We start from the raw sequence: 68,760 nt of genomic DNA on the forward strand, positions 1-68,760 counted from the left end.
GCGGCAACGGCGACAGAAGATCGGCGGTGATGAACAATTGGAGATGGAGATGAATCAGATTATCAGAATAGCTTTCTCCTCGTTTAGTTTAAGTATGTAACAGGGAAGAGATTCAACTCCATGTTTCCTCCGGTAGAAAAAAAAAGGAGCAGTTTGAAAAGTATAGGGAGACCATATAATATTAAACACTGCATAAAAGATTATACAAAAATAAAATAAATAAAAAATAACAAAAAGAAAGGATAAATTACACTTACAAGTTACAACCACTCAAAGTTTATCAAAACTACACACACCACCTCACTATTTGACTAGTATACACTCACCACTCCAGCATTATATCTAATGAGATGTACTGTCTCTATAGGTCCATTAAATTGAAACATTATTAAATTAAAAATACATTGTCAAACGTCATCGTTAACCCATAAGTCCATGCATAGAAACAAAAGGAAAATACAGAGATCTCTGGATTTTAACTTTGTTGTGGGGGATATTTTGTAATTTAATTAAACAAAGCAAAAGTAAATGGAAAAAAGCACTAATCCACATGTATAAGGATTTGTTAGTTACATCAACGCCAAGGGGTCTAAGTGTAAGAAGTTCCATGAGTGCCATGTTGGTTTAGAGCCTCTAGTATAATCCTTTCTTTCTTGGTTCGAAACTTGCAATCAGTGTAATGTTTACAGTACATGTAATAAAGCGGTGGTGAATGTACATGGTCAACTAAAGGGGTGGTGTGTGTAACTTGATAAATCTCAAACAAAAAGGTTCAGAGGTTCACATAATCACATATATGTGTTAAATAAAATTCATCATATGTTATAAACAATAATAAAGCCCAACACAAAGTGAGCAAGGTTCACATTAACAAACCAAAATAAAGCATGAAATAACCAACAAAACAAAAGTTATAGTGATATACCACATCCCTAAACCTCCAATAACCTTTCACTCTAATTAAGAGCAACAAACTAAGATAATATTCTTAGTTCGTCAATAGGACTACTCTATGATTTTCACAAATCATTGTTCTCAAACAAACTATGATTTCATCCTCCAAAACCATGATCCATATAAGGAAACTTCAAACCATTTTGGGGAGTATATCTCAACTCTTCTAGCCCCTTTTATCTTAAAGGATATGTCTCAAATCTGAATCAACGGTCTATAATGCTTTAACTTTTATATATCACTTCCAAATGCAGCACCATAAGTCAATCTCCCTTGCCAGATTCAATTGCAAGGGGTTTGAAGAAAAAAGAGCCTCCATGTAGCACACTAACAACAAAAACAATCAGGAGCAGAAGTATCGTAATCCCAATCTTATTACTTATATTGTAGGCATCAATCAACATAGTTATCACTTACAGCAACAAATTCCAAAAATATTAACAGCATCAGGCCAAACAACATTTAAAATTCTCACTTACAGCAGCAGAAACAACAACACTGGTGGGAAAACAAAGAAGAACGACGACAGATCAGCAGAAATAATGCACCTTCTACACAAATTTACAGAACAGTAGATACAGAAAGGCGGGCGTGGCATGGCGTGAGCGGAATCAGAGCATCAGAGAGTCAATGTGGCAGCAGAATCAAAAGCACAGAGCAACATTTAACGAGAAAGGAGACGGTGGCGGCCAACCGGAAAGGCGTAGGCGGCAACCGCGACGGAAGAGCGGCGGCGATGAGCAATTGGAAATGGAGATGAATCAGATTATCAAAATAGCTTTCTCCTCTTTTAGTTTAAGTATGTAACAGGGAAGAGATTCAACTCAATGTTTCTTCCGGTAGAAAAAAAAAGGAGCAGTTGGAAAAGTATAGGGAGACCACATAATATTAAATACTGCATAAAAGATTATACAAAAATAAAATAAATAAAAAATAATAAAAAGAAAAGGATAAATTACACTTACAAGTTACAACCACTCGGAGTTTATCAAAACTACACACACCCCCTCACTATTTGACTAGGATACACTTACCTCTCCAGCATTATATCTAATGAGATGTACTATCTCTATAGGTCCATTAAATTGAAACGTTATTAAATTAAAAATACGTTGTCAACCGTCATCGTTAACCCATAAGTCCATGCATAGAAACAAAAGGATAATACAGTGATCTCTGGATTTTAACTTTGTTATGGGGAATATTTTGCAATTTAATTGAACAAAGCAAAAGTAAATGGAAAAAAGCACTGGTCCACATGTATAAGGATTTGTTAGTTACATCAACGCTAAGGGGTCTAAGTGTAAGAGGTTCCATGAGTGCCATGTTGGTTTAGAGCGTCTACTATAATTCTTGCTTCCTTGGTTCGAAACTTGCAATCAATGTAATGTTTACAGTGCATGTAATAAAGGGGTGGTGAATGTACACGGTCAACTAAAGGGGTGGTGTGCGTAATTTGATAAATCTCAAACAAAAAGGTTCAGAGGTTCACAAAATCACGTATATGTATTAAACAAAATTCATCATATGTTATATACAATAATAAAGCTCAACACAAAGTGAGCAAGGTTCGCATTAAGAAACCAAAATAAAGCATGAAATAACCAACAAAACACAAGATATAATGATATACCACATCCCTAAACCTCCAATAACCTTTCACTCTAATTAAGAGCAACAAACTAAGATAATATTCTTAGTCCGTCAATAGGTCTACTCTATGATTTTCACAAATCATTGTTCTCAAACAAACATGATTTCATCCTCCAAAACCATGATCCATATAAGGAAACTTCAAACCATTTTTGGGAGTATATCTCAACTCTTCTAGCCCCTTTTATCTTAAAGGATATGTCTCAAATCTGAATCAACATTCTATAATGCTATAGCTTTTATATATCACTTCCAAATACAGCTCCATAATTCAATCTCCCTTGCCATATTCAATTGTAAGGGGTTTGAAGAAAAAAGAGGCTCCATGTAGCACAATAACAACAGAAACAATCAGGAGCAGAAGTATCGTAATCCCAATATTATTACTTATGTTGTAGGCATCAATCAACATAGTTATCACTTACAGCAACAAATTCCAAAAATATTAGCAGCAACAAGCCAAACAACATTTAAAATTTTTACTTATAGTAGCAGAAACAACAACACTTGTAGGAAAATAAAAAAGAACAAAAGATCAGCAGAAGCAACATCGCACCTTCTACACAAATTCACAGAATAGCAGAAGCAGAAAGGCAGGCGTGGCATGGCGTGAGCGAAATCAGTGCATCAGAGAGTCAATGTAGCAGCAGAATCAAAAGCGCAGAGCAACATTTAACGAGAAAGGAGACGATGGCGGTGAACCGGAAATGCGTAGGTGGCAACGGCGACAGAAGAGCGGCGGCGATGAACAATTGGTGTTGGAGATGAATCAGATTATCAGAATAGTTTTCTCCTCTTTTAGTTTAAGTATGTAATAGGGAAGAGATTCAACTACATATTTTTTCCGGTAGAAAAAAATAGAGCAGTTGGAAAAGTATAGGGAGACCATATAATATTAAACAATGTTAATAATGGTACGTTTAACTCAAGAGGTATCCAGATGATTATGTTGATTTTTAGTTGGATGGTGGTTATTTTTTTTATTCGGTTTAGTCAAGCACATTTAACAATAGTTGGATATTCAATTCACACAGATGGTTATTCTAATGTTAGGGTTTATATGGTAATTTGGAGTGGAGTATTTTTTTTATTTTATTGGGTCAATTCTAGAGTTTATTGTTCACAAAAGTAGTTGTTTACCTAACAAAATCGATTCTTTTTTATTCAGTGAGAGAAAAAATAAAAAGTAAGTGTTGTGATAAGAATGAAGGATGTGGATACACATTTCCAAGAGAATCACATTAAATGAAGGTTGAAAAATAAACACTTCATGCATGTATAAATAGGGCATGATCTGAGGCCATATATACACGAACAATCAATAAAATTCTTTCCCTCTCTTGTACTGCTAACACACTTTTCTCTCTCTTTTATATTTCTTTATTTTATATTTGTTATCTCTTCCTTATTTATTTATTTAGTTATTTCACAACACGTTATCAGCACGAGACTCTGATCAAATTTTAGGAAGGCTCCAGGTAACAAATTTTCATTATGTCAAAACTCTCTCATCTTGAATTTAATGCTCTTGATATATCTGGAAACAATTATTTATCATGGATACTAGATGCTAAAATCTATCTTGATTCAATGGATCTTGAAAATACCATTAAGGCTAAAAATAATACATCCCAAAAGGATAAAGCCAAAGCCATGATTTTTCTTCATCGTCATCTTGACGTATGATTGAAAAATGAATCTCACGTTAAAAGATTCTGTAGATCTGTGAAAAGACCTTGAAGAAAGGTATAATCATAAAAAAAACGGTAATACTTCCTCAAACCCGATATGTTAGAGAAAACTTTCTCAACCTTCCATGCCTCGAATGTGCTCCTGCAGCAGCAGTATCGAGAAAAAGGATTTAAAAAAAGTATTCTAAGTTAATTTCTTGTCTTCTTGTTACTGAACGCAACAATAAGTTACTTTTAAGGAATCATGAAGTGCGCCTAGTTAGCGCCGCCCCATTTCCTGAAGCAAATGCGGCAAATCATAACCCCAGAAGAGGTAAATGGCAAGATTTTGGTAACAAGAAAAATTATGGAAGGAAGAAGAATTATGTTCACAAGAAAGGATCTCACCAGAAGTGGAATAAAGAAAGAAACAATGGGCAAAATAAATCAATTGAAGATAAATATTTCTCTTGTGGTGGAACGAGTCATTGGTCACGTACCTGTCGTACCCCAAGGCACCTAGTCGATCTTTATCAAGCATATTTGAAAAAAAGACGACAAAGAAAAAGAAACAAATTTTGTTTTAAATGATATTGAAAATTTCACCACTCATTATGATGTATCTGATTTCTTTGAGGATCTTGAAAGAAATATTGGCCATTTGATCAATGATGGAATAGTTTAATGTGTGTGTTTGTTAAGTATTCATGTGAATAAATAATGTAAGAAACTTCTTGTTAAGTTTTATGCATTTGAATTTCAAGTGTGATATATATGAATAATGTTTGATAAAATATTTATGTTTATGAATTTCAAAATTACTGAATGTGCCAAGATAATAATAACAAAAATTTTTAGTATATGATGCTATGTACAGTACTTCTTAGAAAAACGATTTCAATTAAGAATATAATTTTACTGTGCATATACTTTTACTCATTTTATTATTATTATTTATCTTTGAAGAGAATGGTAAGGACATATAATGAAGATGTATGCTTTGCGGATAGTTGGTGCACGAAGTTGTGATACATATCCATGGCTTCAAAGGCCTGGTGCTCTGATCTAGTTTTATTGTCTGTCACAACTTCGATACAACTAACCAGCAAGTGCACTAGGTCGTCCAAGTAATACCTTACGTGAGTAAGGGTCGAATCCCACGGAGATTGTTGGTATGAAGCAAGCTATGGTCACCTTGCAAATCTCAGTCAGGCGGATTTAAACATGATACTTTATTAGATTTAAAATAAACAATAAAAGGGATAGAGATACTTATGTAGATTCATTGGCAGGAATTTCAGATAAGCGAATGGAGATGCTTTTCGTTCCTCTGAACCTCTGCTTTCCTGCTATCTTCATCCAATCAGTCTTACTCCTTTCCATGGCTGGCTTTATGTGATACATCACCACTGTCAATGGCTACTTTCGGTCATCTCTCGGGAAAATGATCCAATGCCCTGTCACGGCACGGCTAATCGTCTGGAGGCATCACCCTTGTCAATGGCTTCATCTTATCCTCTCAGTGAATAATATGCTCACGCACCCTGTCACGGCACGGCTATTCATCTGTCAGTTCTCGATCATGCCGGAATAGGATTTACTATCCTTTTGCGTCTGTCACTAACGCCCTGCAATCGCGAGTTCGGAGCTCGTCACAGTCATTCAATCATTGAATCCTACTCGGAATACCACAGACAAGGTTTAGACCTTCCGGATTCTCTTGAATGCCGCCATCATTCTAGCTTACGCCACGAAGACTCTGGTTAGGAGATCTAAGAGATACTCATTCTAGCTTAATTCATGTAGAACAGAAGTGTTTGTCAGGCACGCGTTCATAAGGGAGAAGGATGATGAGCGTCACACATAATCATCACCTTCATCACGTTCTTGGGTGCGAATGGATATCTTAGAAGAGAAATAAGAAGAATTGAATAGAAAACAGTAGTACTTGCATTAATCTTTGAGGAACAGCAGAGCTCCACACCTTAATCTATGGAGTGTAGAAACTCTGCCGTTGAAAATACATAAGTGAAGGTCCAGGCATGGCCGAGATGGCCAGCCCCCTAAAACGTGATCAAAGGATCATAAGGTAATCCAAAGATGCCTAATACAATAGTAAAAGGTCCTATTTATAATAAACTAGCTACTAGGGTTTACATGAGTAAGTAATTGATGCATAAATCCACTTCCTGGGCCCACTTGGTGTGTGTTTGGGCTGAGCCAGAGTGTTGCACGTGCAGAGGCCATTTGTGGAGTTGAACGCCAGTTTCTGTGCTAGTTTGGGCGTTCAACTCTGGTTTTGGATCCTTATCTGGCGCTGGACGCCAGATTTGGGCAGAAGGCTGGCGTTGAACGCCAGTTTACGTCATCAATTCTTGGCCAAAGTATGGACTATTATATATTGCTGGAAATCCCTGGATGTCTACTTTCCAACGCAATTGGAAGCGCGCCATTTCGAGTTCTATAGCTCCAGAAAATCCACTTTGAGTGCAGGGAGGTCAGAATCCAACAACATCAGCAGTCCTTTTTCAACCTCTGAATCTGATTTCTGCTCAAGTCCCTCAATTTCAGCCAGAAAATACCTGAAATCACAGAAAAACATACAAACTCATAGTAAAGTCCAGAAATATGAATTTAACATAAAAACTAATGAAAACATCCCTAAAAGTAACTAGATCCTACTAAAAACAATGCCAAAAAGCGTATAAATTATCCGCTCATCAATAGTGCAAGTTCGCACACCATTCTCAAAAGTGATATATATTTTACCCATTTTGTGCCAAAAGAAGAATATGTTAATACTATTATTGGCTCAGGCAATGTGATAGAAGGCTCCGGAAGAGCTATAATTTTGTTTTCCGGAGGAACAAAATTCATAATAAATAATGCACTATTATCTACCAAGTCTTTGAGGAACTTGTTGAGTTTCAAAGATATTCGCCGAAATGGATATCATATTGAAACAATGAATGAGAAAAATCATGAATACTTATATATCGCAACTCATGATTTAAATAAAAATGTTATATTAGAAAAGTTACCCTCACTTTCATCTGGGTTGTATTATACCAAGATTAGTGCAATTGAATCACATGCCATTGTAAACTAGAAGTTTACTAGCCCAAATGAATTCATAACTTGGCACAACCGATTGGGTCATCCGGGAACAATCATGATGCGGAGAATTATTGAAAACTCCCATGGACATTCACTAAAGAACCAGAAGATTCTTAAATCTAGTGAATTTTGTTGTGCTGCATGTTCTCAAGTGAAGTTAATTTTAAGGCCATCACCAGTAAATATTGGGTTTGAGTCCCCTGAATTCCTAGAAAGGATTCAAGGCGATATATATGGACCTATTCATCCACCATTTGGATCTTTTAGATATTTTATGATCCTAATAGACGCATCTTCGATATGGTCACATATGTGCTTATTATCTTCTCGCAACCTGGCGTTTGTGGGATTACTTGCTCAAATTATTCGATTAAAAGCACAATTTCCAGAAAATCCAATCAAAACAATTCGTCTTGATAATGCTAGTGAATTTACTTCCCAAGCTTTTGATGCTTATTGTATGGCTAATGGAATAAGTGTTGAACATCCAGTAACTTATGTTCACACACAAAATGGGTTAGAAGAATCACTTATTAAACGCCTCCAATTAATTACTAGATCCTTACTTATGAGAACAAATCTCCCAACCTCGGTTTGGGGGCATGCTATTTTACATGCCGCAGCACTTATTCGTTTGAGGCCAACAAATTACCATCAGTTCTCTTCTATGCAATTAGCTTTTGGCCAGCAGCTAAATGTTTCCCATTTAAGAATATTTGAGTGTACGATATATGTTCCCATTGTACCACCTTCTTGCACCAAAATGGGACCCCAAAAAAATTAGGGATATATGTTGGATATGATTCTCTCTTTTATGGTGAGGTATCTTGAGATACAAACTGGAGATGTATTTAAAGCCCAGTTTGCGGATTGTCATTTTGATGAATCAAAATTTTTAACATTAGGGGGGAGAGAATAAGCTTCCTGAAAAGGAACTTAATTAGAATGCATCATCCTTGATGCATTTAGATCCTCGATCAGGGTAATGTGAACTAGAAGTTCAAAAGATTATACATTTGCAAAGAATAGCAAATGAATTGCCTGATGCATTTTTCGATACAAAGAGGATAACCAAATCTTATATACCAGCAGAAAATGTCCCAATTCGAATTGATGTCCCAGTCGGACAAATAACCACTGAAGAAAATTCATGCCAGAAGCGTGGCAGGCCTGTCGGTTCCAAAGAAAAAATTCTCGAAAAAGAAAAGAGGTAAATACTATTCCTATTGAAAAAGACATAGTAAAGACACCTGCAATTGTCCAAAATTTTGAAATAGTTTTAATGCCAGAAGACGTTCAGGTACTTGAAAATTGTGAAAATGACGAGATCTCAATAAATTATGTCTTTACAGGAGAGAAATGGGACTGAAATAAGACAATTATCAATTAAATATTTGCATATAATGTGGCATTAAATATCATGCATGATAGTAAGGATCTTGAGCCAAGATTAGTCGAAGAATGTCGACAAAGGAATGATTGGCCAAAATGGGAAGAAGCCATGAAAGTTGAATTAGACTCACTTGCAAAACGTGAAGTCTTTGGACCTGTAGTCCGTACACCAGAAGATGTAAAACCTGTTGGATACAAGTGGATATTTGTGAGAAAACGAAATGAGAAAAATGAAGTTGTGCGCTACAAAGCCCAACTTGTGGCACAGAGTTTTTCACAAAGGCCCGGTATAGATTATGAAGAAACGTATTCCCCTGTAATGGATGCGATAACATTGTGTTATTTGGTCAGTTTATCTGCATATCATAAACTACATATGCATTTAATGGATGTGGTAACAGCCTACTTATACGGCTCATTAGATCGGGATATCTATATGAAAGTCCCTGAAGGACTAAAGGTGTCTAAACCATCTAATGAATATTCGCAGGGGCTATACTCAGTTAAATTGCAAAGATCTTTATATGGTCTAAAGCAATCTGGACGAATATGGTATAATCGTCTTACTGAGCATCTGGCCAAAAACGGATTTCAATGATGATATCTACCCATGTGTTTTCATAAAGAAATCTGCATCTGGATTCATTATAATTGCTGTGTACGTTGATGATTTAAATATCATTGGAACTCCTAAAGAGATTCCAACAATTATAAAAACTCTAAAAGAAGAGTTTGAGATGAAAGATCTTGGAAGGACTAAATTTTGTCTCAGCCTGCAGATCGAGCATATAAAAAATGGGATCTCTATTCATCAAACAACATACACAGAGAAGATCTTGAAGAGATTTTATATGGATAAGTCACATCCATTAAGTACCCCAATGATTGTAAGATCTTTGGATGTAGAAAATGATCAATTCCTTCCTAAGGAAGAAAATGAAGATATCCTTGGTCCTGAAATACCATATCTTAGTACCATTGGAGCGCTAATGTATCTTACTAATAACACACGACCCGATATATCATTTGTTGTGAACTTACTATCAAGGTATAGTTCCTCTTTAACCAGAAGACATTAGAGTGGAATCAAACAAATCTTTCGATATCTTCATGGAATGGTTGATATGAGATTATTTTATCCCTATGGATCCAAGTCACAACTAGTTGGCTATGCAGATGCAGGATACTTGTCTAATCCACACAAAGGGATATCTCAAACAGGATATCTGTTCACATATGGTGGTACAACTATATCATGGAGGTCCACAAAACAGACGATAGCAGCAACCTCCTCTAATCATGCTGAAATACTAGCGATACATGAAGCTAGTCGCGAGTGTTTTTGGCTCAGGAGTCTGATCCAATATATTCTGTCATCATGTGGACTGATTGATCATAAGATAGCTCCAACTGTCCTGTTTGAAGATAATACAGCATGCATTGCTCAACTTAAGGGCGGATATATCAAAGGCGATAGAACAAAGCATATTTCTCCCAAATTCTTCTTCACTCATGATCTTTAAAATCAAAGGACAATTGATGTCCAACAAATCCGCTCAAGTGATAATCTGGCAAATTTATTTACAAAGTCACTCCCAAAATTCTCTTTTGAAAGATTGGTACATCGGATTGGAATACGCCGATTTCGAGACATTAAATGATGTCGACAAGAGGGGGAGACTGTGCTCTTTTTTCCATGATCAAGTTTTTCTTGACAAGGTTTTTAATGAGGCAGTTCCCGTCATAAAGGATATTGTACTCTTTTTCCTTCACTAAAGTTTTTTTTCTATTGGGTTTTTCTTTAATAAGGTTTTAATGAGGTATAATCCTAAATGGTCATCTAAGGGGGAGTGTTGTGATAAAAATAAAGGATGTGGATGTCCATTTCCAAAAAAATCACATTAAATGAAGGTTGAAAAATAAACACTACGTGCATGTATAAATAGGACATGATCTTAGGCCATATAGACACGAACAATCAATAAAATTCTCTTCCTCTGTTATACTACTAACACACTTTTCTCTCTCTTTTATATTTTTTTATTTTATATTTGTTACCTCTTCCTTATTTATTTATTTAGTTATTTCATAACAGTAAATTTTTAAATTTTTTAAAAATTGCTATGGTCAAAGTGGATATAAAAAATTAAAATAATATATTATTAAATTTAAAAACTGACTAACTGAAATTTAAAGAACAGATAATATTTAAAAAAAAGACAAATTAGTCGTATTACTTAGGCCTAAAGTTTAGATAATCTAATCATTTAATTATTTTAAAAAAATTGAGAGGTAACTAACTAACTACTAAATTGGCACTCCAAAATTTAGACGAAAATAACCAACGTTAATTTCTCATGTATTCATTAACTAAACGTCAATTTTTTCATGATTTTTTTTAAATTAAAAATAAGGCTCGAACCATTTTTTAAGTAAGAATTAAAAAATTATGTCAATTGAGCTCTAACGCATTGCCTTTATAAACACTTTTACTTGTAACCTTAATAACTATTTATACTTTTTATCACCTTCATTTATATAAATTTCATAAACCTACCAAGTGAAATCAAAGTAATAAAATCAAATTAACAATTATCTTACGCTGCATTCATTTACATATATATTGTGGGATAAAAATAGAATAGAATACTCAATAAATTTTAGAGACTAATATAACTATATGAGTGACATTTGTAAAATTTGAAAAGTAAATAAAAATTAAAATTTTAAAAACTAAATTAAAATTTATGTACAAATTTAAAGACCAAATTACGTCTCTGTTATTATTGTTTAGTAATTTATAAATATATATATAGAAAACAGAAAATGTTTATCCACTAATGTTAGTATTTAATGCAATGATAACTTTATAAAAAAAATGAATATTATTATTTTTATTTTGATAATATTTTTTTAATAAACTTATGTAAATATACCATAAAAAGAATTATATGTAAAATGACATCATCAAAAATTAAATAATATTATTATTTTCTTTTAAAAATTTACATTAAATTAAACTAAGTTTTTTTGGGGTCATAGTGTCGTACTGTCATACACACTTCCACACTCAGGGAATGGATCCTCTCAATTTTTTTTAACAATTGAGAGAGTAAAGTGTAATCTCTCACCATTAATTTTGTAAGTGGGATCAATAATAAATATAAGAGAGAGAACAATGAAGAATTAGAAATCACACTTTACACCCTCAATTTTTTTTAACAATGGAGAGGATCCATTTCCCCACACTCACACACACTAAAGGCTCTATAAGAATTCAGCTACAGCTGGTATTCCAACCTGGGATGTGGCTATTATGACTTATGAAACTAACATATTGGCCATTTGTACAATGCCCCGCCACATCAAATGAAACTAATTTTGTGCTACTAGATGCCTAGATGGGCTTTCAAAAAGGATATACAAAAGAAAGGCCAATTAAATCCATGTAATTGGACTTCATATGAAATACTAAATTGGGCTGGGCTTTTCTCTGTTTTTTAACTAAACATACATGGGCCAAAGTAAACCGTAGATGTCGTTTTCTCTCTCTCTCTCTCTCTCTCTTCGAATTGCAGATTCTCTCTCATCCACCAATTCATGTATCTGTATTTAACTATTTATTGACTCTATCTATTTCAAATCTAAAATCAGAATATTCGAATTTCACCGCTTCGAAACCCTTCCGTTTATCGCTTTATCCCCAAATTCTGAAATCCAAATAATCTTCGCTGTTCTCAAGTAATCTCTCCTTCATCACAGCACCAAGCAATCTTCGTCGTCTTCATTTCTCTGGTACACTTCAATTCCTTCTTTCTCTCTCGTTTTCTGCATTCCTGCTTCGCTTTCTCTCTTGTTTTCGCTTCAAAAATCTGGTTGTTGAGTTGTTTGTAAGAGATCTTACTGCACTTTTCACGCATTTGTTTTTTTGTCATGAATTGTTTCGAATTTGCTTGACTTATGATTTTGCTTATCTCTGCTTTCAAAGTCACTAGGCAAAGACGAAAACTAGGGTTTGTAGCTGTAGTTCTCATCATTTGAAGATAATTCACTATGAAGTTCCTGGAGTGTCCTTCCTTGGATCGGTATTTGTAGTTTCAAACGAATTTGAGTTAAATTATGGAATTTTATTACATAATTTTGGTATATTGCAAGAGTCTCGTGAAACTTGTCCAGGCTTAACGATTTTTTGGTGATTTGAATTTGGGAGAACGTAATATCAGAGGATGTCTTGAAGCATATACTTGTAAGGACTAATTAGTGACTTTTAAGTTTCAACAGAATTGATTTTGGATTTGGATTTGCTCACTGCGTTTGGGTATGTCTAAAACGAGCACAACTATTATGTGCTTATTGGATAAGCCACATTTATATAGACTATTAGATTTGATTAGATAAAAATTAAAGACTAATATAAAAAAAGAGAATTGATAAATTTTAATAAATACAAAATATCTTAATATATAAATAAATATTTTAAATGACAATATTTTAATACATAATACTTTAAATGGTAATAGAATTTTTTATTCTTAAATAATTAAATATAAAATATATAAATACTAAAATATAAATATTTTTTATTTAATAAAATTAATTATTGTGCAAGAAATTTTTATAATACTAAAAAATCTTATTAAAATAAAATTTTAAACTGTAACATAAAAATATAAAATAATTAAAATTTTATTTTATATTACTTGATAAATAATTAGATTATTATATTCAAAATTTATTAATTAACTAATTTTGTTAAAGATATTATATAAAATAATTTTTCATCAAAATATTTCAAAAATATAATTTATTTAAAATATTATATATAATACATGAAAATATTAATTTTTTTTATTTTTTTCAATTTAAAAAAAAATAATATAGTTCTAAAAACATGCCTATCATATTACATATTTATTTATATTAGTAAGATCTAAACTAATCAAGCTTACGTAATTAAAAATATAAAACATATAAATACAAAAAAAAAAGTATTTTGAAAATATTATCATATTTGTAAGACCTAAACTAAACATATAGGTCTTAGTTATATTAGTATGACCTAAACTAATCAAACTTACGTAATTAAAAATATAAAACATATAAATACAAAAAAAAATAAAATAAAAGTATTTTGGAAATATTATGACATTTGTACACTAGTTTTTCATATATATATATATATGGTAAATTCTATTCTATTTTTTATATTTTAACATGTAAATTACCCTTTATAACAGCCAATGAGTAATAGCTCAAATGGCATAGACTCCCCATATTTACTTAAGAGGTTGCGGGTTCGAGTCTCCTATCTTTGATAAAAAAAAAATGTATAATTTGATAAAATACTAAAAACTGAATATTTAGCCTCTGTAACTTCGTTCTGTGTTGATTTTAATTTATAATGGATCTGCGATTAGTTAAAGAGAGTGTATTTGGTCGTGCTGCTATTTTGTAGTTGTCTTTTGCTCTTTAGTTCACATAATTTCGTGTCACATATAAATTTTTTATTATCAGGATGCATTAGGGTTGTGATAACTATTGCATATATTAAAGTGATGCTTGAATTAGATATGAATTTAATCCATCCGTCTATTAGAATTTAAATTGGACTATATCAATTAGTTCAAAGACGTTCTTTGAAATGGCTATGGATCATTGGATCGTACACAAGATCCGTTGCATTAGATATTCAAAGAATACTTGCATCTTTATTCTCTGTCCTGCTTCGAGTTACAATGTGCTTTCAACGCGCTTTGAGTGATGAAGAAACAGTGGAAGGGAGGAAATATATTTCACTCAACACAGAAGGTGTTTTTCAATGGAAGGGTGGAACGAATTTAAGTAATAATGATTTGGTAAAAGAATATTTATTTATTTTTTAATATTTACAAAAATTATATAATTATCTATCTTAAATAAATATTTAATTATAAGATGGTCCTACTTTAGTTAAGATGTTAATTCTCATTGAGTTAAATTAACTCAAATTAAAATTAAACATCTAATTAAATGTGTCACGTCATAGAGGCTAATTTACATGTTGTTTTAGAAGAGATTTGGTAAAATTCACCTATATATATATAAATTTGGTCGAGTTAAGATTTAACCAAAACAATAAAAAAATACTTGAAAATAATAAAAAAAATGATCTTATTATAAATATATAATTTTAAATATATATATGAAACTTTAAATTTTAATTTTAATAAATAAAAAATATTTATTTTTTATATTTGTTACACTTGCTTCATTGCGTTGTGGTTTTAAATAAGCTTTCTTTTAAAACTTTGGCTCATTAGTAGTTAATATTTTTCGAGAATTCTAATTCATGTATTAGAAAATTCATGGGTAGTTGTAGTCACTTTGATTTTTGGTATTTTGTTAGAACATGGCATGTGATCAAACATTTTTTTTGTGACAACTTTACAAAGGTTAGATTAATTGATTTAAAATTATTGGTCATTGTCTAAATTTTAAAATTATTTATGAATTTTGTAAAGTTTTAATACGAAGATTAAAAAATAATAGATTGGTGAATAAAGTGTAAATATATCTCTCACTAGTCAATATCACCTCAAAAATCTCTACATCTCAATGTCAAAAGCTACGTAAATCTCTACATTTCAATGTCAAGCAACGTCAGCAAAGCCAGGTGGAGCATCCGGTAGATCATCCGCAGGATCATCAGCAGGACCATCAGCAAAGCATGTCAAGCTACGTCAACAAAGTCAGGTGGAGCATCCGGTAGATATCATCAGGGCCATCAGCAAAACCAGGTGGACCATCAGCACCATCAGCAAGACCATCAACAAAGCCATCCGAACCATCAGAGCTGTCATCACTCGCTGGGGGAGGACTGGAAGGGATGACAGCAGCCTCCTCTGGGACTGGGAGAGGGGGCATGAGGCTGATCGAGATACAACTGTAAATCTAAGACCCCCGAAAAAAAGAGCTCATAGTCATCAACTACAAAGTCTCCAAAGTCAAGGTGGCAAAACCTTAGTCGAGCCTGTAAATCCCGTAGGGGAATTCGCCTGAGCAGAGAAATGACCATTCTAGCCTGCTCTACAGTTGTATAGGCGAAAACAACTAAAAAAGCCCGATACACCCCTCCTTGGTAGCGTAAATCACGAGTCAGAATCTCCAAATGTGTTCAATCAGCCATAATGTCTAAGTCTAACCAATCAGCCATAATGTCTAACAAAAGATAGATAAATACTAGTGCAGAAGAATTAATGCATAATACTATTTGTTGATCTATGAAAAACTAATATTAGTAGATTTTAACACTAATATCAAAACAAATAACTTTAATCACAATACTAGCGTTGAAATAGATTAAGTAAATTAATAAATTTTTAGTAAAATTTATATTTATATTAATATTAATATTAATAATGGTATATAATTAATATATAATCGATTTGAAAAATAGATATTTATTTATACTATATAATTAATATTTGTCACAAACAATATTAAGAAACACAATAGTTAAGTAGCAAGTATAGATTGTTTTTGCTCCCACTCAGGCATTGTGCTTCTTAATATTCTTTGCGACAAATATTAATTATATAGTATAAATAAATATCTATTTTTTAAAGGTTTAATTACTCTGTTGGTCCCTATAGTTTCGCGAAATTTTTAATTAGGTTCTTATACTTTTTTTCCTTTTAATTGAGTCCTTGCACCAAAATTTTTTTTAATTGGGTCCCTACACTTTTTTTTTCTTTTATTTAGGTCCCTATACCAATTCTTTTTTTTAGTTGGGTTCCTATAAAATTAAGCCAATTACTACTGAGAAGGACTTAATTGAAAAAAAAAAATTAGTGCAAGGACTCAATTAAAAAGAAAAAAAGTATAGGGACCTAATTAAAAATTTCACGAAACTATAAGGACTAATAGAATAATTAAACATTTTTCAAATCAATTATATTTTAATTATATACCATTATTAATATAAATATAAATTTTACTAAAAATTTATTAATTTACTTAATTTATTTCAATGCTAGTATTGTGATTAAGGTTATTTGTTTTGATATTAGTATTAAAATCTACTAATATTAGTTTTTCATAGATCAACAAAGAGTATTGTGCATGAATTCTTTTGCACTAATACTTATCTATCTTTTGTTAGACATTATGGCTGATTGGACACATTTAGAGATTCTGACTCGTGATTTACGCTACGAAGGAGGGGTATATCGAGCTCTTTTCGTTGTTTTCGCCGATACTACTGTAGAGCAGGTTAGAATGATCATTTCTCTGCTCAGGGGAATTTCCTACGGGATTTGCAGGCTCGACTAAGGTTTTGCCACCTTTGACTTTGGGGACTTTGTAGCTGATGACTATGAACTCTTTCTTGCGGGGTCTTAGATTTACAGTTGTATCTCGATCTGCCTCATGCCTCCTCTCCCAGTCCCAGAGGAGGCTGCTGTCATCATCCCTTCCAGTCCTCCCAGCGAGTGATGACAGCTCTGATGGTTCGGATGGCTTTGTTGATGGTCTTGCTGATGGTGCTGATGGTCCACCTGACTTTGCTGATGGTCCTGATGATGATCTACCGGATGCTCCACCTGACTTTGTTGACGTAGCTTGACATGCTTTGCTGATGGTCCTGCTAATGATCTACGGGATGCTCCACCTGGCTTTGCTGACGTAGCTTGACATTGAGATGTAGAGATTTACGTAGCTTTTGACATTGAAATGTAGAGATTTTTGAGATGATATTGACTAGTGAGAGATATATCTACACTTTGTTCACCAATCTATTATTTTTTTAATCTTCGTATTAAAACTTTACAAAATTCATAAATAATTTTAAAATTTAGGCAATGACCAATAATTTTAAATCAATTAATCTAACCTTTATAAAGTTGTCACAAAAAAAATGTTTGATCACATGCCATGTTCTAACAAAATACCAAAAATTAAAGTGACTACAACTACCCATGAATTTCCTAATACATGAATTAGAATTCCCGAAAAATATTAACTACTAATGAGTCAAAGTTTTAAAAGAAAGCTTATTTAAAACGGCAGCGCAATGAAGCAAGTGTAACAAATATAAAAAATAAATATTTTTTATTTTTTAAAATTATATATTTATAATAAGATCATTTTTTATTTTTATTATTTTTAAGTATTTTTTTATTATTTTAGTTAATTTTTTTATTCTCTAACTCGACCAAATTTATATATATATAGGTGAATTTTACTAAATCTCCTCTAAAACAACATGTAAATTAGCCTTTATGACGTGACACATTTAATTAGATGTTTAATTTTAATTTGAGTTAATTTAACTCAATGAGAATTAACATCTTAACTAAAGTAGGACCATCTTATAATTAAATATTTTTTAAGATAGATAATTATATAATTTTTGAAAATATTAAAAAATAAATATATATTCTTTTACCAAATCATTATTACTTAAATTCGTTCCATCCTTCCATTGAAAAACACCGTCTGTGTTGAGTGAAATATATTTTCTCCCTTCCACTGTTTCTTCATCACTTAAAGTGCGTTGAAAGCACACTGTAACTCGAAGCAGGACGGAGAGTAAAGATGCAAGTATCTTTTGAATATCTAATGCAACGGATCTTGTGTACGATCTAATGATCCATAGCCATTCCAAAGAACGTCTTTGAACTAATTGATATAGTCCAATTTAAATTCTAATAGACGAATGGATTAAATGCATATCTAATTCAAGCATCACTTTAATAAATGCAATAATGATCACAACCCTAAATCATAGATTAATGCATCCTGATAATAAAAAAATTATATGTGAAATGAAATTATGTGAACTAAAGAGTAAAAGACAACTACAAAATAGCAGCACGACCAAATACACTCTCTTTAACTAATCACAGATCCATTACAAATTGAAATCAACACACACAGAAGAGCAATCAAAGAGAGAAAAAACGAAGTTACAGAGAGTAAATATTTAATTTTTAGTATTTTATCAAATTATACATTTATTATTTTAAATAATTTTTTAATTACAAAATAATTTAATCATAGTTAACATAATAACCAATTAAAAAGTGATATGTCATAAAGGGTAATTATATATATATATAACTAGTGTACAAATGTCATAATATTTTAAAAATATTTTTATTTTATTTTTTTTGTATTTATATGTTTTATATTTTTAAATACGTAAGCTTGATTAGTTTAGGTCATACTAATATAAGTAAGACCTATATGTTTAGTTTAGGTCTTACAAATGTCATAATATTTTCAAAATACTTTTATTTTTTTTGTATTTATATGTTTTATATTTTTAATTACGTAAGCTTGATTAGTTTAGATCTTACTAATATAAGTAAATATGTAATATGATAGGCATGTTTTTAGAACTATATTATTTTTTTTAAAAAAATTAAAAAAAATAAAAAGTTAATATTTTCATGTATTATATATATAATATTTTAAATAAATTATATTTTTAAAATATTTTGATGAAAATTTATTTTATATAATAATATCTTTAACAAAATTAGTTAATTAATAAATTTTGAATATAATAATCTAATTATTTGTCAAGTAATATAAAATAAAATTTTAATTATTTTATATTTTTATGTTACAGTTTAAAATTTTATTTTAATAAGATTTTTTAATATTATAAAAATTTCTTGCACAATAATTAATCTTATTGAATAAAGAATTTTCATATTTTTGTATTTATATATTTTATATTTAATTATTTAAGAATAAAAGATTCTGTTACCATTTAAAGTATTGTGTATTAAAGTATTGTCATTTAAAATATTTATTTATGTATTAGGATATTCTGTATTTATTAGAGTTCATCAATGCTCTTCTTTCATATTAACTGTTCATACCTTGGCCCAATAATAAAGGCCCAGGATCCAAGCAAAGAAGCCCAACCCAAAGGGTTGGTCCTCACCAAGTACCAGCCTTCATCCCAAGAAGTCGGTACTGAACACGACCTGCTCCAAAGAAGTCGGATACGAGGGTTAGCTGGCAGATAACACTCATTCGAATGAGTAACTGCCCCTAGAAACTCTCTAACCACTTCATAGAGCCATATCTTAACCTCCCTAAGATATGGGAACGGTTATCCACCTAAAAAGGTGGCACTACTTCAACGGTGGTTATTCGTTCACCACTATAAATACACTGACACCCCTCAAGTATCTCTAAGTTCCAATACTCTCTAACCTGCTCACACTCTTGCTAACTTAGGCATCAGAGTGTCTTTGCAGGTACCACCCCCCATTCTTTCACACGTACAAGTCGGACAGAGGAACACCGAGTAACAGATCCACTCGAAAGTCACCTCCTTCATACGTTTGGGCCAACCAACACCATCCAGCCCATTAATCTCCGGTTACCCACCGTAACATTGGCGCCGTTGCCGGGGACCCGAGAGATCAACCAGTGATGGCGGATAGATCCCCTGAAGAGGGTCATGTGGAGACAGATTCTGAACAAGAGAATCTGAACACTGGAAACAATGAGGCAGACCAGAACCTTCACCAGGAAGCCAATGATCGACACAGGGAAGGCACCTCCGGAATCAAAAACCCGAAGGTAAATTCTTCGGAGGGGCACGAATCAGAGAAAGAAGGACCATCCCATGCAATTGAGCTCATGTGATTAGTCCACAGTCGCCTCGAACAGCTAGAACAGGAATGGGAGCGACAAAAGGAAACCGAAAAGAACCTAAAAGAGGAGATGGAGCGACGAAAAGAGTTAGAAAGAAAACTCTTAAAGTTAGAATCCTCCCTCAAAGGTTAGAACTCCCACGACGGTAGAGAAGATTTGCCCTTAGGGGGGGAAGATCCTTTTAGTGAGGACATAATGAGGGCGAAAGTTCCGGGAAACTTTAGAAGCCCTGATATGGACCTCTACGACGGAACCACTGATCCAAAGAATCATTTGAGCAACTTTAAAAGTCGGATGTATCTGGCTGACGCTTCTGATGCTACGCGATGCAAAGCTTTTCCGACAACCTTGTCAAAAGCAGCGATGAAGTGGTTCGACAGCCTCCCCCCGAGGTCGGTCACCAGTTTTGAAGACCTCTCAAGGAAATTCTTGATGAGGTTCTCTATCCAGAAAGACAAAGTAAAACATGCACCAAGCCTCCTGGGAATAAAATAGGAGGCCGGAGAATCCTTAAGAGCCTATATGGAAAGGTTCAACAAAGCATGTTTGGAGATTCAAGACTTACCCACAGAAGCAGTTATAATGGGGCTAGTCAATGGGCTTAGAGAAGGTCCCTTCTCACAGTCCATATCCAAAAGACACCCCACCTCCTTAAGTGATGTACAACAGAGAGCTGAAAAGTACATCAACATAGAGGAAAATGCTAAGCTGAGAAACCTGAGTTGGCGACCTGGGCACCCTCCCTCAACAAAAGAGAGGGAGAGGGAACCCAAGAAGAAGGAAGAACTCGGTCTCGATAGACCAAGAAAATATCACTCTTATACTCCCCTAAAAGTTTCTATAGTGGATGTATACAGAGAGATTTGCAATACTGAAAGGCTGCCACCTCCCAGACCCATTAAAAATAAAAAAGGGGGGAGTCGCAGCGACTACTGTGAGTACCATAAAATATATGGTCACTCAACAAACGACTGTTACGACCTTAAAAATGTGATAGAAAAGCTGGCCAGAGAAGGTCGGCTTGACAGATTCCTCATAGAAAGGTCGGACAGTCATGGGAAGAGAAAGCGAGATGATATGGATAGAAGAGACTCACCACCACAGACTCTGGAGAGACATATACATATGATCTCAGGGGGGTTCGCGGGAGGGGGACTCACCAAATCCTCTCGCAAAAGACACCTCAAGAGAGTCTACCAGGTCGGAGGAGAGTCATCCGACCTCCCCACCATTTCATTCACAAAGGAAGCTGGGCAAGGAATAATCCCTGGACACGATGATCCAGTGGTAATAACTATGATCCTAGCAAATGCTCATCTCCACAGAACCCTAGTAGACCAGGGAAGCTCAGCGGACATCCTCTTTAAGCCCGCTTTCGACAAACTAGGGTTGGATGAGAAAGAGTTAAGAGCCTACCCCGACACCTTGTACGGATTAGGCGACACGCCAATAAAGCCACTAGGATTTTTGCCCCTCCACACCACCTTTGGAAAGGGGGAAAATCAAAGACTCTGAGTATAGACTTCATAGTCATCGACGTGGGGTCAGCCTATAATGCTTTAATTGGCAGAGCTACCCTTAATCGACTCGGAGCGGTGGTATCGATGCCCCACCTCTGCATGAAATTCCCGACCTCAGCGGGGATAGCAACGGTGAGGGGAGATCAGAAGTTGGCAAGGAATTGCTACAATGAAAGCCTAAACCTGAGAGGAAAGAACAAAGAAATCCACACAATAGAGTTCGGTGGAGCAAGGATTAAAGAAGAGCTGCGACCACATCCCGGGGGAAAAACCGAGGAGATTCAGGTCGGCGAAGAGGAAGGAAAAACCACTCACATAGGAGCCAACCTAGGGGAAACCCTAAGACAAGGGTTGACTAAGCTCCTAAGAGATAATTCCGATCTCTTTGCCTGGAAGGCCTCCGACATGCCTGGGATAGATCCCGAGCTCATGTCCCACAAACTCTCGGTCTACTCGGGATCCCGACCTGTGCAACAAAGAAGACGCAAGCTCGGCCCAGAGCGAGCCCTAGTAGTGGAAGAGCAAGTACAGGCGCTCCTGGAAGCTGGCTTCAAATACCCAACATGGCTAGCCAATGTAGTGCTAGTCAAAAAACAAAATGGCAAATGGAGGATGTGCGTCGACTATACCGACTTAAATAAGGCATGTCCCAAGGACCCTTATCCACTACCAAGCATTGACGCCCTAAGTAGACTCTAGCTCGGGGTATCAACACTTGTCGTTCATGAACGCCTACTCGGGGTATAACCAAATCCCGATGTACGAGCCAGACCAAGAGAAGACATCATTCATCACACCCAGAGCCAACTTTTGCTACGTGGTCATGCCATTCGGATTAAAAAATGCAGGAGCTACCTACCAGAGGTTGATGAATAAGGTGTTTACCTCTCACCTAGGGAGCTTAATGGAAGTATACGTCGACGATATGCTGGTAAAGACCAAGAAAGAAGTCGACCTCTTGCCTGACCTTTCACAAGTCTTTGACACCATAAGGTCGCACGGGATGAGACTAAATCCTGCAAAGTGCGCCTTCGCGGTGGAGGCAGGAAAATTTCTGGATTTATGCTAACGCAAAGAGGGATCGAAGCCAATCCCGATAAGTGTAGAGCTATCCTGGAAATGAGAAGTCCGACTTGTTTAAGAGAAGTCCAACAACTTAACGGCCGACTTGCAGCTCTCTCCAGGTTTTTGGCAGGATCAGCACTAAGATCCCTCCCACTGTTCTCCCTATTGAGAAAGGGACGCCAGTTTGAATGGACTCCCGAATGCGAGGAGACGTTCCAAGAGTTCAAAAAGTTTTTGAGCCAACCTCCTATTTTGACCCGACCTGTAGCCGGTAAGGACCTCGTCCTATACCTATCCGTGGCAGACAAGGCTGTCTCAGCAGCCTTGATAAGAGAAGACGAGGACGGTCAACATCCAATCTATTTCATCAGTAAAGTTCTACAGGGCCCTGAGCTAAGGTACCACAAACTAGAGAAATTTGCCTACTCCTTAGTGGTAGCCTCACGAAGGCTACGGCCTTATTTTCAAGCTCACACAATAAGAGTCCGTACGAACCAGCCTATGAAGCAAATCCTCCAAAAAACGGATATTGCAGGGAGAATGGTTCAATGGGCAATAGAGCTCTCCGAGTTCGACTTGAGATATGAAACTCGGACTGCGATTAAAGCCCAGTGCCTCACCGACTTCATTGCAGAATACGCAGGAGATCAAGAGGAAAAACCAACTACATGGGAACTCTATGTAGATGGATCCTCCAAAAAAACAGGAAGCGGTGCAGGCATAATATTGGTAGATGAAAGGGGAACCCAGATAGAGGTTTCCCTCAAGTTTGAATTCCCAGCTTCAAATAATCAGGCAGAGTATGAAGCCTTGATCGCAGGACTGAAGCTGGCAGAAGAAGTCGGTGCTACAAAGGTGAGGATATACAGCGACTCCCAAGTGGTGACTTCCCAAATAAGTGGAGAATATCAGGCAAAAGACCCAAACATGAAGAGGTACTTGGAAAAAACTTTGGAGCACCTTGGGCGCTTTGCAGAAACCGAGGTGAAACACATAACTCGGGATCTAAACAGCAGAGCAGATGCCCTATCCAAGTTAGCAAGTACCAAGCCAGGAGGAAATAACAGAAGCCTGATTCAAGAGACTCTCCAGGAACCCTCAGTGGTAAAAATAGAAGACAAACAAGAAGTCTTCGAAGTGGTCGGATTAAACCTCGGATGGATGAACCCCTTAGTCGAATACCTGAAATTCGACATCCTCCCCAAGGAGGAAAAGGAGGCCAAGAAAATCCGAAGGGAAGCACAACACTACACCTTGGAAAGAAATATCCTCTACAGAAGAGGGATATCAACGCCATTATTAAAATGTGTACCGACCTCCAGAACCACCGAGGTATTAGAGGAAGTACATAGTGGAATCTGCGGAAACCACCTCGGAGCAAGGTCATTAGCCAGGAAAGTAATCCGAGCTGGATTCTATTGGCCAACCTTGCAGAAAGATGCCACAGAGTTTGTGAAAAAGTGCCAACCATGTCAAATGTACGCAAATTTCCACGTGGCTCCTCCAGAGGAGCTCATTAGCATCACTTCTCCGTGGCCCTTTGCAAAATGGGGAATGGATTTGTTAGGTCATTTTCCTCAGGCGCCAGGACAAGTCAGGTACCTAATAGTGGGAATAGATTATTTCACAAAGTGGATAGAAGCAGAACCACTGGCCACTATCACTGCACAAAGAAGTCGGAGGTTCCTCTACAAAAATATCATCACAAGGTATGGGATACCTTATTCCATTACCACAGACAATGGAACCCAGTTCACCGACTCCACCTTTAGAAGCCTAGTAGCCAGTATGAACATCAAACACCAGTTCACCTCGGTGGAACACCCACAAGCCAATGGGCAAGCCGAAGCAGCCAACAAAGTCATACTGGCAGGGCTGAAGAAAAGATTACAAGATGCGAAAGGAGCTTGGGCTGAAGAGCTCCCACAAGTACTATGGGCTTACAGAACAACCCCCCAATCCGCCACTAGAGAAACACCCTTCCGACTAGTTTATGGCGTAGAAGCCATGATCCCAATAGAGGTCAATGAGCAAAGCCCAAGAGTGATTTTCCACGACGAGATCGGGAATATACAGGGGCACAAAGAGGAGCTCGACTTGCTCCCCGAAGTCCGAGAAGAAGCCCAGATAAGAGAAGCAGCGTTGAAGCAAAGGATGACCGCAAGATACAACAAAAAAGTCATTCGAAGGAGCTTCACCCCAGATGACTTGGTCCTAATCAGAAACGACATTGGAGTCAACAAATCTGGGGAAGGAAAGCTCGCTGCTAATTGGAAAGGACCATACAAGATCAACGAGGTCTTAAGAAAAGGCTATTATAGGGTAACCGACTTCGACGGCAACGAGTTACCAAGATCATGGCATGCTTGTAATATGAAAAGGTACTACAGCTAAAAGCGAACCCTACTCCCTGATGTACTCTTTTCCCAACTTCATGATTTTTCCCAAAATCAAAGGGTTTTTTCTGAGAAGGGTTTTTAACGAGGCATCACAGTAGGGGCTAAGGGAAAATAGATTATCAAAAGCCCTTAGTAGCAATAAGGTACCTCCTCAATTAATAAAGATCTCTTTCATTTTAATATCTCTTTTAAATTCCCTTTTTTATTCTCTTCCTACGAAACGCGCCGATTTAAGCTCGACAAAACGTGAAAATCCCTTGAACCGACCTAGATGGTCATCAGGATAAAACGACGAGGTACAAGTCGGCGTAAAGAGGCTATGGAAGTCGATCATGATAAACTCGGGAGCAGTCCGACTCATAAGTCGAAATGCGAAACCGAGTAAAACTAAAATGAATCGCAAAAGTAGCCTAAGTCACGAAAAGCTCAATGAAACAAAATTGAGTACTAGGAATAACAAAAAGAGATAGGAAAAAACTAAGAAAAGATTATAAGGCTGCCCCGAAGATAAAAAAGATTCAGAAAAGCAGACAAGCCCAAAGAAAAGGTTTTTTCCAGAAAAGATCAAAAATCAAAAGAACTACGAATAGAAAAGCATGCGCGCACAAGGTAACTCAAAACCCTTATCCAAAAAAAGGGTATTTATTTAATCGTTAAAATTAAACCTTATCAAAAAAGAGTATGATAAAACTATTTTGTTTACGGCCTTAAAAGGCCAAAAATTATTCAAACATCAACAAATAAATATAAAGAGTTTAAAAAAAAGGGGGGGGGGGGCCACAGGCCGGACCCCCAATAGCCAACAAATTACTTCTTTTCAAGAGGAGTAGAAGGATCACCACCACCAGGACCAGGAGTTGGAGAGAAAGTCGGAGGAACGGTAGAAGAGCTCGGAGCGTCCTTAGAGCGAGGAGGGGACTCTATGATCCTCTGCCCCCGAGTCTTCAAATCGGACTCGGACTCCACCACGGGGACAGGAGGATCCACGATGGCACCATCAATAATAATCTTATCAGGATCTAAAGGAGAAAGGTCCAAGTCAGGAGCAATGACTCCGACCTGCTCCTTAAAAACCCTCCAAGCCTCATCAGCACCATCCGCAATAGAGTCCTCCAACTCGGTATAGGCCTTCCGGGCATTCAGCAAGTCATTCTTTACAGACACAAGATCATCAAATAAACTGTTGTAGCTGGCTTGCGCTGCCTTCCTCAAATCCACCTCCATGTTGCATTGGGCTTGCAACTTCTTCTCCTTCTCCCGGAGGCTATCCCTCTCCTCCTTCAGCTTGGCGACTTTTCCCTCCAACTCCCTCTCGTGCTCCTGATATACGCGAAGCCTGCCTTCCAGCTCCTCGACCCTCGAGGTCATCCCTAAAGAGCTGAGAGGAGTCTTCTCAAATATATCTAAGAGTTTGCCACAAACTCCCGCCGTCTTGAGACTCTCCTCAACCACAGCAGTGAGGTAGTGCCGAACAGAAACATCATCCATGCTCATACGAGCATGGGGATAAATGTTCTTTCGGACGAACGCAAGAGCGTCCGCCTCACCAGAAGCGCCAGACTCTAAGGTCTTACGCTTCTTCTTCTCTGGTTCAGGAGTAGGTCAGACGGAGGGGGTGGCAGAGAGGAAGCAGAAGAGGAAATCACAATAGGTTGGGAGGGAGTCCCGACGTTCCGAGGAGGAGGAGGAGGAGAGACAACCGCCCTAGCACCACCAGACCTGGCACGAGACCTCGCCTTGGCCTCCTGAACTCTTTGGTAAGACTCCTGGGCATTTGTTTTTGCCATCTCTAAAAAAAGCAACAATTGATAGATTAGACAAGTCGGAAGAATTAATCAGACAAGTCGGAAAACCAAATGAAAGCTACCTAGTTGCGCCTGGATAAAACTCGGAGACCCCTGGAGAAACTTTTTTGTATCCAAGTATGGAGACCTCCCCCAAACTTCTCAGAGGAACCCCACAATGGCTGCCTCCACATCATCCAGGTCGTCAAGACCATATTTTTCACAAGGGGAGGCCTCCAACCAGTATAAAGGAAAGCGGGGGGAAGAATTATCATCCAGGAAAAAGGGGTGGTGACCCTCTACAGCTTGCACTTTGAAAAAATAGTTTTTGAAATCGTGGAAGGATTCGTCAAAAAGGGTGAAAATTCTCCTACCTTGTATGGCTCGAAACAATACCCACTGTTGTTTATTGTTTAGCCCACTAAAGGGTTTTGTCATATGAAAAAGATGGAAAAAAATCTTTTAAGAAGTCGGGAACTCTAAGGCCTGGCTGATGAATTGATAAATTTTCAAAAAACTCCAAGAGTTGGGGTGAAGCTGGGTAGGAGCGACTCGGCAATGACGTAAAACAGACATCTCAAAGTCTGAAAAAGGAAGAAAAACACCCAAACGGGTGATCATACACTCATACATAAAGAAAAAATGGGAGGCCGCCTCATTAGCCCTCCCAAAGCAAACCCGGTCTTCTGGACCCGGGGCCACTAACTCATACTTCGGCTCATCCTCCTCAGAAGAACAAATTCTGTGGCGAGTACGAAGATGGGTGATAAACTCAGAATCGACTAAGGGTTCCTCCCCTAAGACTGTGACATCAACCCAGTGAGAGAGAGCATCTACAGAAGCCATTTCTTTTTCTAAAAAAGGGGTGACAAAACCTACAAGGGGAAAAGAAAAATCACCAACATGGTCTCTAAAGGGAGGGGGATGTGAAACTAAAGTCTGCAAATCAAATTTATCTACAAAAGCATATTAAAGAACTAACCTTTATCTGGAAATGAGGGTTGGAAGCAAAAGCCTTCGAAAGCATAAGAATGCAGTACGAACGAATGCAAGGGAAATTTGAAAGATCGCAGAAACGAAACAATGAAAGAGAGGGAAAGTATTTATAAGAACGTTAGGGGCATAATGGTAAAATAGGGGCAGTCATTAATGAAGATGCACCGTTACCAAGGCTATTGAATCCCTACGCACACCCCTAACGAACACGACGCTTGATTAGACGTAACTGTCAGAACCAAAAGGTCACGTCGGTTTCAAACCATCACGTCAGTCCTCTTACAAATCGGCTACGACCCCGAGTAGAATACTCGAACCCAAATCTTAAAAAGAAATTGGGCTCGAGTAGGGGCACTGTTCATACCCTGGCCCAATAATAAAGGCCCAGGATCCAAGCAAAGAAGCCCAACCCAAAGGGTTGGCCCTCACCCAGTACCAGCCTTCATCCCAAGAAGTCGGTACTGAACACGACCTGCTCCAAAGAAGTCGGATACGAGGGTTAGCTGGCAGATAACACTTATTCGAATGAGTAACTGCCCCTAGAAACTCTCTAACCACTTCATAGAGCCATATCTTAACCTCCCTAAGATATGGGAACGGTTATCCACCTAAAAAGGTGGCACTACTTCAGCGGTGGTTATTGGTTTACCACTATAAATACACTGACACCCCTCAGGTATCTCTAAGTTCCAATACTCTCTAACCTGCTCACACTCTTGCTAACTTAGGCATCGGAGTATTTTTACAGGTACCACCCCCCATTCTTTCACACGTACAAGTCGGACAGAGGAACACCGAGTAACAGATCCACTCGAAAGTCACCTCCTTCATACGTTTGGGCCAACCAACGCCATCCAGCCCATTAATCTCCGGTTACCCACCGTAACATTAACCTTTGATTTTCATCTAATCAAATCGAATGGTCTATATAAATGTGGCGTATCCAATAAGCATATAATGAGTGTACTCGTTTTAGACATACCCTTAAAAATTTATGTCGATTGAGCTCTACCGCATTGCCTTTATGAACACTTTTACTTGTACACCTTAATAACTATTTATACTTTCTATCACCTTCATTTATATAAATTTCATAAACCTACCAAGTGAAATCAAAGTAATAAAATCAAATTAACAATTATCTTACGCTGCATTCATTTGCATATATATTGTGGGATAAAAATAGAATAGAACACTCAATAAATTTTAGGGACTAATATGACTATACGAGTGACGTTTGTAAAATTTGAAAACTAAATAAAAATTAAAATTTTAAAGATTAAATTAAAATTTATGTGCAAATTTAGAGACCAAATTAAGTATTATCTCTGTTATTATTGTTTAGTAATTTATAAATATATATAGAAAACAGAAAATATTTATCCACTAATGTTAGTATTTAATGAAATGATAACTTTATAAAAAAATGAATATTATTATTTTTATTTTGATAATTTTTTTTAATAAATTTATGTAAATATACAATAAAAAGAATTATATGAAAAATGACATCATCAAAAATTAAATAATATTATTATTTTCTTTTAAAAATTTACATTAAATTAAACTAATTTTTTTTGGGGTCATAGTGTCATGCACACTTCCACACTCACACACACTAAAGGCTCTATAACAATTCAGATACAGCTGGTATTCCAACCTGCGACGTGGCTATTATGACTTATGAGGCTAACACATTGGCCATTGGTACAATGCCTCTGCCACATCAAATGAAACTAATTTTGTGCTACTAGATGGGCTTTCAAAAAGGATATACAAAAGAAAGGCCAATTAAATCCATGTAATTGGACTTCATGTGAAATACTAAATTGGGCTGGGCTTTTCTCTGTTTTTTAACTAAACATACATGGGCCAAAGTAAACCGTAGATGTCGTTTTCTCTCTCTCTCTCTCTTCGAATTGCAGATTCTCTCTCATCCACCAATTCATGTATCTGTATTTAACTATTTATTGACTCTATCTATTTCAAATCTAAAATCAGAATATTCGAATTTCACCGCTTCGAAACCCTTCCGTTTATCGCTTTATCCCCAAATTCTGAAATCCAAATAATCTTCGCTGTTCTCAAGTAATCTCTCCTTCATCACAGCACCAAGCAATCTTCGTCGTCTTCATTTCTCTGGTACACTTCAATTCCTTCTTTCTCTCTCGTTTTCTGCATTCCTGCTTCGCTTTCTCTCTTGTTTTCGCTTCAAAAATCTGGTTGTTGAGTTGTTTGTAAGAGATCTTACTGCACTTTTCACGCATTTGTTTTTTTGTCATGAATTGTTTCGAATTTGCTTGTGATTTATGATTTTGCTTATCTCTGCTTTCAAAGTCACTAGGCAAAGACGGAAACTAGGGTTTGTAGCTGTAGTTCTCATCATTTGAAGATAATTCACTATGAAGTTCCTGGAGTGTCCTTCCTTGGATCGGTATTTGTAGTTTCAAACGAATTTGAGTTGAATTATGGGATTTTATTACATAATTTTGGTATATTGTAAGAGTCTCGTGAAACTTGTCCAGGCTTAACGATTTCTTTGGTGATTTGAATTTGGGAGAACGTACTATCAGAGGATGCCTTGAAGCTTATACTTGTAAGGAATAATTAGTGACTTTTAAGTTTCAACAGAATTGATTTTGGATTTGGATTTGCTCACTGGGTTTGGGTTAGTAATAGTAATTAATGACCTATTTTCTTTTAATAATTCTGTAGGCAAACATGCTGGAACAGATAAAAAACTCTCTATCAGTTTGGAGAATGAGGTAAATGACTCTGATAAAGTTGGGTTGTGGTAATAGGATCTTTTTTTACAATTTGTTCATAGAATAGTTTTTTAAAACTGATTCAATTTCAGATGCTTGAACTTATTGAGAAATCATGTAGCCCTGATTCTCCCCCGCCGGATGACATGTTATTAACCAGATCCAGGTGGCCTTTACTGTGTGGAGAGGTTTCATAAATTGTAAATACCAATTAAGTGCTTCCTTTTTACATGTTCTAATTATGTTTTTTTTCCAGTCGAAGGACATTGATTTACCTTATTCTTACCCTGTATCACATGTATCCGGACTATGACTTCAGGTATCTCAGTATCTTGTGACGTATAAAAATATGATAAAGGGGTTATGGGTAATGCTACTGTCAGCTTAGTTGGCGACATGGCAACCCACTATATAATCCTTTTGTCATTTTTTTCTTTTTGGGAGTGTTGTCAAAAGGCTTGACAGACAGTTCATAAAACTGTTGCTCTTGGAGCTGAGAGTTCAAGTCTCTCCATTTCCCAAGTCTTTTTTCCGGTCTTTTCTTTGGTTGTTTTTACCTTGTTAAACTTCTAAACTGAGTGTCTCTGTTGTTGCATTCTTTAATTTTTCTTATAATACCATACACCTGTAATGGTTTTTAGTGCAGTCAAAGCTCACCAGTTTTTCACAGAGGAATCATGGGACAGTTTTAAGCTTATCTTTGACACCTACATGTTTGAAGCCTCAAAGGTACTGTGATTGATACTGTCTATTTCTTGTTTTAAGTGTTACTTTTTACTTTTGTATTACTTGCAGCCTTGGTGTTTCGTGTCCCCACATCTTTAATGTCTGGGATTGTGATGTTTGGGCAGGTTGTAAAATATATGGTATCTACAAATTCAAGATTTCATTTTTTATATGACATTGTAGACCCCAGGGCGTGTTTGATGGTCTTGTCTAGATGCACCTAATGATCTTAATTGTGCAACGTTAAATTTCAAAATATATTCTTTCCTAATTATGTTTATTTATATATCACAATTAACACACTATTAATTCCTAGATTTTAAACATGAACTAATCAACAAAACAGTTTGATCATTAGATAACAACAGTAGTAATCATATCAATAATTTAACACATTGGTATATAGTAATATTTTTTATTGTTCTATATATCATTTCTTCATCGATTTTGAAAATGAAAAAAAACTGAGGTTTAAATTGGAAAGTCATAAATATTGTCAAGTCCCACTGCTTTTGTTTGGCATCTTAGGATCTCAGGGGTTAGAAAAGGCTAAACATATTAATGCACACAATAAACATCTTAGCTGTTGTTGTTGTTGTTAGCAATAGTGATTACTTTTGGTATAGTGGTTTCCTTTCCTTGGTTTTGATTAACTTGTCAAAACTGCAGGAATGGGATGAAACTGTTGGGGATGTTTCTCTACTGGACACCTTGTACATGGCTCTTGATGAGGTGAATTACTCTTGTTTTCGAACGTGAATGTTGGTGATCCCAAAAGGCATTTTTTGATACCTTGTCTTGCAGGTTGTGAAGTTAGGGGATTGTGAAATTTATGGTTATGTTCCTGACTCCGAAGCTGATCCGTTAGTGGAAAAAGGAGCAATGTAAATTATCATCACAAGCGATAAATTAAAACTGTAACCTCATTCATTTTACCTGTTATATATTATTCTGATCATTTTCTTATCTATTTTCTGTAGATGGTCCTTTAATTTCCTCTTTTACAATAGAAAGCTAAAACGGATCGTGACTTTCCGTTTCAGTTGTTTTAGGTGGGATTTCATATTCTCTCTCAATTGTCTGGAACTACTTTTTGCTTTTTGTGTTTGCATCTTATTCAGCCTTACGACAATGCTGTTTCTGGCAGTAACTTGGTTGCTGACGGATTTCTTATGGATGGAGTACTCAACGAGGATGATGATGAAATATTTGCTGACATGGATATATGAGTCAACACTGCATGTGTTATGCTAGTTTATCAAGACCCCCTTGTCGTCCCATGTGTTTATCTGATCAGTTTCCAGTTCTCGTGTTTAGTTCTGTAAAATAAAGCAAATCTATGTGAAGCTTGAGTGGTAGATCTAGCATTTGTATCATCTTATGTGCATATTGTAGAGTTAGTATATATGTGTGTCGTCCTCTTATATGCACATAGATTCCGAATCTGTATCGAGTTGTTTGTAGATAACTAATCGTAGTTAGCACATCTCTGGTGTGTAAATAACAGACACTTCCTTGGTTGGAAGTGGAGCAACGATCGTTCATCGTTGGATATTTGTTTATCTTCTTCTGAAAAGGATGCTTTCTTTGTTCGCCTTGGATATTTGTTTATATTCTGATAACTTGTATCCCATTCAAGCATTTTTCATGCACAAGTAAAAGCAGGACAACATTTAGGCTACGTTTGTTTATGAAAACAGGATAGAACAAGACACTGAGAATATGGCAAGACATTGATGGATAGATATATAAAATTTTGTGTTCTTGTATTCTATTTGGTAATAAACTAGAACAAATTATGAAAATTCAATTTATTTTCATTTAAAATATTTGAAATGAAAAGTATAATAATAAAAAAAATATTATTTTAAAAAATTAACAAAAAAAAAAAAAGTTGTGTTTTTGTTAGTATTTTTGTGTTCTTTTTGTTAGGATGGATATAAAATACACTAATTTAGTGTCTCTGGATATATTGTCTGTTTATGTTTTTTTTGTCAAACATGATTTTGTGTTTCTGTATCTTTATTTTAGTGTCCTGTTTCTATAAACAAGCGCAGTCTTATTGCACATTTTGGCAGTGGTGCAACTGTGTTTTGTTAGGGTGGTGGTGATGTAAAATTATTTTGTTTAATAGAAACCTCTTATATACATTCGGCTTATCGGTTATGTTATTTCGTTGAGAAAAGTATATAGGCGATAGTAAACGTGTCCTTTAATATTTTTTTGGTGTCTTCGTTTCCTTTAACTAAAATTATTTTGTTTCCTTAGACTTTTCCTATGATTTTTTTCATGTTTAGTGCACCTTAGGTGTAGCACGACATTTACGTTGTTTACATCTCCCGATGTCTACTTAGCGGAAAATAACATGCATGCTTTGCTTTATCCCTTTTTCCCTTTTGTCGTCTCTTTTCACTATTTATGTCCTTAGCGTAGCACTACCATTTACGCATTAAATGAAAAAGATACAATTAAAGACCTTCGACAATTAGCATGGTTGATTGTGTCTTGTGTGTATAAGGTGATTTCCAAGGTATTAGTCAGGAGGATGAGATCAGTTATGCCAAGCCTAGTTGGAGAGATGCAGAGTGCATTTGTCAAAGATTGAAAAATACATGATGGGGCTCTTATTGCATGTAAAATCATACATTGGCTAAAAATAAGAAAAAATGAAGCGGCAATAATCAAACGGGACTTTCAAAAGACTTAAGACAGGGTCAAGTGGAGTTAGGGGTGGAAATAGGTTAGGCGGCCTGTCAGGGGCTTGCAGCCTGACCTGTGTTTGACCTGGCTCTTATAAAAGGCTTATTATATTAATAAGTCAGGACCAAACTTACTAATTAGTCTTATTGGCCTGTTAGGCCTGCCTGGACCTGTTAATACATAATTACATATATAAATAATTTTTTTATTATAACTAAATTATGAAATATTTTAAATTTATTATATTTAATTATAAATAGTTTTGTATATTTTAAATACTTTAAAGTTTAAAAATTCTTATAAATATTAAATATGACATATTGCATATAAATATGATTATTAAAAAATAGTTTTTTTTAAATAATATTTTTATTTTTGTGAAAAAAAATTATTAGGCCTTTTAACATGTTTCAGGCTAGGCCAAGCTGAATAACAGGCCAAACTTAGTACTTTAAAAAAAGTTTATAGCAGGCTGCAGGGCAGGCTCATGCCAATTGACCACATGATAGGCCAGGTCTATTAAGAGCAAAGCCTGCCCTGCCTAGTCTTTCCACCCTTAAGTGGAGTTTTGTGGACATTGTCTGCAGAAAATGAGTTTTGGGCGAAGGTGGAGAGAGTGGGTTATGGAGTGCGTAGATACAACTTCTATGTCGGTCTTGATAAATGGTTCACCAACTAAGCCGTTCAAGATGGAAAGAGATCTGAGACAAGGTGATCCCTTATCTCCATTCTTGTTTGTACTTGTTGTTGATGTACTACATAGAATGATTGGGGAGGCAGTTAGAAATGGTCGGATATCCCCTTTATTTGTTGGGAAAGATAACATATAATTGACACACCTCCAGTTTGCCGATGACACTGTCTTGTTCTGTCCGCCAGAGGAAGAGACTATTAAGAACTACAAAAGGCTCCTTCGATGTTTCGAGTTGATGTCGGGGCATAGCATCAACTTTGATAAATCCAGCTTGATTCCAATCAATTGTGAACATCAATGGGTTCGAAGCATGTGCAATTTGTTGGGGGTGCAAGGAAGCTGTTTTGCCGGTCAGATACCTTGAAATTCCTTTAGGATCTAACCCAATGTTGATCAAAACTTGGAAGTCTGTTATTGACAAAGTGGAGGAAAAACTCAGCTTATGAAAATCAAAGGTTCTAAACAAAGCGGGAAAGTTGGTACTCATCAAAGCAGTATTAAATAACTTACCTGTTTATTATTTAAGCTTATACAAGATGCCAAAAGCTGTGGCGAAAAAACTAATTTCGTTACAGAGAAGATTTTTGTGGAGTAAGGAGGATGGAAGGAAGGGTATGGCTCTGGTTAGTTGGGAAGTGGTCCAAGCTCCGAAGAAACTAGGGGGATTAGGAGTCGGAGATGCGATAATTGTAACACCGCGCTCTTGTTTAAGTGGTGGTGGAGGTTCTCTAAGGAGGAGTGTCCACAATGGAAGAAGGTGGTATGCTCTTGTAATAATCTCTCCCCTAATGAGCTGTTGTCCACCCAGGTTTTACCTACTAGGGGGTCTTTGGAATGACATTTGCCAACTACAAATTAAGGAGCAATATATAAAAGAAAAGATCACAACTAGTTTGTCTATGGAAGTTAGTGATGGCAGAAGAACTCATTTTTGGGAAGACGTCTCGCTAAGTTGTTGTCCTCTAAAAGATAGGTTTTCAAGGCTCTTCTCGGTTTCAATTCAGAAAGGCTCTGCCATAGGGACTTGTGAATTTTGGGATGGGTTAGAGTGGATATGGAACTTCCAATGGAGACGTGAGATGTTCCAATGGGAGTTGAAACTTGTGAATCAATTACACAACACTTTGAGACTGGTTAAATTAGCCTCTGATAGAGAGGATAGAGTTGTCTAGAAGTTTGACAGACAAGGTATTTTTTCTACTAACTCTTTTGTACAGGTGTTACAGGCGGAAACGCTTCCGGATGGCGTAACAAGTTATAGCTTTACTAAGACTCTTTGGAAAGGATTAGTCCCTCCAAGAGTAGAGGTGTTTGCTTAGTTTGTATTGATAGGCAGAGTGAATACAAAGGAAAGGTTGTGTCGGCTAGGAATTGTTAATTAGGGAGATAATTTGTGTGTATTATGTAATAAGGATGTTGAATATATTCACCACTTGTTTTTTGGCTGTGAATTTACTTGACAGGTGTAGTGTGCTTGGTTAGCTATTTTTGGCAAACAATGGTCATGTCCAGGTACTTTAAAGGGACATTTTCAAAGCTAGACAGGTATTACAAGTAGGAAAGAGGAGCGTAACGGGTAATTCATAACTTACTTTGCGGTTGTTTGGAACGTCTGATTGAAAAGGAATAGGAGATTGTTTCAGAACATAAAAAAATGTGCTGAAGAAATCTTCAACATGTCTCTAATTCATTACAAGGAGTGGAGGTGCGAAGATCTCTTTTGTTGTTGATGACAATGTCAAAGATGACACTAAAATAATTATTGATGTGAGATCTTACTAAGTGTTTTCAAGGTGTTGTTTTATTTTATTTTATTTTTTTTAGCTTTTTCGCTCTACTTGTGTGTTGAATTTTTTTTGTTTTAAAAAAAAAATTATGTGTCCAATAATCTTGGCTGAGGTTAAGTTTCTTGGATGACATTTGGTATTCTTATGAGTTATGACAACTAATCATATACTTAAACAAAGTCTCATAGGAGGATTGTGCCTACTTGATCTCTATATATATGGCATTTGACATAGGTTAGTGATTTATTTTGCGCCAGTTGTTGCAATTTTCCCAAGTTTAGCTTTGATGTAATTTGGCTCACACCCCAATTGCCTCGAGTGCTGGCTGCGATTATATTACATGTTCAAATGGCATATAGAATATGTGCATTCATTATTTAAAAGTAATTTAGTCAATATTGAAATAATTTTGTTAGCTTTTATATATGTATGTTAGTAACTCTGCATGTGAGTTCTACTAGCTGGCTAGCAAACTTGTTCTTCGTAGCGTGGAGAGTGGAGACTAAGGGTGTGTTTGGATTTGCTTTAGAGAAGAGAGAGGTTCGTTTGAGTTTCTTGAACGCTTCATCTTTATGTTTGGCAACATTTTTATGCTGTAAACGATTTGCGTTCACCTTTTCACGTTGGATTGAACTTTATGTTCTATGTACCAATTATGTCCTTCATTATTCATATGTTTATTGTTTTTTTTATAATACTTTTTTCTAATACTCTCTTATATATATTATTATTTTTTTATAAAATTTCTGTTTTTTTTATATGAGTTCTTTTACTGTTATTGTTATTTCTTTTTTGTATGGAATATTTTTTTACTTTGTATTATGATTTTTTTAATTCTATTAGAGTACTAAAGAATATTGAGAGTACTAAAAAAAATCAAAATTTATTTAAATATTTAAAATAAAATTATAAGATAATATAAAATAATTATTTAAATTCATGTCCTTTTCTATAATTTTTTATCTAAAAGTGATTTTGAATAATGTAATCCAAACACTATTTAGTTTACTATAATACATTTTGAATAAGAATTACCAAACATAAATTCCGTTAATACTAACTCATTATTGATCAAAATCAATTTTACAAAATCAATTTTATAAAACCTCCATTTACAAACCGTAATCTAAACACACACTGAAACTTTCATTAGAAAGTGGAAAAGCCGAATAAATTATATATTACTTGCACATTGTCGTGACAAATAAATGAGATGTAATTACATAAAGCCAACTGCTTCTGAAGAGTTTTTACTTTTAATATTGACGTCATTTTATTCAAGATATAAATATCTAACAGACTTCTTTTTTTAGAGTCTTCTTCGCGTGATGCGATCACTTTTTTAATTTTAATGTGAGGTTAGATTTGGTGTATTTCATGGTTATTGGGGCTTGGCGTGCATTACATGGGTGTGGGAGCTGCGTAGTTAAAATTGGACGGTCCGATTTTGGAGACATGTCCGATTAGTGGCGTGGATGATAAACAAATCGGACCATTCGATTTGCGTACCAATGTCACGCGTCGCACATGCACCTACCTCAGCCAGTGAATCCGTTTTAATTCAATGGAAATACCCCAACCATCCATCCCATCCCCCACTTCATTCATCTCTCACTCTCCACTCTTCCATCTCTTTCAAACCTCATTTCCTTTCTTCCATTGAAGCTCCATCAGAAACAAAAAAATCCAAGGAAGGGAGACCGAATTGAATAATGCTAAGGAGACAAAGAACAAAAGATGCTAATCGTCCAGAATTGTACATTGTTAATTATCTTAATCATTTTAATTATGTAAGTTTATTTTATTAAATTATTTTTTAAATTTAAATAGTAATAATTAGTTTAAGTTAAACATGTTAGTAGAATATTTAGTTAGTTCAAGTGTTAGAGTTGTGTAAGTATAATTAGTGAACTAAGTATAATTAGATTATCTTTGCTGTTAGTTATTATTATTATTATTATTATTATTATTATTATTATTATTATTATTATTATTATTATTATTATTACTAGCGGCTCAACAGGCACTAACGTGCCTGTTCAGCCGCTTTTCTATTGTTTTTAAGAAATTAATTTTATTTTTTTGTTAATATATTATTTACTTTTCAAATTTATTAGATAAGTATTTTTTTATTTTAATATTGACGTGATCTTATTTATATCGTATTTTGTTGAAATTAAAATAACTGTAAAATACTTTAAAATGTTAAATTATAAAACCACACAATAAAGAGGTAATATAAAATGGTCATAGTTTAAAGTTCTAGGTAATATATGAGGTGAAATATTCGATAGAGTAAATTTTTATTCTCAACTATTCTAAAATATACAAAAAGTATTTTCAGAATGATAATGCTTCTATTGTATTTCTTTAAAAGTTTTGAATGTCGACTATTAATTTATAATATTTTTAATTTAATTTTTTAAATTTATTATGACAAAATAACGATATGATGAGGATTTTGTCCGCTAAAATTGTGAAAATATTTTTAAAAATTAGTTTATTCATTGTACTTTATTTTGTTTGTTTTTTTTGGGTGTTTATGTTATATTCCATACATTATTAAATTTTAATTTGATAAATTTTTTTATCATCAAGAGTTTATTATCTAGTTACTGTAATTTAATTAAGATTTATTTTTCATCACTAAATGATATTATGTGTATTACAGTTATTGCTATTAAATAATATTTGTAGTAGCATTTTTTTAGTTTGTACTTAAATTAGTTATTCAATAAAAATTTGTTCGGTAACTCATAAAAATATATACAATGTTATATATGTTTTTAATTTGAGAATTTTTAATTTAGTTACCTATTGACTTGTAATATTTAATATAATATTTTGATATTTTTTAAGAAATTAGAACACATTTTGTCATGACCAAGTTTTATTATCTATTAAATTTTTAATTGGATAAAGATTCTATAATAAAAAGGATTCATATAATTTGTACAATACATTAATAAATACATGAGATAAAATAAGACATATTTTTGTACTATTTTTCAATAGTTGTTGTTTTGTGTTTAAGGTAGATCTTTTCTAATTTTACTATTTAATTTTAAAAGATATATGTTGTTACCAAAATTTTATTACAAAGTTATTGTTATTATTAGTATTTGTTAATTATTTATTTTACTTTTTTTTATTATAGAATTCATAATTTTGTTTGACATTAGGCATTTTATATAGTAGTGTACAATATCAAACCTCTTAATTTATTCAATACAAAAAATATTTTAAATGAATATTATGTGATGAAGATAAAATATTAAAAATATAAATAGAGTAAGTGAGTACTAACTATTCATATTTACATGGCTTTTATGTAATAGATTATGTAAGGATACACGAAGTCTAAAAAAATTGGACACCAAATTCTAGTAACTTTTTGTATTTTTGTTATAGAATACCAACCAATTATGTTACTATGATGTCTGTTATTTGACCAACTCCATTATCATGCGCTTTCAATTCTAGATTTTTCAAAGAGTAGAATATTTCTATTAAGCAAAAATTGAATTTATAGCCCAAAAAAATTAAATTATCATAATACATGTTAAGTTGTATGTTACCTGAAACAAAATGATGACGATGATGATGGGTGGCTCTGACCATTTGTCTAATTGTAGTTAATCCTTTACTTGGCAATGGATTTGGAATAGGAATTATATTAGTTGATATAATGTGATTGCTGATTCGTTGAATTTTTCAATTATATTTGTCAGAACATAAGGTAGCAAGACGCAAAGAAGAAAAACGATTGCAAGAGCACGATTGAAAGCGAAATAGGTATTTAACTCTCTTGGGTAAATTGAAGGCGTAGAAGTTTTTTTTATTGAAAGTGAATTGGTATTTAAATTGAGTACGTATTAATAGTTTTTTTTATTGAAAGTGAATCAGCTTTAAACTCTGTCATGGGTTGAAAGTGAATCAGTTTTAAATCTGTCGTAGGTAAAGCCAATTTTTGAAAAAATAAAATAAAATAAAAAGAATTGAGTACGTAGTAGTAGCAGTTTTTTTTTATTGAAATCAATTTTTAAGTTCTGTCGTGGCATAAAGCCAGTTTTTAATAAAAAGAAAACGGGAGTAAAATAGAAAGAAAGAATTGGATGCCACACTTTCGTATCCCCATTATATATTGGTATAGATAGCTCTTGTAATTTTTTTAACCGTTATATTTGTATGTAAGTAAGATATATCCTAATTTTATTTTTAATTCTTTAGAAATATATATCATTACCAAAGCTCTAAAATATGAGAATATAAAGAATTTAAAAAAATTAAATTAAAGTGTTGTTAAAAAATTTAATATTATATTGATTCATTACTTTAATATATAAATTTTATTTTTTATTATAAAATTATTATCATAAACTTTAATATGAGAGTACTTTTTATTGTTAGTCTTACATGATATTATTTTTTATTTTTTTAATATAAATATAAATATGTAAATATTATATATCACGTTATATATTATATTGTAAGATGAAAATGAAATATATTAAAAAAATATTATTATTATTTTGATCATTAATTTTTTTTAAAATTATTTTTAAGGATGAATGATGTCTGAAAAAATTAAATACCAAATTTTTAATGTTAACTTTATAGCTTCATATATTGTGTTGTTTGATTAAAAAAGACACTGTAATGTATGTATAATTTTGTGATATATATTTTGGATACTAAACTATGTATAGTAATATATATTTTGGATACTAAACTATGTATAATATTAATTTGATTAATTTTGTGTATGTTATTTTGATTTCTGTTACCTGTGGCAGTTCTAGTGTCATGTGCTTCCATTCCTGTATTTTTGAAAGGTAAAATATAATTATTAAGAACTAATTCAATTCATAACAAAAAAATTTAAATTTAGTTATCATGTTAGCTGTAACAAATTGTTGATGTGGCTGTTGATTTCATGAAGTTTCCATCTTTATTTGTGAGAAAGATAACAATACCAGAGAAGAAAAACTTTTGCGTGACCAAGATTGAAAGAGAAAGAGTAATTTAATTCTGAAACAGTGAGTTAGTTTTTAAAGTGAGTACGTAGTAGTAGCAGTTTTTTTTTTTTTTCAAGTTTTAAAATAGGTCGTGGGTTGATGGTGGAGCAGTTTGATATTCTGTCGTGGAGGTAAGTTCTTTCCTTAATACTCATTAATCAAGTTTTTTTTTTAATCCAATGTTTATAAAAAGAAACACGGGTAAAATAGTAAGAAAAAATTGGATACCAAATTTTCTTATTCCAATTATACATTGGTATAGTTCATTATATATTGTATTGGTATAAACTTGATTAATGAGTACACTTTTAGATATAATTTTTTTAAAAAATAAATATTGGACATAAAAAATATATAAACCATATGTTGTAGATTTAATTATTCTAATGACTTTAGTTAATAATTATTTTTTTTTATATTTTAAATACTATTGCCCCATTGAAATAACTATTAATAAAATAAATATATTTTATATACTATCAGTTATTGTACTATAATGATATATTGATCACTTAAAAATAGATCAGTTATTTTATATTCTATTTCTTTATACGTTATTTATATTAATTATTTATATTTTAATAATTTTTAAAAAATATCATGAAAAATTAAAGATAAAAATAAAATTAATAATTATTTATGTATCCTGAGTACGTGGTGTCAGTTTTCTTTATTAGGAGTGGTTCAGTTTTAAAATTCTGTTGTAGATAAACCCATTCTTTAATAAAAAAGAACAAGGACAAAAAAGGAAGAAAGAATTGGATACCAAACCTGTGTATCCCATTATATATTGGTATAGATATATTGATCACTTAAAAAATATATCAGTTATTTTATATTCTATTTCTTTATACGTTATTTATATTAATTATATATATTTTAATAATTTTTAAAAAATATCATGAAAAATTAAAGATAAAAATAAAATTAATAATTATTTATGTATCCAGAGTACGTGGTGTCAGTTTTTTTTATTAGGAGTGGTTCAGTTTTAAAATTCTGTTGTAGGTAAACTCATTTTTTTTAATAAACCAATTTTTTAATAAAAAAGAACAGAGACAAAATAGGAAAAAAGAATTAGATACCAAATCTATGTATCCCCATTATATATTGGTATAGATTAATTTTTTTTTCTAGTGACCGTTAGTTAGTTTAGGTTTAGTTTACTAATTTAACCTAGTTTAGCTAGTTAATTACGTTAGGAACAATGTGGTTAGTTAATAGAATAGATGTATGGTTGTTAATTTTTATATGTGTCCGTACAGTGATAATAAGATAACACAATTGAGGAATCAGTTATATAAATATAATTAGGTATTATTAATAATTATTATTATAAACCAAATAGGATTTAGTTTAGATATTAGAATATATAATTTTATTGCCGTCGACTAAGAATAATAATTAGATTTAATTTTAAATTTATTTGAGTTTAACATTCTATTTATACTAAACGAATAGAAATTGTTAATTGGTGTTTGCTACGATACGATGATAAATTTATACGTACCGATATATTTAAAATATGGACAAGTAATAATAAACTATATGGAATTTATTTTCCACGTCAATATTTAATTTTTTTAAATATATATTATATTACCACTTTTACTAAAATACCCTTTTAATTAAATAAAAATAAAAAATATTTTTTTATTTAATTTTACAAAAAATATTAAACATCCTTTTTTTTATTTGATTAGACAAAAATACCCTTTTAAATTAATCAAATTTTATAATTTAATTAATCCTAATTTTATAATTTTAAATAATTGAAACAACAAAATAATTAAACAAAAACATATTAAAAAAATAAAAAATCAAAATTATTCTTCATCCGTATTAAACATATTAAAAAAGTAAAAAATCAAAATTATTCTTCATCTAGGTTCAGAAACCCTAAATTGTTCTCATCTGGGTTCAGTTCGTTCACGCGAAGTGTAAATGTGAGGGAAATGGTGGTTGTTAGCAAGGACGAAAACGAAAACTTCACCACCATCAACGCAGCCATACCTGCGGCGCCAAATAACACGGCTTCCAATGATGGCTACTTCCTTGTTTTCATCAAGAAAGGTGTGTATGAAGAGTATGTGTCCATTGCGAAAAATAAGAAGCAGTTGATGCTAGTTGGAGATGGAATCAACCAGACAATTATCACAGGCGATCGCAATGTTGTCGATGGCTCTACAATTATCCTCTTCCTTCCTACCCTCTCTCTTTGTCTCTTTCTGCGGAGAGAAAAAGATGAAGAATATTGAAATCTTCAGAGGCATGAACGAGAGGGTTTTTGAACCCCGATGAAGAATAATTTTAATTTTTTATTATTTTAATATGTTTAATACAAATGAAGAATAATTTTGATTTTTTGTTTTTTAATATATTTTTGTTTTGTTGTTTCAATTATTTGAAACTATAAAATTAGGATTAATTGAATTCTAAAATTTGATTAATTTAAAAGAGTATTTTTGTATAATCAAATAAAGAAATGATATTTAAATCTTTTGTAAAATTAAATAAATAAATATTTTTTATTTTATTTAATTAAAGGGATGTTTTAATAAAAGTGGTGATATAATATATATTTAAAAAAAAATTTAAATGCTGACGTGGAAAATAAATTTCATATGTCTTGTTGTTATTTGTCTATATTTTAAATATATTGGTACATATAAATTTATCATTGTACCGTAGCAAACACCTTAAGAAATTAATAGGATTTAGATTTTAGAAAATATAGTTCTGATGGAAATAATAGTAATAAATAGATGGGTATTTTAGATTCATTTAAGGTTTATTAATTATGTTAGGTTGCTTATTTGATAATGAGAATGGTAGAATGTTAAATATTGTATGTTAATTAAGTATGGTTATATTTGGTTAATATGATATATGGCTATATTTTGTAGGGTACACGGATGTTAATATGTGATCATTATTTGCCACCGGATCCATATAATCTAATTGTGGAGGGGCATTTGCCAGAGACTGGATTTTATCACGTTTCTCAGATTGGAGTTGTCCAATGTCAATCGACATTGGTTAATGCTCTGATCGAGAGATGGCAGCCCGAGACTTATACGTTCCATTTTCCAGTTGGTGAGTGTGCCGTGACGTTGGAGGATGTGGCGATAATTTTTGGCCTTCCGACAAATGGTATTCCAGTTACAGGACCGACTCTGAGTAGTTTGAGGCATTAGAGGTCGAATGCCTCCATCATTTTGGTGTTGCACCCAGGAAGACAGATTGCAGAGGAAGTTTCGTAAAGTTGACTTGGTTTCGGAGACCGAAGGATCATTTAGTCTTAGATAATGATATTCAAATTCAGAGGTATGTAAAGTGCCATATAATGTTATTATTTGGGACAATTATGTTTGGGGACAAGTCTGGGACAGGAGTGCACTGAAAATTTCTGCCGTTGCTCCGTAACTTTAGCGGGATCAAAGAATTTAGTTGGGGTTCGGCATGTTTGGCGCACTTGTATAGAGCATTGTGTAGGGCCACTCGTGTCGACTGCAAGGAGATTGATGGACTGCTGACCCTTCTACTTACCTGGGCTTGGCTTCGTTTACCATTTCTCTCCCTGATACCAGCCAATCCTCGAGTCTTTCCGCTTGCAAACAGGTAAGTTCAAGCAACATCTGCTTTGAATAAGTGCATCATGTTTTAGTTGAGAATTTTATCATAAATATTTATATAACGGCTGTTTGATGTCAGCTGGCGTAATTGGGAACGTGATCATCGGCATTACAGATATCATTCTCTTGCTCACTATAGGAGGGTATTGGACGATCTGTAGGAAGGACAAGTATGTGATATTCAGTTATTTTTATATTTCTGATTAGCCGCATTATTATCTGGTGTGTAATACTCTGTTACCTTCAATGTGTTCAGTTTGTTTGGGAGGCTTATGCAGTTGATCGCATTTGAGGCGAGTGTGATTCCGGCTGACATCCGCCACCACTCGGTTATTTGGAGTGCAACCGTGCCACTGATCTCTTTTGAATGCATTGAGTGGCATGCGTCTGATAGGTTGAGGAGATAGTTTGGTTTGACTCAGGGTGTGCCTCATCAAGCGCGGGACCTAGGTGATGCACATGGCGAGGTCTTGACTGGACCTAAGAATGAAGATTGGTCCGATGTGCACTCATTCTGGGTGATGCAATGGACGAATCGGTATAGTCACATTCTTGCTGATCCACTGGTTCCATTACATAATCCTTTGGATATTTACATGCAATGGTATCGGGGGACATATGGTGCCCACTTGCAACTGACCGATCTCGCAATTCAAGAGAATCAAGAGGGTCATCCAGCGGATGATCAGGAAAACCAACAACAGCAACCAGAACCGCCGCCTCCATCACCGTCCCCACCACCACCCCCAGTTTCTCAGCCAGAAACACAAGAGGAGCCTCAGTCATATATTCCTCAGACTCAACCCGCAGATTACTTTACTCCATCAGTTCCATTACATCAACAGTATTGGGGTGTTCCACATTTTGACTCAGGAGAACAAGCCTCATTTAGCCAATTACTTGGATTCATGGCTCCGCAGCATCCGAGTGATATTGCTTCAGGTAGGATGTCTTTAGACTTGAGAGCTCGACACCACACATCCTCATCACATTCTGGCGGTCGACATTCTATTGATTCGAGTAGGAGTGATGCTGCCATCGGAGGTATCATACAGAGCAGGAACCCACGGCGTATTCCGATGAGTCTAATTCAGGAGAGTAATAAGGCAGCTGCTGATGAGGCTGATGACTACCTAGTAGATCATCTAGATGAGGATGAGGATGAGGATGAGGATGGGGATGAAGATGAGAATGCGGATGATGATGATCACGACTCCCATGGCGACGATCCAGCGCCTAGTGTAGGTAAAATAATTTATTCGCGTGAATACAATGTATAAGCTACATTTAATTTAGTTATACATTTTATTAGCATTTGTTGTATTTCGATAGGTACAGCCACAAGCGAAAAGGGAAAAGGCTACGACCTTAGGACTGATCCTCCACGCCGAAGCGCTAATAGATATACTCCGTCTGCTTTTAAAAGGGTTCGATGTAAGACACGGATGTTAGGAACCAAGTCATCACCCTGGTACGCAGGCATTGTTTCAAAGTGAACGACTGCCGATGGCTCTTTGTGACACATGGCCTCAAACCATATTTGCAAAGTTTCGTACGAAGCTTCCCACCCGCCGAAAATTGACTCCACTGCCTTCTACTTTGCTAACCAGGCTTTGCGATAACTTACGGTGTAATTAAACTTCGACTGTACTTCCGCAATGACTGATTTGACCTTTATAGATGTGTCGACTTCTACCAAAGGCTTAATTGCCTCTGCAATTGTGTCGGAACCCAATTTCGAATGATCTTGAGAAATGGTGGCTCGAGTGCACGTGTGACTACCATTGTACCTCCTTATCTCCCAGCAGTATTTTTTGCACATTTTACTCACCCTGATCAGCCCAGTCACAACCAGTACCGTACTGTGTACATTTAGCATAGAATGTTGTTGGCTCCAACTCGTACACCCGATAATCAACGCCTCGACGGATTGTATAATCTTTCATCGCCTTAATCACTGCCTCCCTAGAACTGAATTTCATCCCACAGTGAATTCACCATCCGCTACAACAGGAAGCTCTGCTACATTTACACCACAAATTATGTATTCTGATTAATAATTATAAATTAAACATATAAATATAAATAAGCAATTAAATACAAAAAAAATCAACCAAAAAAGTCAACACTAATTACCATAGTTATCAGAACCGAACCGGTTATCAACCAGGTCATACGACCGGGTAGCTGGTTTAATCGGTTGACTCAGTCATAATTAAATCAAAATATAAAATTATAAAAATAAAATTAAAATGAACAAAAAAAAAGATAACACAATTAATATCAATATATCAACATATTTATATCCTATGGGTTGTTACTTGTTTGGTATTCGTGTCCATGTGCGGTCCAACCAACCAACCGATCCGGTTAGACGACCGGTTCACCTGTTAACATTTGAACTGGTTTAGTCCGGTCAAACCGGTCCGTTCCGGTCGGACCGGTTCGGTCGGGTCGAACAAGCCGATCCGTTCTGATCCGATCTTGACAACTACACTAGTTACTAGGTAAAAAAAACCATGCACAATAAACTACCATTTCTACTGATCACATGTTGGTCATGCTAGCTAATCAATTTGTCATATTAATCTATCATACATTGTATCAAAACTACATACCTGCATTCATATACTCAGGAAATTCCGGTGTATGCATGGCCTCCAAATTCAGCGAGCGCATGAAAGTAGGCTCCACAAACGGATGCTGGTTTACTAGTGCATTTGCCACATCAGCTACATCTGCCTGCATAGTGTCGTCGGCCTGATCTTCATCTCCACCCGGATCAAGGCATTCATAATTACTTTCGAACTCCTCCTTACTATCACTATTATAATTTTCCAGCTCAATATTCCAGTCTGCTTTCGACTGCTCGAACTCAATATACAGCTCGATGAACGATATCCGTAAGCGAGTTTCCATGTACACTGAAAACATATCTTGCATGCTCGCTTCATCGGTTACATATTTGGTTTGAAACTGAACGAACCCACCAAATACAGATACTAGGTTCCTGTACAAAATGCACGATATTCTCCTACATGTTTGAGAATCCATGTTCTCACAAATTACACCTTTTAATCCTTCAAACGACAACGTGAATGGAATAACAATCTCGAATGGATTTTCACACACAAATTTTACACCTTCAGCTGTTTGTAATAAAATCTGCCCATGATAATAAACCTTTAACAATACTCTATCATCCATTATGATATACTCACATGAAACACTCTCAAACTTGGAAAAATAGGATCTTCAAACGATGAACATGAAAGTTGGTGCCGAAACAATGAAGAAGAAGAAGAAAGAATTATAGGGGTTTCAGAAGAGAGATTTCAGAGACTAACAAGAAATGGAGACTTCGGGTAATGTTGAGGTATATATAAAACCATAAATTTGACGGTCCGACCGCATATCAACAGTTTATTTTTATTACGCATTGAAATCGGACCGTCCGATTTTGATCACATTCGAATTCAAAATTTTTAGCATGCAGCAAATCAGACCATCCGATTTTAGTGAACCACTCGTAAATATCTCAGCCTCATGTAATCGGACGGTCCGATTACTATGATCAAATTTTTTCATTATCCACAAATCGGACCGTCCGATTTGTGCACTCCTTTCTCCCACAAAGAAATCGGACGGTCCAATTTCTAGTCCCTATTCAGCTAACTAACGCCGTCACATTACTGTATTAACCCCTCAAACATTCATAACGTTGAGTTACACACATCATATTATCATATTAAAATTAATGAGCCTGATGCGATTGCCCGTTGATAAGTTTCAACGTCAATAATATATATAACTCTTCCACTTTTTTTTCTTCATTTTTTTGCTATTTTTTCTTTTTCTTTTTCATCATTATTGTTAGAGTGTAACTAGAATTTTTTTCATATTTATTTTTTCTTTCTTATTTACCTTCTCAAATTTCTTCTTATTTTACTCTCTTAATAAAAATAAAAAAAATCAAACAAAAAAACGACAAAACACATAATGTTGCAAAATTTTAGAAGAGAATGAACCTACATTCATTTAACTAAAAGAAAGAAAGAAATAAGACAAAAAAAGAAGGAAAAAAATACAGCATTAAAGAAAATATTTTTGTGCATTTGTAGCAAAATTTCGGTGTAAAAACTACAAAATTTATGTGTTATTGTTAAAAAATTTCGGTGTATTTTTATTCTAATTTCAGAGTTAATTGAGGTGCATTCTGAAAACAACTTTAGACCAAAAGTACACCTTATTTAGATCAAGAATGCACCGAAATTAAATCTAGAATGCACAAAAATTACTTAATGATAACCATCAATGCACCGAAATTACTTAATGATAACCCTCTTAAATTTCGGTGTAAAAATTGAGAAGTTTCTATGTATCGGTTAAAAAATTTCGATATTATTTCCTGATAAACTCAAAACTCCTCCTCTTCCTTCTTCATCATTATCATCTTCTTCTTATTTTACTCTCTTAATAAAAAAAAAAGAAAAAATCAAACAAAGAAAAAGAAGAAACACATAATGTTACAAAATTACTAGGAAGAGGATGAACTTACGTTCATTCAACTAAAAGAAAAAAAGAAAAAAAAAATACAGCATTAAAAAACTATTTTTGTGTATTTGTAGCAAAATTAAAATTAAAAAATTTATGTGTTATTGTTAAGAATTTTCAGTTTATTTTTATTCTGATAAGTTATGTTTAATTCAAAACTCTTCCTATTCTTCCTCATTTTTTGCTGCTTATTTCAGTTTCTCATAATTTTTTTTGGGAGAAAAAATCAAATAAAGAAGGAAAAAATATATAAGATTACAAAATCAATAAAAAGAGGACGAGGAAAATAATACAGCAACAATAGAAGAAAAAAAAATAAAGAACACGAAAGAAACAAAGAGAAACGCAAAGAAGAAGGAGAAGAAGAAGAAGGAGGAGGAGGAGGAAGAACGCGTGATACAAGATGGCGTGATTTCACGCGCGTGTTATGTAAACAGGTTTTGTTAAGTAGAATTAACTTGGTTGGACTTGTTTAACAAAAAAGCTTGTACGTGTAGCGAGACTTTATTTTATTTATTGATCGAAAAAATTATCAGAAGTCGGTATAGGTATTCACCCTGGTTAATTTTTATGCCATGCATGAATCTTTAGCATTCTACATCTTACAATGATTATGCTTGTGTCATAGATACGTTGTCATCAGCGTGGAAACTGAAATATCAACCAAATGGGGTTGAAATTTACAAAGCAGGGGCCACAAAAAAGTTGATGACTTGAATTTACAGAATCACATGATCAATTATGTTACCAAGAATTTTATTCAAAACTTGGTATCTAAGCAACGGAGACGATAATAATTTACCGCCCCTTGAAATGATCAAAGATTTTTGTGGAAGTGTGCATTCATGGCTATCAAGTGATCCAAAAAATATTGCTGTCATTCATTGCCTGGTATGAGGTCTCAGAACTTCACTTTGGAATGATGCCTCAACATCAAATAAATGTTGTTTAGCGTTATACTTATCCTATAGCTTCTTACATTTTAAAACTTAATGTAAAGTTCTTCTACTAAAAATTAAGCATGAAGTTGCACTCCTTTTAGTTATGTATGATGCAGTAGTATAAGGTGTTATTATACTCCTTTTCAACTATTTAAAAAAATGATCAGAACTCTTACCTCTAAAAAACCACATTAAATCTTTGGCGTCCTATAAATACGTATACCTAGGAGTGATTTTTTAGTGTTACGCTTCCCACAATATTTCAAAAGACAAGACAGCTTTGACAGAAACAAAAACAAAGCATACAAAATCAAGAATTTCAGGTAATTTTATTTATCTTCTAACACTACAAATTTTTTTTTTGAGTACCATTAGGTTTATCGACGAATTTTTCGTCAGAATTAATCCGACGGTATAACCCTGCCGGTAATTAGTTACTGTCGGATTTTGCGACAAATTCTTTATTGATGAATCCACCAGTAATTACTATTAGAAAAGTCCCGCCAGTAATCTTGGCGCTCTACTATTACCGTCGGATTTTGTCCCTAATAAATACGATGACAAATCTATTTTTTTTATTTTTTTTTACACAATAGCTGGTCAAATTCTGTTTTTTTATTATTATTTAAATTTGTTTCTTTGCACAATTAGTTGTCAAAATCTAAATAATAGAATATATAATGAAGCCAAATATGGAAAATTAAATATCAAGTATACAAAAAAATTAAAAATAAAAAAATAGAATATACAATGAAACAATCTACAACAAAACTCTAATAACTAACGATCTTGATAGTCATCATTGTTGTCATCCCCCCGATCCTACTGAGCCAGCGGACTATGCAGTGATGTCGGTGCTCTTGTAGCAGCGCTGCTGCCACTGGCCCGCATTTTATTTTGGTATACCGCCATCTGTTCTTCATTTTTTGAAGCTGTTCCAGCTCCTACCTCCACTCCAACCTGAGAGAATCAATATCTGAGGTGCGTGTGAAGATCTCCTGATACTTCTTCTCAGACTGCTGCAGCTGCTAAGTCTGTTGGTGAACGCTCCGGATGAGCTCTAGTACCTGCTCTCTCAAATCGACGTCGTCATCAGAATTGACATGCCGGCTGGTGGAACAATGCTTTTTCTGAACAACGTAAACAATAGGTTAAAAAATGAAAGTTAATTTTAATTTTAAATTTTAACATTTAAATTAATTAGATTTTAGTGGACTAGATATGTAACCCATTGTTCACAATTTTCATTGTCTACCTAGTGAAGTTGCTATCTAAAAGATATGCTTTCTTGAATTTTCTATTAAGGATAGAGAGTAATAGTGTATAATAGCAGTGTGCAAAATTGCATTGCTGTCTTTCTTTGCATTGATGTCTTTCTTGATTAGTTACTAGTGTCTTTCTTGATAAGTCTTGAGTTTAAATAGTCACTATATATATATATATATATATATATATATATATATATATATATATATATATATATATATATATATATAGCAAACTTAGCTTAGCAAGTATGTATTTCTGAAATGAAATGATGCTTGATTACTCTCATTACAAGTTTTTGTCTCTGTTTTAATTTTTCTTTTCCTTTCAAACCTATCACTACTCTTTCTCATAGAGCTGAGCTTACTGTTCTTTCTTACCTTCTCTGAATCTTTTATGATATCAAGAGCCTATTGCTTAGTTTCAGCTCCACAATGGAAATCATCCTTTCTGATTCAACAAAGAAGACCTTCTCCCCAATTGCTGAAAAACTAAATGAAGATAACTACTCTACATAGAGGTAATTTGCAATTCTCACTATTGAGAGTCTTGGTCTTGAAAGTCATCTTGACTCCTCCAAGATTCCTGAGCATTTTACAACTGATGCTACCAAGAAAACGGTAACAGAATCTGAAGAATACAAAACCTGGCGCCAGAGAGATAGAACCCTCACAACATGGCTCGTTGCTTCCATGACTAATTGCTTCAAGAACAAAGTGATTCACCTCTCAAGATTTTCTGAAGTATGGGCGAAGATTGATGATTACTTTTAGGCAGCCTCTTCTGCTCATGTTCAAAGTCTGAAGAGTCAATTGAGATCGTGCAAGAAAACAGGTTCGACTGCTGATTACTTGTCCAAAATTAGAAGAATTGTTGATGCTCTATTTGCTGTGGGATATGAAGTGCCATAAGATGATCATCTTCAGGCTATTATTGAGGGTCTTTCTGAAGAATATACCGTGTATATTTCTTCCGTAACAACAAAGAGAGGGTCTTTTAGGATTGTAGAGGCTGCAACATTTTTGCTTTCCCATGAAGAAATGCATGAACGCTTCAAGAAACCAACCTCTGGCATGCCTATAGCCCATTATGTGCAGAACCTTTCTCAGAATTTTGATCCCAACAGAGGTAATGCTTTTAGAAGAGGACGTGGAGGCAGAAATAGTAGAGGAGGAGGCAGATTTGGATACAACAACAATAACAAAAGAATGCAGTGTCAACTGTGTGGAAGGATGGGTTATGTGGTATGGAACTTGTAACAGCCCAGACCACCCGCTAGCACGATATTGTCCGCTTTGGCACACAAGGTCTCACGATTTTGCCTTTGACGATAGGGATGATAGCCGAAGCCCCCCACACTCACTCGTCAAAACGCGTCATGCTAGGGAGAGGTATCCACACCTTTATAAGGCATGCTTCGTTTCCCTCCCCAGCCGATGTGGGACCTTACAATCCACCTCCCTAAGGGAGTCCAGCGCCTTCGCTGGCACATCAATCCAGGCTCCAGCTCTGATACCATTTGTAACAGCCTAGACCACCCGCTAGCACGATATATTGTCTGCTTTGGCACACAAGACCTCACGGTTTTGCCTTTGACGATAGGGATGATAGCCGAAGCCTCCCACACTCACTCGTCAAAATGCGTCATGCTAGGGAGAGGTATCCACACCCTTATAAGGCATGCTTCGTTCCCCTCCCCAACCGATGTGGAACCTTACAGAACTGCTATCATAGGTTTGATCAGTCTTTTAATCATAATTCTGGAAACCCTAACTCATCTTCTCAGCCTCCTTACCTTAATGCTCAACCTCCACCACCACCTTCAAGTTTCCATCAACCAAGTGTATATCTCACAGGCTCTTCCTCCTCCTCCATAAGTGATGCTGCTTGGCTTGTAGATTCTGGTGCAAGCCATCACTTGACTCCCGATCCATCCAATTTGCTAACTTCCACTGCGAGCAACAATGACTCCGATCAAGTGTATGTAGGTAATGGGTCATGTATTGCCATTCAAAACTATGGTTCTTCAATTTTGCATGATCCATATGCTAATGTTACTTTTCAATTACAAAATTTACTCCATGTACCCTAAATTTCCTAAAATCTGCTTAGCGTTTCTAGGTTTACAGCTGATAATGGTGTCTTTTTTGAATTCTGGCCTGATTTCTGCCTTATTTGTGATAAGGATACCAGGGAGTTTCTCCTACAGGGCATAGCTAGAAATGGGATCTATTCCTTTCACAATCTCAGAGTTCCTAGGCATGTTTCTGAGAAATCTGCTTTATCTTACAACTCTACCTATTCTCATAAACCTTTTAGTAATAATTATCTTTCTATTTCAATACAATGTAATTCAGATAAGATTAGCAATCAAGAAACCAATCCTCCTAATTTTTGTGCTTTTAACAATTCCTGTAATCAGAATAGTAATAATACAATCTTGTGTCATAAAAGACTTCGCCTCTGTGCAATGAAAACAGTTCATATAGTAATGAATCAGTATTCTATTCCTATCTCTAATTCTGAATCATCTTTACAATATATGTGTGAAATTTGTCCATTGGCTAAAATGCATAGACTTCACTTTAATGAAACTCTAACTACATATCATTAACCATTAGAATGTGTTTTTGCTTATCTTTGGGGACCTGCCACGGTTAATTCCAGAAATGGATTTAGATACTATGCATGCTTTGTTGATGGTTTTTCTAAATTGACAGTTATCTTCTTGCTTGAAAATCAATTTCAATCTTTACTAGCTTTTCAAAACTATAAAAGACTTATGAAAAAACAGACAGGACACTAGATTAAGGCTTTACAAACTGATAAAGGAGTTGAATTTTTATCTACAATATTTGTTGATTTTCTTAACACTCAGGGCATTCACCATAGACAGTCGTGTCCTTACACACATCACCAACAAGGAAGTGTGGAAAGGAAACATAGAGAATTCACAGATATGGGACTGTCCCTTCTTGCTTCTGCATCTCTTCCCTTCTAATTTTGGGAAGATGCATTTGTTACCTCTGTCTATATCATAAATAGGTTGTCTACACATGTTTTAGATAATAAGAGTCCTTATGAAATTTTATTCCATCATAAACCACATTTTGCCTTCTTTAAAGTTTTTGGATGTGCTTGCTTTCCTTATTTAAGACTTTATAATAAACATAAATTTGATTATAAGTCTTAGGTTGGCCATTAAGACAATTTGACTTTGATAATGCTTTTTTGAATGGCAGATTGGAAGAGAATGTCTTTATGGCCTAACCACAAGGATATGTTAGTACCAATAGTCATTTAGTTTGCAAACTAAATAAAGTAATCTATGGCTTAAAACAAGCTCCTAACTTGAAACAAGCTGCTAGAGCTTGGTTCAAGCCATTAGAAGATACCTTGTTCCAATTTGGTTTTAAGAATACAAAATCAGACATTTCATTGTTCATCAAACATAATCAGTCTCATGTAATCTATTTATTAGTATATATGGATGACATTATTGCAACGGGCAATAATTCAAAAGAAATTGAACTATTGATATCTCAATTGAACAGAATTTTTCCGCTGAAAGATCTTGGCAGGTTTAACTACTTAGGCTTAGAGGCAACTTATCTCCCTCATGGTGACATGATGCACTCTCAAGCCATATACACAAGGGAGTTGCTTCTAAAGGCAGAAATGCATAATTCTAAACCATTACCTACACCAATGGCTACAGATGTCAAACTCTTCTCCAATGATTCAGAACCGTTTAAAAATCCAACACAATATAGGTCTATAGTGGGTGCACTGTAGTATCTCACTATGACAAAGCCTGATATCACATTTGCTGTTAATCATGTGTCCCAATTTGTGTACAGTTCAACTTTGCTTCATTGGAAAAGTGTAAAAAGAATCCTTAGATACTTGCAAGGTACGCTGGATCATGGGATTGTGTTCACAAAAGCTGCTGATTTTTGAATTTTCTCTTTTGCAGATGCAGATTGGGGAGGAAATTTAGAGGATAGAAAGTCTATCTCTGGATTCTGTGTATATCTTGGGAACAACCTTATATCTTGGAAGAACAACAAACAAACTAAAGTGAGTAGAAGTAGCATGGAGGCAAAATACAAGGCTATGTTTGCAGCTCAAACAGAAATTATGTCCTTACAACAGCTTCTACAAGAGCTTCGGATACCTCAAACCGTGGTGCCTACTATCTACTGTGATAATCAGAGTGCGTGTCTTCTTGTGGCAAATCCTATACTTTATAACAGATGTAAGCATTTGGAGTTAGATCTGTATTTTCTAAGGGACCTAGTTAACCAGAAATCTCTTTATATTGTGTATATTCCCTCTTTTGATCAGATTATAGATTGCTTAACAAAACCACTGTCACAACACCTATTTGATAGGTATAAGGATAGAGAGTATTTCAGAACCTATACCTCAGTTTGAGGGGGGATATTAAGGATAGAGAGTAATAGTGTACAATGGCAGTGTGCAAAATTGCATTGCTGTCTTTCTTGATTAGTTACTAGTGTCTTTCTTGATAAGTCTTGAGTTTCAATAGTCACTAGCTATATATATATATATATATATATATAGAGCAAACTTGGCTTAGCAAGTGTGTAATTCTAAAATGAAATGATGCTTAATTATTCTCATTATAAGTCTTTGTCTCTGTTTTAATTTTTTTTCTTTTCAAATCTATCACTATTCTTTCTCATAGAGCTTACTATTCTTTTTTACCTTATATATATATATATATATATATCTTAAAATACAAATATACTATTGGATTTTGGAAACAAAGATGCATGCAACTGTGTAGTTGTTGATCTTTCACTAAACTTTAAATCTTTAATCTACAAGAGCCACGCTTTTGTAGTTAGCAATTTTATTTGTTGGACAATGCAATTTGAAGCAAATTGTAAGCTCTATTTTGTTAGAAATTAAATTTAAAAGCATTTTGTTTCTTAGGTATTATAGTTAGAAAGAAGACTTAATACAATGGTTGATGGTGTGAAAGTTTACGATTGTGGTGTTTGGTCTTACAAGCTGAAATCAAAGATGTTATTGATCCTTTATTAAGATTTAAATATCTCCTGCACATATATTAGATATAAGTGTTCATAGGTAAGATTTGATGCATTAATATTATTTTAATTAGTTATTATTAATTTTGGAATTACTATCTCATCATTTCTAAACTGATTTTGATAATATTTTATTATTTTTAATCAAATTTACTTAAATATTTCTTTGACCGTTAAAAATATGATGAATTTAGGTTGATGGGAATTGGTTCACAATGGCTAAAGTTGACAATGGTAATAAATATTGGTTCACAATGATTAGATACAATTTATCTATTCTATTATATAAAAATCGAATTTTTACACTTAATGATAAAGCTGACATGGCATGCTTATGAGAGTATTTTTATTTTTTTTTACTCATTAAATACAATTTATTATGATTGTTTAATTATATTAGTTAATTAACTTGATTAGATATTTAAGTATCATACAATTTAATATTATATATATCAATTAATTAATTATAATTGTTAGAGTATAATTAGGATCAATTAAATCAATTAGTATTATTCAACATATCTGAATATTTATTATAGGATTTTACGTCTTTATTATTTCGATTCTCTCATCACCTATAAATACCCTTCTATATTGCATCATTCTACACCACTTGAATACTCACAAACCTTTTTTCTATTGCTCCCTCTCCTCTTTCTAACATGGCATTAGAGCCATGGTATCCTCTTTGAGGATGATAAGTTAATTTTTCTTCTGGTGAAATCACTGTACTTTCATACTTTTTTTCTGTGCTATTTTTTTCTTTCTCTTTATTCAATGTTTTGATGCCTTTCTTATCTCACCGATTAGCTTATCACCTACTTATTCTTATGGAGAAACCATATGTTTTTCGCCACCTTTTGATAGTTTGTCATCTCTTTGCACTTTGTCACTTTTCAGCAGTTTTTCGACAGTTAGCCACTCTTGCGGCAGTTCTGTCTGCGTTCTCTTCTGGCAGTTCCGTCTGCGTTCCCTTCCGCCAGTTTTATCTGCGCTTCCTTCCGACAGTTCCATCTGCGTTTCCTTGTGGCAGTTCCGTCTGCATTTCCTTGTGGCAGTTTCGTCTGCGCTTCCTTCCGACAGTTCCGTTTGCGCTTCCTTCCGGCAGTTCCGTCTGCGCTTCCTTCCGATAGTTTTGTCTGCGCTTTCTTCAGGAAGTTCCATTTGCACCCGATCTATTAGTTTATGCATGTTTTTTATTTAGTTGTTTCAAATAAGTTTCAAGATCAAGTTGTCACTTGAGTTGGGAAGATGTTAGAGTATAATTAGGATCTATTAGATCAATTAGCATCATTTAACATATCTGAATATTTATTATAGGATATTACGTCTTTATTATTTCAATTCTCTTGGCACCTATAAATATCCTACTATATTAAATCATTTTACACAACTTGAATACACACAAATATTTTTTCTACTACTGTCTCTTACCCTTTCTAATAATAGTAAATACAATTTAATTTAGTTAGAAGTTTATTATTTTATAGTCTTATATATATATATATATATATATATAAACATGACAAAATAAAATTGTAAAAATGATCTTATTATCACTTTGGATATTTTAACTCTTTTTTCTTTTTTTTCTCTTTAAATATAATTTTATTTTGCATTAACTTTGTTTATTTAATGATGAAATATACTCATGTTAATTCTATCATATAATATTTGTTTTTTTCCTATGTATTTTGATGTGTATAGTTACTATTGATCTTGTTGTTTTTGTTTTCTCGAATTATTCTTTATTTTTTTATGACTTGATAATTTAAATAAAAAAGTAAAGAAAGAAAAAAAAATGATGACCAAAGATGGAGACTAGAAGCCTAAAACAATCACATCATTCCTTAGTATTATTATTATTAATATGAATTTTATTATTTCTTTTCTAACCTTCTTCAATATGAGTTTTATTTCTTTTTTTATTATTATTAATACTTTTATTATTTTCTTCTCTAATTATAAATTTTCTTATAATAATTCTTTGATAAAATATTTTTTTGGTCTAATAGATTTTTTTTATTTTTTGTCAAAAATAATTTATATTAGGAGAAAAGAAGAAGATACAAATTAAATTTTAAAATTCAAATTTAAATAAGATGTACAAAGGGTAACTATTGAATTGAGATTTAGAATTCATTTGGTAGATTTAAACTCTTTGTATTATCGTTATTGAAAATTTCAAATACTATTATAAAATTTTAGATATTTTTTTATCTTATTGTTCTTAAATTATACATTATTATACCGTGTATTTGAAGAGTTTTATCTTTTTTGAAATAAGTGTGACATTATATATTTTTTTTGGATACAAAGGGATGATGAAATTGAAGTGAGTAACAAAATTAATTATATAATAAGATACAAATTTTTAAAATTTCTAGCACAATGCACAAATTTTTAGTTTTAAAATAAATTTTTACTCTATTTTTTATCTTTTATTTAATTTTTTTATATTTTTTCTTGATTTTCTTATTAATTATGATTGTAATAATTCATCACAAATTTGTATTTTGTAGAGAAAATTTATCATCATAAAACATAGAAGACTTAACCAAAAAATTTAAAAAATGTTGATTAATCACAAAATAAAAAATTATGAATTATGATTTAATTATGTTGTAAAATATAAATGGAGGCTATTTAAAATTAGTTTTTTACCATTAATGTTAACTTAAATTATAATAAGGTAAAAAATAAAAATTGTATATAGTAATTTAATTAATTATTTATACTACTAAAATTATTCTTTATTATATCTCATTTATTTTTATTCATTGGTGATCTTTAATTTCTATTTTAAATAAAAATTTGAATTGATTGAATTAATTTTTTTTCAATTAGTAATATAATTATTGTGACATTTACTTTGATCAGTAATATTTTTAATTTATTTAATCTAATTAATCATCTCTTTCTTATTTTATGCTAATTTAACTAATTAAAGTTAATAAATTTTAGTTATTTTAATTCTTGCAATTTTTTATTCTAATAATGTATTTCAATTAATGCATTAATAATATTTATAAGTCATTAATAATAATAATAATCTCATTTTAAAGTGACGTTTTATTCCATATATATATATATATATATATAATTAGAATTAATTACATTAAAAAATTAAATTAAGATTATGGTAGACTAATTATATTGTTATTAATTAATTATATTAAAAGATTAAGATTATGATGAATTATTATTATTTTATTACTTTTTATTTTTTATATTAATTCAAATATTTAGTTTTTTTATTATTATTTTTATTCTTTTATTCTACGTGTTTATTCCTACGAATCTTGTTAAATTAAATAAGATACTGTATATCTTCTTTTTATTCCTCTTTTATATACACATAAAATTTATTAAATTATTTATCTTCCATCTAATAATTTTGTTTCTCTTCTATTTATATTTCTTTCCTTTAATATTTTATTGGTTCTTATTTTTCTAAATATAACTTTAATTTGTGTATTTGTTCTTATTACATCTAATATTTTTTATTTACGTGTCATATACATTCTTATATATGTTATAGAAATATGATTTGATTCCATTAATTTGTCAAATATTTTTGAAAAATCTAAAGCTAAAGCACAAAAATATATTTATAGATATTTTATTTTTTATAATATTTTTTGTCATATTTTTGAAATCCTAAGTTAAATATGAATATATTGATTTTTGAAATAGAATAAATATATTTTAAATTTTTTGCATCTAAAAATAATATTCTATCAATGTTAGAATTATTTAGATGGATAAGTAATAGTGAATATAGAAATATGATTTGATTTTATAATATTTTTTGTCATATTTTTTGAAATCCTAAGTTAAATATGAATATATTGATTTTTGAAATAGAATAAATATATTTTAAATTTTTTGCATCTAAAAACAATATTCTATCAATGTTAGAATTATTTAGATGGATAAGTAATAGTGAATATAGAAAATTTAGGATGGATAGAATTAAGTACATCTTTTTATTGAAAATACGAATTTAAAAATATTATATTCAGTTCTCAATAGTCAACCTCTTATTGAACCATTATATGTTCAAAAGATTTTTGAAAAAATGAAATAATTTTAGGTATATAATTTTTTGTAAAAATTTAATTAATTCAATATATTTATTATTGTTGATTAAAAAAGTAAATTAAAATGACAATGTAATATTTCTATACTCTTAAAATATTATTTATTTATTTTTATAACATTCTTTATTATTCAATGATCACATGAATATAATTTAATTCAATAAAATTATTTATTATCATTTGATTGAATAAAAATTCTATTTTATCTAAAAATTTTAGAATTTCTCAACTTCAAGATCATCCATGTTAAATCATTAAGAAATATAACTAAGAGCACGAAAGCGTCCCTTTATTCGAGAGCATGATTGAGATTAGAGAGCTTGACTCTTGTGGTTCTTTGATCTTCGTCAACTAAAATCCTATGTATCCCTGATAGGGTTGAATCACAACTCCACTGTGGAAAAAGAGCTACGGAGGCGAGTTTGATGTATTGGAGATCAAAATTCTGAAGTCATTATTTATATTTGAGTGTGACACTCATTAAATCTTAAAACTCATAAAATAGTGTCCATGGTTTTAGTCTCATTTATCCAAATCAAAAGTAATAATGACTTATTTAATTCAACATTTATGACAATAAATGAGATCACCGTTATATAAATCATTTAATGTGAAATTACTTAATTTGTGATTATAATTAATATATATATTGCTCATACATATATTAAGAAATAATAATTTCCTAACAATCTTCCACTTGAACTATACGTATATATTTTCTTGAGATAATCACATCTTATAAATTTTATGCGCACATCTGAATGTTATTTCCTTGATTACTTTAACAATATGGTCTGTCTCATATATTAGTTATGAAATTACCACAGCTTTTATCACATTAGTGTCGCAACGAAACCACAATGATTGCCATACTAAAATACTCAACCACATAGATCAAATTTAGATGAGAAAATTCATAAATTACATACAAAAATGATCTCATGCATGCCTATTTTCAACTGGTCCAACTTGAATAAAAATTCTATTTTATTCGATGACAGACTCAAATGAAACTGCAACGACAATGTCCGGGCTCATAGCGACAGCGACTAAGTAATGAGTCTGTGGAAGAGGAAGAGAAGAACTTAACAGACTCATAATGAGAGAGAGAGAGAGAGAGAGTAGGCGGCGATGGGTTCAGCAACGACAATGATGGGTGCTATGAGATTTTTTGTGAAGAAGCCGAGAAAAAGAAGACTCTGGGTGAAGATGACTGGGTTTCTCTTGCATGGTTATAGAGTATGGACTGAAACTGTGAATCACTGAATTTGTGATGTGAGACAAATCCTAATTCCTAAAAATGTTTATATGTATATATCTGGGGCGGGTACATTCTAAATCTGACCATGTCCTACCCTAAGCAAAATCTGCCCCAACTCGGGTCAAGTTATTACCCTCCCCAACCAGGTATGGACGGATCGGTACCCGCGTATTCGGGTATTCCTAACAAGTATATATAACTACATATTGATACTCCATTTATTAAGGGTTTATCGCCAGCCAATGAATTGTTACACACACAAGGCGAGATTCTAACTCCTAATAGTTGTTTAAGCAGACGAGTGAGATGATCACTCAACAAACTCAAATTGAATAAGACAAATACTAATTATTTGTAATATTTTAATATTAAAAATCTTGAGCATTTGATTTTAATTATAACTTTGTAAAATGTTTATAATAATAATTACTATGTATATTTTATTTAATTTTTTAATAAATTTTTTTATATAATTTTATGCAGGACAGATTCAGAAATATTATCATGGGGCCAATAGCATATATAATATTAAAAAATTATAAAAAAAATTATAAATGTTAGATGTATTACAAAAATATACTGATAGAGAATATATTTTAAAGTACAAAAAATATGTATGTACTTTTTACTAACGAAGTGGCCGATTCTTTGTATCATAAAATTCATTGATAATAGAATATGTGTCAAATTTTTCAGCAATTTTTTTAATATAATTAAAAGACAATTAGCAAGAAATTCATCTTTCATTTTATTTTTGAGTTATTCTTCACAATATTCATAGTTGAAAAAAATCTCTCAGTTGTAGCAGTTGAAACAGAGAAAATTAATACCAAATGAATCAAGAAGGACGGTCACAAGAAGAAAAAGAATCCACTTTATGGGATTTAAAAAAATTTATCTAAGTAAAAAGTATTAGTAATAATATCTTTTTTAATTTTTTTAATATTATTACTTACTTTTTAGATATTAGAAATCATTAATATTTAGATTGGACTGGGCTTTTATTTATACTAGACTAAATACTAAATAATTTTTTTTAAAAATTAAATCATACTTAATAACTTATTACTATTAACTTTTTAAAAAAAAAAATTGGGATCCGAGGCCTCTACTCACCCCCAGAATATGTCCGTTCCTAATTTTATGTATTATCCCGTACAGAGTACAAAACATACACTAGTTTGTTTGTAAAATAGGGTGACCTATCTAACTTTACTCTAATTTTGGTTTAATTACGTCGATAGATTTTATAGTTTTATCAAATTTGTAATTAAATCATTATATTTTTCTTAATTGAATATTTACATTATTTTTAATTTTATTATTAAGTCATTTTTAATATAAAAGATACTAAAGGTAATTGAATATTTTTCTGTAAATTAGGATAAAATACTAAATTGGTCCTGCGTTTAGGCATAATCTTATTTTGGTCTTTAAGGTTTAAAGTGTCCTATTTGAATCCAAAAAAGTTTTATTTAGCTTTAATATAGTCCCACCGTAAGGTCAAAGTTAAATAATTAACGGAATATCCTACATAACAACAATACAAGAATAAGGTCGATAATCTAGAGAACAAGTACAAGCTCCAAAGGTACAAAATCAATCGTGGATGCATCAATACATTTATTTATCATTCTCCTTAGTTCTATAGAAAATATTTCATTTAAATTGAAAGAAAAATGATAAATAAATGTATTGATGCATCCATGGTTAATTTTGTGCCTCTGGAGCTTGTACTTTTTCTCCATATTATCGACTTTATTTTTGTACTGCTGTCAATCTGTCATCTAGAATATTCTATTAATTATTTAACTTTGACCTCACGGTGGGACTAAATTGAAGCTAAATAAAACTTTTTTGGATTCAAATAGGACACTTTAAATTTTAAAGACCAAAATAGGATTACGCACAAACGTAAGGTAGGGTGCACATGGTCCGGCCCGACCCGAAATCCCGGCTCGGCACTAAACATTTTAGGGACTAATTTGGTGTGATTTCACCGGGTCTAGGACTGGATAAAGGTCTCAAAAATAGACACGGTCATTATTTCGGGCTGGGTCCGGAACCCGGTTTCACCCGACCCATGTGCACCCTAAAGAAACTAAAAAAGGTATACATGTTTTAAATTAATTTTAATATTATGTTATATTAATTATAAGCTTATTGTTTTATTTTTAATCACACTTGTTGAATTAGAAAATAGATCAAAGAAGCATCAAATTAGAATTTATAGATAAATTCAAGTTCAAATATAGATATAAACTATTCGGTAACAAGTTTCTTCTTTATAAATAAGTGCATTATAAATAAGTTTCTTTATAAATAAGTTTATTTATAAATTATTGTTGAAACTTTAAAGACCCAGTTTTTACCTGGTATAGTTGTGACCCGAAAATGTTTAGATTTCATCGGGTCTAGAGTTGGGTTAGGGTCTAAAAGATAGACCCAGTGTATATTTAGGGTCGAGTCTGGATCAGGACAAATTCAGTTTCACCCAACTCATAAACACCCATAATGTAAGAAACCAATTTAGTACTTTATTCCTGCAAATTAAAAATATTTATAATAAAAAATTTAATTAGATCTTTAAATATATATTTTTTATATATTTAAAAAATATCCTATTAATTTTAATATTTTTAATATAAAAAATTTAATTATAAATTAAAAATAATATAAGAATTTAATTAAAAAAATATATTATGAAAACCTAATTACCAAACACTCCTCTACTAATGATAGTTGTACCTAATATATTATTTCGATTAGAGAAAAATTTTTAAACCGTCCCTAACAATTATTTTAAAAGATAATGAGGTCCTTAGCAAAAAAATATCCAATTTGTTTCTGAACTTTATTTTTATGGGACTGATTAACCCCTTGTTTTGTCGATTTTTAACAAATTGATGGTGGTTCGATATCTAGTGGTCTGAGAGCGAAACCTACTCCTCTTTGTAGGTACTAATTTCCTAAAAGTGCATCAAAGTGTCTTCGATTAGACTAGGATTGGGAATAAAATTAAATTAAAATTAATAATTCAAGAAAAGGAATGAAAAAGTAAAGCTTTCGAAAAGGGAAAATGCTGGAAACAGAAAGGTTTGCATTGAAATTAAAGAAAACAGTAAAGTGCCTTTGACTAAGTCGAAGGGCTTTGACATGAAAATTTAAAGTGCAGGAATGTAAATCAACGATGAAGATAAAGAGAATTGAAAGATAAATTTACTTGAAAAAATAAAGTTTATAGAAAGATAAATTGAAAAGATAAAAACATGCAAGGAGCTTTACAGAAAAGAAACTCGATCGGAGACTCAGAAATTCGCTGGGGATGTGAGTGTACTTGAGTATTTTTTGAGTTAAAATTTCAACCCTAATTCCCTAAGACTTCCTAATATTTATAATTTACTTTTGGTAACTGACAATTAATTACAAATTTACAACTTTAAATGCTTTCTCTTTGGTAACCGTTCCCACCTTTTGATTGTACACATTTTTCATGATTTCCTCACGTGATGAAAGCCTTTAACTTCTCCACTATTACAATTATTCAAATCGCTTATTCGAATAACTTATTTTGATTGCCTGACTCGAATACCTTATTCGATCTGACTTACTCACTTTCTCGAAAAACCTTGAAATCGAACTCGTGTCGAAAACCCCCATCTAATACTTGTGCGTGTGTCTTTTCGAAAACTGCTTATGCCTTCGACTGCCTTATCACTTCGAGTCATTTACCTTTATCGAAAAATATTTTTCGATCAACAAATCGCCCCCTTGGATTAACGTGTTTACTTTCGATACCTTTATTGGAAAATAACACACTTAATCCAAATTCAAATTTTAATCTTTAAATCAGTAATAACTATCATTTAACTTCCCATTAATACCGACCCACTCGACACGTTTTCCGAGACTCACGCTTCCTCTTTCTTCCACTTCATCTTCTTTGCGAAATTACCTCTTTTTGCATTCCTTCTACAGTAACGGCTACAGTAACACTTTAAATTCATCAAACTCACCCTTATTCAAACTTTTCCTTGAACTCATTGTTCTCTGCATCCTTCTTACATCACACCTCCTTACAAAATCTTTAACCTTTTGTTTCTTTTTTCTTCATTCTACAATGGCCGCTTCTTCTTCTCATGCTACTGCTCAAGACAAAGGTAAAGGTCACGTAGTAGCACCGCCAGCTCCACCAGCTCTTCGTATTCTAAACCAAGTCAATGACGAAGTCATTGACGATCCTCAACTGTAAATTAATGATACTAGAATCTTAATGCCCTCACAATAGGCGCAGATACCCATTGTTTTCTCGGACCAATTGAATCCCTAGAGAGAGCAAACAAAAAATTTTCTTTCTTCCCTAGTGCTGGAGGGGAAGATCTATTGATTAACCAAGCTTTCAACATCTCCCACTTTATTAATTAAAAATCCTTCAGGAATAATCCCAAGATTAATCCTCGTGGATTCGACTTCACAGCCTGGTACCAACGCCTTGAACCCACGAAAAGTGCTAACTGGGGGGTTTTAGGAATACAAGAACTGCTAAGGCTTTCCCATTTCTCACTTACAACACTCCCTTGGATGATTGGGGTTGTGTCTTGTTTTTGGAATCGAACAACTAACAGCTTCCACCTCCCTTGTGGAATGGTCAGAATGTCCCTTTTGGACGTAGCTGCTATCACAGGACTCCCAATAATTCTCCAGACTGTACTCCTAATATGCAGCCTGAGTGCCAATACAATGTTGCCTTAACCAATTCTTGCAGTGATTTCATTGCTAATAACATGGGTGTAGAAGGCACGGATATTACAGATGACGAACATGTAGCCTTCTTGTTCTACTGGCTGAATGCAATCCTCTTTTTGTTCTTGAAGCATTCAGATGTCAAAACTCTTTCTTCCCTTGGCTGCTCTGCTTCACAAAGGGAAAGTTCTTAACTTGGCTAAGCTTCTTTTAGGGCACATTTTTGAAGAACGTGGCCAATTTGTTCAATGCCTCCGAGAAAATAGCATAATCAGTACAGGTGGCTCTCTCTGACTCCTCCAACTATGGCTCAATGCCATTTTCGAAAAATTTATGACAAAACCTGGAAGTGGTGGCACTGATAAACAGCATATTGAAGATTTTCGATTGGCTGATTATAAACCCAAATTTCTAAATACACAAACAGATGAGGACCGATTCTGGGCTATTTTTTCTCTTTTCCACTACTGTAAAGACTTTGACAATAAGGATCTAGATTTTTCCCCCTTTTTGCGTCGAAATTGTGGCCCTACATGGCTCGATCGCTTGCTCTTCCCACATGACACAGAGGAAAGTGAACTGGCTAATTGAAACTGGACGAATCTGTTAGCTGTTCAAGTCATTCCTATAGGATTACCACAGCACAAGAAGGAAAAGCTCAAAGTAACCCTTTACGCTCCTCACTTTACAGCCAGACAATTGAGATTTTCACAGGCCATCCCAATCCCTTTTCCTCGGAACAACAAGCCACTTTGTCATGTTACTCTCTCTTCTCAACGTGACCTCGATTTTCTCCTCGCAACAAACCAACAACACAAGAACCACTTTAATTTTCTTGTCTACGACCGCAGCTCCTATATCACTAAGTCTTGTCTCGAATGGTGGACTACTTATTATTCTAGGTACAACCGCACCTTGGAAGCAATCTGTCATTCGAACAGATCCTGCTGCTAAAATTTCTCCCAAGAGAACCCAAAAAAGAAAGGCCGACACAACAATCTCTTCTTGGCAACCACAACACAAAAGTCGAAAGACTTCTACCAAGACTTCCAGAAAGGTAACCATCATTTATTTACTAGTCACATATAATCATATACTTCCAACCAACACATTTTGGAAATCATATCTATATATTAACTTTCAATTCTAATTTTCACATTAGTTATGGTTACAATTGTCAAGTAAGAGTTCTAATGAGAATGAGCAAAACATTCAGAACATCCTTGCTGCTTCTCCCCAATCAGAGGACACAGCTGATTCAGATCATGGTTCCCATTAATTCGA

The 68,760-nt window shown here is 33.4% G+C and overlaps 1 protein-coding gene across 1 annotated transcript; it reads left to right on the top strand.

The window, feature by feature from the left end:
- Nucleotides 1–12,432: 12,432 nt before the first annotated feature.
- On the top strand, nt 12,433–33,293 carry LOC107618185 (uncharacterized). The gene is made up of 12 exons (XM_016320175.3): nt 12,433–12,581; nt 30,207–30,347; nt 30,543–30,639; nt 30,731–30,801; nt 30,921–30,970; nt 31,063–31,136; nt 31,227–31,289; nt 31,612–31,699; nt 32,366–32,428; nt 32,501–32,580; nt 32,677–32,748; nt 32,844–33,293. Exons 3-12 carry the CDS (start codon nt 30,608–30,610, stop codon nt 32,923–32,925), a joined length of 675 nt encoding a protein of 224 aa, XP_016175661.1. The 5' UTR covers nt 12,433–12,581; nt 30,207–30,347; nt 30,543–30,607; the 3' UTR covers nt 32,926–33,293.
- The last annotated feature ends 35,467 nt before the right edge of the window (nt 33,294–68,760 follow it).

The sequence above is a fragment of the Arachis ipaensis genome, chromosome B9 (assembly GCF_059453495.1).
Source record: "Arachis ipaensis isolate K30076 ecotype BB chromosome B9, ASM5945349v1, whole genome shotgun sequence".
NCBI lineage: Eukaryota > Viridiplantae > Streptophyta > Magnoliopsida > Fabales > Fabaceae > Arachis > Arachis ipaensis.

What these genes read in the sequence shown, in the direction of transcription:
- LOC107618185 (XM_016320175.3), top strand. Translation starts at nt 30,608, where the DNA reads ATGAAGTTCCTGGAGTGTCCTTCCTTGGATCG. An exon ending in TATCCGGACTATGACTTCAG is followed by an intron (nt 31,290 to 31,611) that starts GTATCTCAGTAT and finishes AATGGTTTTTAG; the next exon opens with TGCAGTCAAAGCTCACCAGT. An exon ending in TTCCGTTTCAGTTGTTTTAG is followed by an intron (nt 32,749 to 32,843) that starts GTGGGATTTCAT and finishes TGTTTCTGGCAG; the next exon opens with TAACTTGGTTGCTGACGGAT.